This window comes from Somniosus microcephalus, chromosome 6 (genome assembly GCF_052327205.1).
Source record: "Somniosus microcephalus isolate GS21.2 chromosome 6, FLI_Smic_1.0, whole genome shotgun sequence".
Lineage (NCBI taxonomy): Eukaryota > Metazoa > Chordata > Chondrichthyes > Squaliformes > Somniosidae > Somniosus > Somniosus microcephalus.
Window position 1 is genome coordinate 81,304,775 of NC_140992.1, and position 61,271 is coordinate 81,366,045.

Here is a 61,271-nt window from a genome sequence, read left to right on the forward strand (position 1 = left end):
CGGGTGGGATATGTGTCAGTGCAGGCTCGATGGGCCGAAATGGCCTCTATCTGCACTGTGGGGTTTCTGTGATTTCTGTGATTTCTGTGATGCCCAGGCTCAGTCCTGCACCAGGTCTTAACGATGTAATTAATGGAATTAACCACTTAACCTAGGCAGCTCCAGCTGGCCCAGGTCAGGCAATAGAAGGGATGCTTATTATTGGTGTGTGTGGCCTAGTTTTGGCAAGATCCACACACACACACACACACACAGCCACCCCTTGATGTTCCGGCCTTGTTTCTTCTTTTCTCCCCCCACCTAAAATACAAAGTCTTTGGGAGAGTGCCCCAAATAACACCCACCTGTAGATATTTTGAAGATGATACTCCTCCCTCCTTCCAAACAGTTGGTTTCTCTCCCCTCTCTCCCTCTCCTGAGTGGAGGCCAATTTGGGGAGGCAGTGATAAAAAAAGGCCTCTCCCCTGGTTGATGTTATTGCAGGCCTCCTTGCTCCTTCTCCTCCTCTGTCCTCTCTCTCCAGGCACCTCAGTTGATGTAATGATGGTGGAGTTGGTGGTGGTGGTGGTCCAGCGTTCTCCTCCTCTTCCTGGTCAGGGGACCACCACTTTAGTCCACTCTCCTAGTCTGGCTGCTCCTTCTCCTTCTGCTTGCAGCTGCACAGCCAGCAATGCTGTGAATGAGGTACAACAGAGGTAACTTAATACTGACGTACAGAAGCCTGCTATGGCTTTATATACAGAGGTGGTCACTGCCGGTACTGCAGTATAGAATCAGTTCTTCTCTTAAAGGTACATACACAACAGCTACCTCCAGGAAAAACTCTTTCCCCCTATCTATGGCCCCCAGAGCTGGTGCGGTCTGCAAATCCTTCTTGAGCCTGACAAATGCTGCCTGACAACCCTCATCCCAAGCCCGCTCCACTCGCTTGTGTAGGAGTCGGAGCAGAGGGGCTGCTGTGGCCGCATAGTCTTCAATAAAGTCCCTGCAGTACCCGATTAGCCCTAGAAACGACCCCACACCTGTGACTGTGTTGGGGACTGGTAACTCTTGTACCGCTTCTCTCCTAGCCTTATCTATGGCCCTTTCTCCAGCGCATACGGTCAGGCCTAGGAATTTCACCTCCTGCTGGCCGATCTGCGCTTTCTTGGGGTTTACCTTAAAACCCTTTTGCCCGAGCAGCTCCAGCAGTTCGGCCAGTAGTGGGCCATGCTCCTCTCTCGAGTCGGTGAACAGGAGCAGGTCATCCACATATTGTACCAACTGTCTGGGCTGACTGAAATCCTTTAAACTTTTTGCCATGCACTGATGGAAAATGCTGGGGCTGTTGTGGAAGCCCTGAGGCAAACAGTTCCAGGTGTACTGTTGCCCTTTAAACATAAAGGCAAACTTGTACTGATCCTCCCTCCTTAAAGGGATAGACCAAAACCCGTTGGAAATATCCAGCACCGTGAAAGTGGTCGTGGATGCTGGGATACATCCTATCAGGTCGACAACTGCTGCTACCATGGGTGCACAGGCTGGGATGTTACTATTGAGCACTCGACAGTCCACCGTGGCCCTCCAGGAATTGTCCGGCTTTCTAACCGGCCACAATGGAGAGTTTACGTGGGTGGTTATCGGTCTCAGAACTCCCTGCTGTGCTAAAGAGGACATGGCTGCTTCCATGTCTAGCTCCGCTTCCCTGGGGAAGTTATACCGTTTCTGTGGTCGGGCCATGGGGTCCCCGTCTACGCTGACCTCAAACCCGTTGACCCTCCCGCAGTCGTGTTTGTGGGTGGCAAATGTGGCTAGGTGGGCCTGCACAAATGCCTGGAACTCTTTTGGGGGTGTTACTGACCATGAGCTCGAGGTTATAACCCTCTTTGGGCTTCATGGTGTTCAGGGTCCCCTCCCCTTCTTGCCCTGGGATTACTACTACCTCGCCGGCCTTTCCTGTACTAGCCCCCCATAGGCAATGATTTCTTAAATCGACCAGGATCCCGTGGCCTACAATAAAGTCAGCTCCCAGGACCCCTCTTCCACCCTCCACTTCCCATTTCATCAGGACACAGGTCTACTTAGAGTGGAGAGGTCCTAAACGAATGGCGAGCGGGATGGAAAACGAGCCGGCCTGTTCTTTGCCTGTGAATCCCGACAGACTGTATGGGACCCCGTTAGATAGAGGCGAGGTGGTGGGGTTAGCTGAATGGACCACGGTGCATGATGCCCCCGTGTCCAACAGATAGGTCCCCTTCACCTTTTCTACCTCCATCTCCACGAGGGGTCTCTTCCATTCATTGTACCGAAGGGAACACAAGCAAACAGGCTGCGCTGGCTCTAGTCAGGGCTGTGAGTTGGATGGGGCTGACGGGATCAGAGCACCGGTAGCGGCTGCTACTCTCCCGTGGCCAGTCAATAAGGACCTCATGGTGTCCAAAAATGACTCGACTGCTGCGGGAGGGATTTCTGCCTCTGCCTTTTGGGCTGGGGCTGTGGAATTCTTTCCGTTGTTGTCTTTCCAAGGGTTTTTGCACTCCTTCTGCCAGTGACCATCCTTCCCACACCCGTAACAATTCGTCTTTGTGTTGGGGGGGTTATTCCCTTCCTGCTGCCACTCTTTCCTATCCTGTTCGGGTTTTACCTCATGCACCTTCCCCTTGGGTGGGTGTGCATTGGTTCCCCTACCGTTCTTATAGGCTAGGGTCAACTGTCTGATCACCGTAAGTTCGGTGGTCTGGGGATTCTTGAGGTCGAACCAAACTTCCACCTTGGCCCGGACCTGTGGCAAGCTATTTGCCCCCAGGCAACAGAACCAATGGGCCAGTGGATCCCCGTTCAGGAATGCCCGGTTAGGTGCCCCCGGACAGGCACTCTGGTACACCGGCCATAACCTGTCCGCGAAAGCTTGCGGGGTTTCCCCTGCGAGCTGCACCGTCTTCTCCACATGGGAGAAAGGACTTCCCTCATTCATCCCCATGGCCTCCAGAACTTCATCCCTGAGCTCCTCATACCTGCACTGCCCCTTCTTACACTCGTCAGAGAGGGATTGGAGGAGCCTACTCTCCAGGGAGAATAGCAGCATTTTGGCCTGCTCAGCGCCATCGCAGTCGTTGACACTGGCTGCCTGCTCTACTTCCCTGAAGTGGATCGAGGGGTCCCCCTTTTCGGAGAGCTTTGGGATATGGCTCACCATAGCCCTAAGCTGTTGGGTGCTATAGGGTAATATGAACTGGTTTTGGAGGGGTCCTTCATCGTCGCCATTGACGGGTGGGCTGAACCTCTGATGCCAGGCTGGGCACATCGGTCCTGGCTCCGGCCTCTCTGGCAGGGGTTGCTCCACCTCCGCTCCCACCTCTGACTCCACCCCCCCTTGCTGCCAGACCTCGCTGAAACCTGGCGCTACGGGTGGTGGTCGTGAGACCTCCTGTTCCTCAACCGGGTCGTCCCTGGGCACTACCAGTGACGTTTGAACCATCCTCTCCTTATTCCCCATAAAATTCGCCTGGCCTGTCTTCGGGCTTATGAGGCACACCATGCCTTTTGCCTTCCTGAGGGCCAGGCTCAGATTTTCTATCTGCTCCTTGCAGGGGCCATGATCTGCATCTTCAAGCCCCTGTTCGCTCGCTAACTTGTAAGCTGCCTTTACCTCTTTTACTTTCTCCTCCTGTTCCCTTACTTGTCTTGCTAGGCGGGCGTTCTTTTCCCGCAACCTCAACTCATTACCCTTGGCTTCGGTGACCTGGCACTGTAGGTATTCCAACTTGGCCTTATGTTCTCCCATTAAATGTACCCTTTCCTGATTCAGGGCCTGCAATGCTACTAGTAACTTCTCCCCTGCTTGAGCCTTGTCCTGGATCTTCAGGGCTGACTCCTTTAACTCGGCTGCCTGTGCTGCAACGAGCCTGTCCAAAAGCTGGACCTGCTTTTTGAAACACATCAGCCAGACTGCCTTCTCTAGGGATTTCTTGTGCTCCCTCCCTTCTGTCCGCTTAGCTGCTGCATCTACCGGACACCCAGCCCTTAACAGATTGGTGATCCACTTCTTTGTGATATTCACCTTACTAAACACATAATCCGAAATCCTTTCCTCCATCATGGTTTGCTCATCTGAACCATTGTCTACTGTATCGCAACCCTGCTGCCGGTGTCCTGCCATGGTCACCATTTTTGTAGGGGGTGGCGTACGCCCAGTCAGTTTCACCTCTGACTGTCTTTGAGTGGTTCGAATCGCTCCCACACCCCTGGGTTCTAGACACCAGACTTAGGTACAGGCGGCGATACAGAAAATCGAGTAGACAAGTGGTTTGGTGTAAGAAAACCAGAATTTTATTAAAAAAGCAGAATAAAACACCATCTTATGAGAATTACTGATATGAATACAGGCATAAACAATTACACTTATATGGGAATGGGGAACACACGGCACATCAAGGGAAAACAACTACATTAACAATCCCCTTATCCTTATCCCACCCCCTATACCTAACTAGATTAAGCTATGAGGGGCCAGGAATTCATGCTCACTAATCCGAAACCTGTTGCTTTAACTGGTGGGGTTTTGAAGTTCACTCTTTCTGTCCTTTGGGGTATCCCCTCGCCACGTGGTCTCAGGGCGCGGCGCTGAAGTTGTTTATGCGAAGCACCCTCCTTTTCCTCAGCTAGCGTCATCGTCGAGTCACGATGGGTCTTCTTCTTCCTCGGGCGGTCGTCGACGGTATTGCTGCGGTTGGGGGTCGGTTGGCGGTCTTTACTGTCTAAATGATTTTGCTATCCAAGCTTCGAACGCCAGTTTATTCTTAAACTGGGCTATTATTGTCCATTGATTTTGCTACCCATTCTTTGAACGCCAGTTTGTTCTTCAACCTGGGCTATGACTCTGGGGTTTTACTGTCCATGCATGTAAACGCCAACTTATTTCTTCAAAATGCCAGCTTATAACTAGGCGTTTGTCCCCCAACGCATCTTCCCGCTGCCCTTCTCTGCTCTTATCGCTTTACCGTATTCTTCGTCTCATCTCGTCTGCCCGTTTGTGGCCTGTGTGCTTTCGAATCGGGTTCTGTTCTCCTCCCACGTTTGGCCCTGGTGTAATGGGCATCCTTGGTGTTGAGCGGCACGGGGAGCGAGAAAAGAGCCCGCCATGAGGCCAGGGCATGAGAACGAGAGGCAGGAGCAAGAGCTAAGGGCAAGAGCCAAGAGAGTGATTGCCACTGATGGGCCTACAATTATACTCGGTTCTTCATTCCTTATCTGTGCGCCAAATCAGGTCAGTCCTTTGTCTAACTTTTGGCGGGCTCGTTTAAAATGATTACAGCCATTTACTTTAACGACTTCTGGAGTGGTTGTCTCCGGGTCTAATGGCCTCAATGTCCTGGTTGTTTGTCATTTATGAAACTTAATTGTCCCATCCTGCCTTGATGGCTACTGTGAGCTGTTACCGATTAAATATGCAGAAACCTAATGGCCTCGATTTAGGCCCATTCTAACTTGATCTGTTTCAAGGCGAATGAATGCATATTCTGTGTTTGCTTTAGCTGTCTGGCTCCAGAGTCTTTTCACAGATTCCTGCATTTTAAGTTTCATTTCAGGGCCTGCCTGTTTGCAGGGTCTTGCTTTTAAAATCCCGTCGGTTTTGGTCACGAGGTTACAGAAGCCATTTTGGGTACCCTGTTTTTAATAACTTGTCCAAACAGGGTCCCTTTATCCATAACTTTGGGGAATGCAGGAATTTTGAGAACCCTACAGGTCCAAAACTGCAGCACGCTGCAATCCGTTAGTGTGCTTTACAAGGTCTGGAGACCCGTCCTGAGCTTCAACAGCTGCATCAACCCCATCATGTACTTCCTGTCTGGGACCAAGCCCCGCACCTGGCTACTCAGGAGAAATAAAGTCGCTCCAGCCTTTAGAAGTCAATGTCCAGCTGGAGGGACTCCGGCTCCACACCGCCCATTGCACCTGAACCAAATCCCTGGTTAACTGAACCACTCCGAAGGCGTTTAAACTCATTAAAAACTAAAAGGATTCGCAAGACGCCTCTTTCATCAATTAAAACAGGACGCGATCAGAGAGCAGGTGAAGCTGATAAGAGCAGAGTCAACGGCTTGAGCTTCCCACCAGCATGGTTCAGCTCTGGACAGCCATAACCACCTTCATATTATATACTGGACTTAGCTCCACCGGCCAATCAGAGGATTGAAAGCAGAGGTGGAATTTATTGTGAATGTTACTGTCCATTTTCATATAATCATAGAATGGTTACAGCAGGGAAGAAGGCCATTCCGCCCGTTGAGCTTGTGCCAGCTCTCTGCAAGAGCACATCAGCTAGTCTCTTTCCCCTCTTCAGGTACTTATCCAATTCCCTTTTGAAAGCCACGATTGAGTCTGCCTCCACCACCCTCTCAGGCAGTGCATTCCAGATCCTAACCACTCGCTGCGTAAAGTAATTCTTCCTCATGTCGCCTTTGATTCTTCTGCCAATCACCTTAAATCTGTGTCCTCTGGTTCTCGACCCTTCTGCCAATGGGAGCAGTTTCGCTCTATCTACTCTGTCTAGACCCCTCATGATTTTGAACACCTCTATCAAATCTCCTTTCAACCTTCTCAGTTCTAAGGAGAACAACCCCCGCTTCTTCAGTCTATCTACATAACTGAAGTCCCTCATCCCTGCACCCATTCTCGTAAATCTTTTCTGCACCCTTCACATCCTTCCTAAAGTGCGGTGCCCAGAATTGGACACAATGTTCCAGTTGAGATCGAACCAGTGTTTTATAAAGGTTCATCATAACTTCCTTGCTTTTGTACTCTATGCCTTTATTTATGAAGCCCAGTATCTCATGTTTTTTTTTTTTTACTGTTTTCTCAACCTGCCCTGCTACCTTCAATGATTTGAGCACATATACCCCCAGGTCTCTCTGTTCATACACCCCCTTTAGGATTGTACCCTTTAGTTTATATTGCCTCTCCTCGTTCTTCCTACCAAAATGTATCACTTCACACTTTTCTGCATTAAATTTCATCTGCCACGTGTCTGCCCATTTCACCAGCCTGTCTATGTCTTCTTGAAGTCTATCACTATCTTCCTCACTGTTCACTATACTTCCAAGTTTTGTGTCATCTGCAAATTTTGAAATTATCCCGTTAGGGCTAGAAAGAGAAAATGTACCAGGGTTCCTACTCCTGATCACTGTCTGATGACTCCTGCTATAAACTAATTGTGTGTGGATGTCAGGTTTGAGCTTGACTATGATATTCCCCAGTCGAATAGCCTACTGCCACTCCCATGAAGGATGGCCACTTGGATAAGCTGCAAAGGGCTCTGGGAAAGAGTCAGTGCAGGATAGGAGGAGAGAAAATTGAAGGAACAAAGGCTAGAGAAATGGTTTTGAGAGCAGTAAAGCATTATTTATGGGTTACAAACAGGACTGAGTTGTGTGTAGTCATGCAGTACCGGACTTCACAAAAGTATTCCAGTAAACCAGTGGACACTTGCAGAAGTTCTTTGTTCAAGTTTTTAAAAAGCAGCAACTTTCCCTTGCAAACGTTACCTCTTCTATGTCATTCAATTATATAATTCAGAGGCAAATACCGCTGCTGCATCTACAGCTCCACTTAGAGTAGTTTTCTGTTCAAGCAAAGGTTCAACTCAAGAAAAGGAATAACTAGTGATGAGAAATAAAATCAATTCATTGCTTTCTTCCAGCAAAATACATTCACACCAGACAAAATTTCCAATTGCTGGACATATTTTTCCAGAAAGCTATCCAAAAAATATCTGATTTTCATTTTCCATGGCAGCTTCTCTGGGAGGATAGGAAACCATTCTAAACCTTGACCATTAAATGAAAAGTTCATACTGTAAGTCCTCATTGTAATTTATTACTGTAATGTAAGTAATAAACAGCATTTGTGACCATCAAATTATTTTCACTAGCTTCAAATATCATTAGCCAATCAGCTTATCTGTGACATGGAAATTATTGAAGACAAATGCAAATACATAATTTACTGTAGGAGTGAATCTAATAGCGTCTGCCATTAGTTGGACTTGCCTTTGCACGTTTAGGTTTTTCAATATTTTGCATGGCAAGTTGCTAAAAGTGCGAGCTGATAATGGCGCAGCAAGGGAAACGGGGCATCTGGGACCTGAGTGAACAGGGCAAGCAACTGTGTATCTCCTTAACCAATCAGATTGAAGGATTGCGAGACAAACACCAGAAGGGCTGAGAGGAAGCGTAAATTAGAGTGGGTGAATTTAATGCCAAATCAGGTACAGAAATTTAAAAAGAGAGGGAAAGAAAGAGTGGATTGAGAAAAAAAAGGGACAGAAAGGAAAAGTTCTTTTTTTAATTATTTTTTAAAATTTCTCAGCCAATGTGTTCTTTTGTGACTGCTAAACTGGACTATGTTTAGTGGACAGAAGATCTTTGGGACACTTTTTCTATTCTCAGGCTTTGGGCTTTACTGGCAAGACCAGCATTTATTGCCCATCCCTAGTTGCCCTTGAGAAGGTGGTGGTGGTGGGCTTTCATGAAATACAACAGAGTGGCTCAACCACTTCAGAGGACAGTTAAGAATCAACCATGTTGGTGTGGAACTGGAGTCACATATAGGCCAAACCAGGCAAGGAAGGCAGGTTTCCTTCCCTAAAGGACATTAATGAACCAGTTGGATTTTTATGACAACCAGACACCTTCATGGTCACTTTTACTGATACCAGCTTTTTATTTCCAGATTTGAAAAATATATATTTTTCTTATAAACTGAATTCAAATTCTCAAACAGTCATGGTGAGATTTGAACTCACGTTCTCTGGATTACTGGTCCAGTAACATAGCCACTACATGACCATATCCATATCATACTTAATTCCATATTTGTTGAAAACATTTAAAACTAATTTATGGTTTTGGTTAAATTAATCAACTGTACAATGAAGCATATGTAATTGATGGTATTTAAGTATTTCCAGTAGTACTTGTTTAAATAGATCAACATATTTTAGGTAAGAAAAACATTTCTAAAAACTGTGTTGTTAAATGGAGTTTAAACACATTTTTGAATAGAACGGGAATGGAGAGTGTTCTGATACTCAGAGTGTTGCGGGGCAGGCAACGGTAGAGCTGCTACTTCAAATGTGTATATTTAAAGTTATGGACATTTTCATTCACTGTAATTTGTGATTTATTTTATCCCATTCTCAAGCAATTACCAGAATATGATGTAGACTTTCTATGAAAATATTCCCTAAACTTCAAGAAAATTCTAATTTTCCTGTCTCAAAAAATACTCATAGGAACTTAGTCTCAAACCCTTCAGGCTGGAGGAAACCATTTAAATTTCTTTTCAAAATGTTGTATTGTTTTGTTGCCCTATTCAATTCCTCCCATTCTTGAGCCTAATCAATACACCTACTGGAGACCGAAATGGAACGTAATAGGCCATTTTGGTTCGTCAAGTGAATTTCTTCCAGATACCGTGCATGTACAATTAAGTCCATTGGAGACTCTTTCCCTATCCATTTAAATTGCCTGATGTAATATTCTGCATATTTTCTTCCTTCCAAGTAAATCAAAATTTCAGTTTCAATATATATAAACTGATCATTCATACTATTTTTGGAATCTTGCTGTGTGGAAAATGGCTGCCCGTTTGTCAACATAACAGTTAATGTACTTCAAAGTAATTGTGTGCAAAGCACTTTGGGAAGTGTCTAAGAGATGTAATAAGATGCAATATAAATCAAATTCTTTACTTATTTAATATTTCATCCTAAATTGCATATTTTAGGCTTCTTGCCTTCCAACACACAACTCTTTTCATGCTACTTTTTAAAGCTTGGAGCCCCAAGACTTAATCATCGTTCTCATTTTCCTCTGAACCCTCTCCAATACACCAATGTCTTTTGTAGGTAAGGTGTCCAAAACTGCAAATAATATTCCAAATCAGATCTCAATGATCTATACCACCTTAGAATAACTTTTTGATATACTCAGATTTTTTTTTAGATGCATTCAGGACATGATTGGAGTAATTTAATAATCAGTTCACATTGACTAGAAACTGGATATGAATGGTCAATATTCACCTATAAATCCTGACAATCCTCTCATGCAGTCATTTAGATATTTATTTTTCTAAAAAAGCACACACATTAAAATGTATTATTGCTTAACCAGCCCAGATCCCTTTAAATGCGATTCAGCTCCATTCTATATCACCTGGCTGCAGAACTAACTCTAAGTTCCTCCAAACCTTTTATGAAAAGTATTAACAGCAGGGCACCTTGACCAGACCCCTGGAGAGCTCCACTATTTGCTACTCCCTTTACATTTTCCATCAATTTCTGCTTTAAATTTTAAGCCAAAATATATCCCAGAAAGGATCTGATGAACCTGGAATAAAACCAAATGGAACACTAAAACAAACTAGCTCACTCATTAATTAACACTCAAATTACCCTCATCTTTGGCCTCCTGCCTGTCACAATACCGCTGCTGTAGTGGACCTATTTAACTGTTCTCTCGCTTCTGCATTCAACTTCCTTGTTCACATTAAATCTCTCCATGTCTCCCACCCCAGCCATTCCTTGGTTTTATTTCCATCTTCATTCCCCACAACTCAAGGACACCTGACATGTATACAGTCCAGTCATCCATCACCAGATTTGGCTTAACTATGTCAAGTTTAACCATGCCTTGCTCCCTTCAGCCAAAACCAGCTACTACTCCAGGATCATCCGGGAGGGCAGGACAACCCCAAGCTCCTTTTCTCCATGATTAACTGCCTTTCAAACCATTTTCCCTCACCTCCCAAGTTTGAAGACTAATGAATTATTTGTCTCAAAGATTGACACCATCTATACAGCTGCCTCTGCTGCTACTTCCCCTTCCTTTCCTCCTGTCTCCTTCTACTCTAGCTCTGTTCCCTGCCATGATTGTGCAGCTTCTCCCTCATCTCTTCTCGATGGGACCCACTCCCTGTTCTTTTGTTCCACTCTCCACTCCACATCACTCAACTACCCCTCCTGGCTCCAATGCAAGACAACATGGTTAATGGCTCCCTTTCCTCAGGCATTCTCCTTCCAAAACCACCGCTGTCGGCCCCTCCTCAAAAATCCCACCCTGGACTCTTTCTTCCTTTCCAACTACCACCCCATCACCAAGCTCCCTTTCCTCTCGAGGGTCCCAAATAAGTCATCACCTCCCAACTCCATAACCATCTCTTTCTCAGAACAACTCATTTGAATCCCTTCAGCTGGCTTCCATGAGATAGCCCTAGCCAAAAACATGAATTACTTTATCACGGCTGTGGTGAAATATCCCTCCCCGTCCTTCTCAACCACTCCACGTTTGATACAGTAGATTATGCCATCCTCCACTGTCCCGCTCTGTAGAATTGTCCTTGCATGGTTCCATTCCTACCTATTCAAACACAATCAGCACATCTCCAGCAATGGCTTCTCATCCTGTTCCTTCATCATTACGTATAGATTGCCTCAATAATCAATCCTCCACCCCCTCGTCGATAGGTTGTCCCTCAGTGGCATCATCCACTTATCACATGCTCAGTTTCCACATGTATGCGAACATCAGGTCCATGTCTCTACCAGCCCTCTAGATCCCTTAATCACTTTAGTGCTGTTAAACTGCCTGTCTGACATTGTCATTGATGAGTCACAACTTCCTCCAATTGAACATCAGGAATACCAAAGCCATGGTTTTCTGTTGCCACCATAAACTTTACTCCCTTCCCACAGAATCTCGACACTCACTCTGGCTGAATCTGGCACGTAAAACTGTGGTACCCTGCTCAACCCAGAGCTGAGCTTCAAATCCTGCATCCTATCTGTTACATTTCCACCTCCACAACATAACCTGACTTGATTCCTCAGCTACCTCAGCCCATCTACTACTGAAAGTTTATTCACTTCTGGACTTGACTCCAATGTCCTCCTTGCTCCACCGTCCAAAAACTACAACTTGTCCAAAACATAGCCACCTGTATCATGTCCCACGCTAAATACCACTTGCTCATTACCCACATCCTTGCTGACATACACTGGCTACCTGTCACCCACCTTATTAAATTTAAAATCCTCAACTTCAAATCCCTCATCGTATCACTACTGTGTCCTCTTGCCTGCGCTTGAAGGAGGGTAAATTAATCTAATATATACTACTAAACTCTACAATTAATTACAACCATGTGCCCTTTTCTAGCAATAAAGAAGCCATGCTCAAAGGATTTAATTTTACAAAAACATTTTATTCAATACAAAAAGGTCATTTACAATGAATGTGCAATTCTTGGGCATGTTGATCAAACATGCTGGAAGACTGAACAAAATTTGTATCTTTGCTCAAAAAATTATAAATTGTTCAACAGCAACTTTAACAATGGTTACAGCCCAAATTACAAAACCAAAGTTTATGGAAGTCTACATTATCCAAAAACTTTGGAATTTCACAGAAACAGAGCTTCACGTTTGTTGACGCACAGACATTTTTAGATGATTCAAATTTCTCGACTTCTCGTGTACCAATTCAAGTGAAACATTGGATATTATACAAATAAAATAGTTATAATTTTAGATATATTGAAAACCTCATCTTTCTCCAAGTGGAAAACAGCATGTGCAAAATAAATGCTTTTATGCGATAGTTTATCCATGATTCTTCCATTAGAAAAGTATTGTAAGACTTTTGCCAGTCCATTTTCACCAGCTTCAGATTTATGAAAATTAAAAGGTATCTATTTTCTCTCAGTGTGCGCCTTCAAGTTATTTGAGTACACTTCTATATGCCAGTGCAGATACATGGACACTGTAATGTTCTGGTAACTGCAAGAGAAACAAAAATAACATGTGGAAAGATCTCGCCATAATTTGCAAGCAACATATTTCACGGCAAATTAATGAATAAAATAAAGATACAAATCTTTCCGTACTAGCCTCGACAACAAACCAGAAATGCTGCTAACTGCACTAAGTAAGATACTATTCAGAAAACAAAATCATGATTTGAAGGGTGTTCAAATTATTAAATTTTAGACAGACAGTATTAAAAGCACAATAAATCTCTTTAAACCAATCCTGGACAATGAATCCTTGTTCAGTAGATGTTACTAGGGTATAGTAAGTCATGACTCTTTGTGACATGTGGTCATTTCTGGATTTCTGTGCCAAATATTCAAGATTCTACTGCACAAGCATAATAAAGGTGATCACTGTGCAACTATTACCACTTCTTTATATTTGTGATCTCAATGCTATTTTATAATGGAGGATCTATTTTTCTCAGTTTATTTTATAACACCATATGGTTCCCTTACTTGTGCACCGAGTCTGGAAAGGTATCTGTTCCTGACTGCAAAAGCACTCATTGGCTGGATTCTAGCCAAGTCCTCCACTTGCTGTTGACGAATGCGTTCCTCTTTCTCAGCCCTGCAAAACAAACAAAAAAATCATTACAACGAACTTTAGTTATCAATGTGTCAAGCTTTGAACCCAACAAAACTCAAGTAGCTAACTACAAAGAGTTTTTTTTTTATTTTTTTTAAAGTGATCTGTAGAGATCACTAGTTTTATATTTTTTACATATGTGATGCAGATACTAAGTAGGAGTGTCCAACCTGCATCCCTAGGACTCCAGGTAACTCTGCCCTATTTGCACTTATATTCCTTATTCATTGGTTTGTCCTCTAAATTTTGTGAGCTTGGAGGTTTGGAAAGTGCTTCTCTTAGCATTGTTGCTTCACTGGTGGATAAATCCAAGTTCTGCTCATATCAAGTTATATGCACGTTAATGAGAACATGGATTGAAACTTTATTCATAGCCGAGACTTCATGGTATGTACTTATGTGATCCATGAAAACAAAAGCTTGGACATTCCTGTATTAAGTATCAATATAGAAGTTTAGGAACAAAATCTGAGCAAAACACAAGCAGAATATGGAGTGGTATATGTTTTTGTTTAATGGGAAAAGGAGATGTAGATAAAATTATACATGTTTCCATTTATTTGTTAGTGAACTGTTAGCTCAGTATAGCATACAAAACCTTTCACATGGAGCATTTAGTGCATGAGATTTTGTCAAACAGTTTAAGTTCCATTTTTAGTTCAAATGGACAAAAGGCAACTTGATTCTAAAAAGAAATAAAAATCAATTCGATTGCCTCTTACCAAATAGAAGCTAACTTGCAGTCACATAGTAAATATAAAATGGACTGGCCAGCAGTCTTGCATTAGATAAGTGCATTGTAATACACAAGTCAAATACAAAAGTAAGACTGTGCACATGAAGTGATTTTACAATGTATTACTCTCACAGCCATTCCAATTGTTTCACTGACCGCTTCTATCTTTTTTTTATGAATTTGCTATTAATTTGTTTTGGTATGACATTATGGATAGTTTTAGTAGTAAGCAACTAACTGCTTTTTAAGCAACAAAGATAATTCTTTTGAAGTTCAGTATCAGTCTAGGACACTACATACAATTTCCAGTATGAACCAGCTTTCATCAGTATTAGCACACAAGCCAAAATCAATGCTGCGCAAGAGATTACAAGTATAAGATCTAAATTGTAAAACTTACCCATTCATGGAATACTAACTCAAATGTAGACAACAGAACTAGGTAGTACAGGACCTGCTCCAGATGCACCATTTTACAAACAGTAAAAAATATTCTAAACAGGCATTAACTCATAGCTCCTATTTAAAAATGAGAAAATATACCAAAAGCATTTGACAGTCACCTAAAATATCACAATTACATATTTTAATACTCATAGTCTTTGATACCCATTTGTCATTCAAAGTTACAACTGATTGCAACCAAATTATTAGTGGTCTTCAATTAATTTAAGTGCTTTTCTCCCCCTCTTCCAAAATCTGAAAGTGTATTAAATATATTCTTCAGGTTGATGATTTGATGCTGAAAGGTTGTGTACTTCTGGCCGAGGGCTGCTAGTCCTAATTCTCATCTGTAAAAAATTGTGGTGAAAGTTACTGTTATGAATTCGGCTACATGAAGATATGAACACTAAAATGACCACTCATGGGTTTCCATTCCAGTTAAACAAACTGCTGTTCTGTACTACAAGTTACTTAGTCCTGTGCTAGATGTTACTACAGCTAATCACAGTGTCAGACTTTGCTAAAGCAGTATAATTTTAAATGATAGAGGCCATTAATCCTCGTGACTGGATTTGTTAAAGTTCGACTGCACATGTCCAAAAGCCAAGAGCATCAAGGAAATCGGCTGAGGAAAACATCGACAGTGACATTGCAGAGCAGTTTTAACAGTCATTGTACACAGTGTGATTGATTCTGACTGGATAGGAAGCGATTATGCAGCAACATCTATCTCAGTGAAAGAGAAACAGAAGGATAAGAAACTGTTCAGTTTCAAAAGGGCTAACAAACTACATAAACTAGGCTACATGTTGCTTATCATAATTCACAGTTGGATTTACTTAAGTAAAGTAATTGTAGAAATTTTAAAAAGGTGGCTCTGGAAGATTTAATAGGTTGTCATGCTGTCCTTTCACTTATAGGACCAACGTTTTAAAAAATCCAGCAAGATATGGGAGAAATAAGTCTGACTGAAGATCTTAAGTGAAAAATGCCAAGCCCAGTTCCAAACAGATGTATATATCCATAATAGTCAATCTCATTCATGAAGAATCAAAGTTAGGAAGTGTGGAAAGGTGAAGGGATACTTAATTTGAAAGATCAAGGGGCAGGGCCATGGGCCATACTGCAGGATTATACCAAAGTTGAAAAGAATAAAACACAAGACAAGTAAAATCTGTGATTAGAAAGGAAAGACTGAAGAAAGTTAAGGTGTTCTCGTTCGAGTCCGATAAAAAAACAAGTTAGAACAGGAGATTGCATGATAAATCTTGATTACAAAACAGTGGAAATGTTAGGATGAGAAAAAGAACACATGGTGATGGGGGAGAATTTCAACTTCGGCCACCCGTTTTTTGCCCGAATTTCATGTCCCAATCTGTTGCGGCCGATCGGGACCGGAGGTGCACCAGACACCATAGGTCGGACAACCTCTAATCATCCAGGGTGCCTACATGATACAGGTGATAGGCTCCTTAACTACACTTCTGTAGGACTCCGAATTCAAAATTCAGGTATAAATGGGTGGAGACTGTGCTCTGTCTAGTTGTACTAGATTTTGAGTGGCCTAACCAGCAGTTATTAATTTTCAGTTTTTATTTTTGTGGGCCTAAGAGCAGCAGGAATGTTCCTCCTAAGGCCCACAAAACAACTACAGCCTACTCTGCCAGTAAGTTTGAGAATCTGCCCAGATCCAACCTGCTGGCCAGCTCTGCACGAGAGCCAACTAATATCCTGCTGCAGCTGGGCACCTATTTGGCAACCACAGTTCGCTGGCAGCATTAAAATGAGGTATAAGCCAAATTTAGCTCAGGCCTCAGGTTGGCACAGACCAGCACGTGGAACAGTTGTTCTGCCAACTTCACAGCCATTTTAGGCTGGTCAAATTTCTCTCCCAATGTCTTTGCAGCTTATTAGGAACTCTAGGGGTATAGTAGCAATAAAATAAAGACAGGAAATGTCACAGGAAAGAGAGGAGACAAGCCTTTTCTTGTATCCTGACCAGAGATGCGAGATGAGCCTCCCCAGAAATAGGACCAGTAAACGGTTTTTGACAGATTTAGAAAAAAATTGTGTGGCACAAAAGAGCAAGCCAAGTTTTTTAGAAACACCTTTAGCAATGGAAATGTAGGAGTTCCACTTGAAGTCTAAAGAAGTAGCAAGGCCAAGAAAGTTAATAGAAGATGGACTAGAAGTGGGACCAAAAGCCAAGAACCTTACTGACATCTTTACCAGTTCCTCGTAGCAATTTGAAAACTCATGTTGGATAATTTACAACCAATCAACAGCTGCCCCATGCATCAGCAAGGTGTTCTACAAATGGAGGACTCTATGGTGCTCCCAAATGACATGGGAGTGCTAACTGTAGAACAAAATAAGGTCAAGTGCTCGATTCAGTGCTGAATCCGAGCATCATAGAATGAGTTTATTAATCACCCCAACAAGTGGGACTTCTGTTGGTGGCTTACAAATTAAATCTGTTATTTTTATTTTTACCTATAAGAACTGGCGGAATCTTTAAGAAAGCGTTAGTATGTGATCTTTCCCCATAGTAGTCCTTGAAGGCACAATGTTGCAACACTAGAGGGGAAGCTTTCCCTGCATCCAAGTCAAACTACACCAGGCCAATACGACCAATACAATAATGGGTGCATGGGGAGTGAAAACAGTAACACTGACATTTCACTTTGATTAGAAAAAACAATGAAACTTAAGACTGAAGTTACCCTTGCTATACTGAAAATTAGCAAACTAGCATATGGCAACCTACAAACACACAATGTAGTTTCCAACAATCACCAAAGAAGAGCACAAGAATCAAGATTAACTGAATTCCACAATATATGCCACAATTTGTGACTGCTATCATTTGAAACCGCATTCTTTTGCAATCCTCAACAAATGTATCACATTTTCCCAGCTCTAAAATTTAAAACCTGATGGAAAAGTCTGTTCTGCAGAATGCAACTCCCAGCTATTTAGAGGTTAATGTTGCAATAAAACAGAACCCCAAAATTTATTAGATTATGACAAGCTGATGAATGTCACGGACATTAATGTGTGTGGGGTGTAGAATAAAATGTTTGACATTTTCATTTTCTAAATTTCTAACCCCCTTTCTGCAGGGCACTTCCTTGTTTAGCTTTTCTGGTTCTTTCACATTCTTCTGTTCTGGTTCTGGGGGCCCGCCATTATTTTGTGAAGAAAAACCATATCCAAAGTTTTTCTTGACTTTTGACAGGACGGCCTAGCGGTTCAATTATACGTGTTCCTTCCATTTCAAGTTGTGGTGCCAGCTATCAACTTTGTAATGTTAAGCACACCCACCAAGTTTAACCTGATATCCAGCAAAGGCATAGCTTGAGAGAGTTTTGTGTACACCACCCACTCAGAAACAGCTTGTAGATAACTTTGTTTATCCTCGGTTTCTAATACTTTGCACTCGATGCTTTTTTGTGGGCAAGGGCTGCTCTTCCTCTCCTTTCCAATTAGCCAAAATTTCAGAATTCTGTGCTGCTGCCAGAATTGATCATTATACACAAACACACTATAAAAGAACAGTAGCCCCTATATTGATTTCCTGTTATAGAGAGGACATTATAAGCAAAGTTTTTTCTGTGGCAACTGCAATTATAATTGAGCTAAAAATATCTTCGGTACAAAACCCATCAGAAAGCGTTCCTATGCCCCAGCTGCATCAGACAGTATTCTTAAGTTGTTGACCCTCTCTTTCCCCTTTAAAAAAAAGCAAAATTCACAGACTAACGAGACCTGCAAGTTGAAAATAAACTAACAAAAGAGCCTAGAGAGAATTAGAACCATGGCATTATTCTGGTCAGTTATTCTGGATCCCCAACCAAGATGGCACAAAACAACTAAAAAGTAGGTTGGAAATTGAACAGTAAAACTAGATGTCTGATAAAACATAAAGGCTATGCCAATGGAGGATCTAATTATTTTGGGATAGTCCAATTATTAATGCCAACAACTGTATTATAGAAATAACCTTTCATATTTGGGTACAACAGAGTAGTTTGAAGAGGATTAGATTCCCTGCTGCTAGTTTTTTCAGGAAAAGTATTTTCCACAGTTACTTCCACAGTAAACAATCAAAATGAAAGGTCAGCACTGCTCACAGCAAGCACTCTAGGGTCAGGTGTAGCATGGGTGATGGTGTAGGACAAAGGTTCTCATACTGTCTCAAAATGCCTTAAAAGAACACTCCAAGAAAGACTTTCAAAATATACTTTTCAGACATTTCTGCAAGTACTTGACCAGTTTCTTATGGGAAAACAAAAAAACTTGTCTCCTATTATAGGAAAATGGGACTAAAGCTGTTATGAGAAAGGAATCATAGCCTATATTATACAATCATCTTTACATTTAAAAAACAATCCAACAAATTTAATATACTGATAATTTATCCGTGTTTATATTATTTTGCACCAACCTATATACTATTGGGTATAATAACCTAGGGTTACAGTGGTGACTCAAAACTCTTGTGCAGTTCAGCGACTTTAGGATTGCAACTCCTTAATGTTAATTATCTGAGTCATAAATACAACACTACAATTCAGTTTCTTCAACCCTTTGCACAGGTAGGTCCAATGATAGAAAGCAAGACATTTCAACAGATTAATTTTCTGAACAGTCTTACAGATAACCAACTGCTGACACATCTGGACAGCTAATGACAGAACAGTTAGGAGCTAAAGAAAAACAAAGCAACACAGTACCATCAAGCTTTTGAACATTTAGAAAAGCAACTTGCAAAGCTGCATGCCATCACAATCTGTTAGCAAATAAACTTCAAGGCAAGCTTGACCAATCAGAATCAAGCAACTGCTTCATACTTTGAAGCAAAAAAAAAAATTACCTCAAAACCAGGATTTTGATCTGTCATAATTTTTCCAACTCCTTTTAAACAAGTTAGTTTTTGGTCAGTAAAAAGCCATTGCATTCAATCACAGAAAAACTGAAAAAAGAGGAACTTGTGAAAAAAGCTAAACAGGAAGGAGCAGAAGAGCAGCCCTTGCCCACAAGAAAGCATCGAGAGTGCAAAAGTATTAGAAACAGAGCATAAACAAGGTTATCTGCAAGCCATTTCTCAGTGAGAGGCATACAGTAAATATCTCAAACTATGCCTTTGCCGAATATCAGATTAAACTTGGCGGGTGCGCATAACATTAAAAGTTGACAGCTGGTACCACAGTGGCACAGCACATTAGATACTCCAACAGGCCATCCCCGATTTGCTTACCTGCCAATCTCTGCCACAAATCTATGGGAACCTACTAAAAAAATATTTTGTGTAGAAGTGGGCAAGGTGGGGGGAGGGGGGCAGCTGACTGGAACACAATTCATCATCAGGCAACTGATAAACACCTCTCAGCAGCTGCCATTGATGGAGGCGAGGAGCAGGTTGCTGAGCAGCAGTTGATCCATCAGACTGGAAGACTTAAAGTGGAAGGGAGAATATGAAAACATTAGCAAAACTCCAATCAGATGATGAAACCAATCTTCTCATGGCTAGAGGTTTCATTGCATGTGCTTTATAAATTACGTGAAAAATTCTAACCAAGTCTGCACTGTCATTGCTTGAAGAGCCAGAACTACAGCATTCCTTTACTAAAGCCCATTTGTTTTTCCCCAGCACTAAGGGAATAGGAAGTAAATATTATAAGCATCAGTTTAGCCCAGAAGGGTGAAGTTATTAATAGTTTTGTTTCCTCAATTCCAAATCCCCCCTGACTACACTATTTAGCAACAGCACCCAGGGTAGTAAAACAAAAATCGATATGGAAGATTACAGTTAATACAGTTCACAATATATATGCTCAAATTTGGATTTCTGAAAAATACTTGGAACAGTTCAGAACTTAGGTTTCTTATATACATCCCATCTGACATAAGTAACAGAGATTCATTCAATTCCAGATACCCATAGGGGACCATGCTGATTTAAATTAGAGTACTATTTATACCATATGCCAAGAGCACAGTAGATTGCGGCCTAATCTTTTGACCAGGATAGTTTAGATAGAACAGTTGCCTACAAGCGAAAAGCTTAAACAAGATGGTACTTGCATAGCTGGAGTTACACATAAAAAGAGCAAACAAAAGCAAGCAAAGTGAATACTGCTTTCACAATGAACATTACTTGATATAGAATTTCAGATTTGTAAATATGTGTTTTACTGTTCTATAATATCTGAAAGTGATGAACATTTGGCTCTTAAAGAGAGAAAAGTTATTTTCATCCTCAGAGGATTAATATCAGTGAAATTCATTAATGTGCAACTGAATTAAGCAATAAGCCTAAGGATATGTGCAATAAAATTAGGGACAAAACATGAGTCAATTTTGGTACATTTCTAATAAAGAACAAATCCCTTCATTGCAATTATGTTATGTTCTGCAAAATCTTTCAATGTTGCTTCCACAGTAAGTTTAATGTTATAATACTGGATTGAATCCCATCAAGAAAGTCATTAAATTAATCAAAACACATGAAGAGTTGAAAGTGTGACATTTTCCTGAGTAGCAGTTTTAGCCAACCACTATGTTCTTCACTACAAAAATATTCACACGTACATTACACACAATTCTCCTACAATACAACAATACTATCTGGCAACCATATAACCCCAACAAACCAGGACTACAGGCTTTTCCACAGCCACCGTTCTATTTTGATCAACCAGCAGGAGGTGCAATTCAGTCAGTGCATGCCACCATTCCGCTAGGATGGAGCCAGTCACTGTGATGCCCTGTCTTTGCAGTAGTTGACAGACTTGGGAGTCAAATTGCCAATCTCATTGGACTTCTAGCACTTTGGATACTTGCAGTTTTCAGTACTTTTTCTCTGCAGCCTTATACAATCAATAATTCAACTTTATAAAAGGGAATACCATATGACCCTGTATTCAGAATAGAGAGGTTTCAACAATAATTTTTCCAAAGAAACCCATATTTACTGTCCTAAACAGAACCTAAAGGAATCACTAGCACCTCTTACCCTTTCAGATATCCCTTTCCATAGTCTTTTGGTTATCAAAATCAAGGGATATAGTAGAACTGGCAGTACATGATAGAACTCAGACTTTCCAACGCACTGACCTGCAGCTGAGATTGCTGCCATTGATGGGGAAAAAGGTGCCCGAGAAGGAGTCCAAAATGGAACTAAATATAAACAGCTAACTAGGACAGCGTTACTAAGTGTGTTGAAGTTCTCAAAAGGCTAATGTTTCTTGGTGACTTTGCCCAGATGAGCTTGTTTTTACATGAATAGTGACAAATGATGAATTGAAGTAACACATATAAGGTGCTGGCAATCCAATACATGTATCCCACACCCATATACTGTACTTGTTTGGTTTCTATATAAATATGAAAATAAATTTAAGCTTTGTTTAAATCATAAGAATTGCATTTTATGCACAGAATGTAACTTCCATATCCAATCCCATTCACTTCTGAAGTCGAACTTTCAAAAGGGTGAGTAAATGCTGGTCACTAATTTGATAATAGCAAAGATTTGCTTTGGGAAGAATATTTATTTTGTCCCTAGATCTCACAGCATTTGCTACAGCTACCTGAAATACATAGGAAACTAGAACTGCACACACTGGAAGGTTTTTAAAATCAGATCAAAAATAGGTTTGTCCATTTATAGCTCTTGTGCAAATAATATACACAATAGAAAGGTTAGCAGAATGGACAGACAAGTGGCAGATGGAATTTAATACAGAGAAGTGAGAGGTGATGCATTTTGACAGAAGGAACAGAGAGAATACACTTAATGGCACAGTTTTAGAGTGTGCAGGAACAGAGGGACGTGGGAGTTAATGTGCATAGGTCCCTGAAGGTGGCAGGACATATTGACAGTGTGGTTAACAAAGCATATGGGATCTTGGGCTTCATAAATAGAGGTATTGTGTACAAAAGTAGAGAAGTTATGCTGAACCTTTATAAAGTGCTGGTTAGGCCACAACTGGAGTATTGTATCCAGTTCTGGTCACCACACTTTAGGAAGGATGTGAAGGCCCTTCAGAGGGTGCAGAGGAGATTTACCAGAATGGTTCTGGGGATGGGGGAATCTTAGCTACAAGGATAGGTTAGAGAAGCTGGATTTGTTTTCATTAGAGCAAAGGCGGTCGAGGGATGATTTGATAGAGGTGTACAAGATTATGATGGGTTTGGATAGGCTAGACGGGGAAAGGCTGTTCCCACTAGTTAATGGTACAAGGGCGAGGGGACACAGATTTAAGTTGTTGGGCAAGTGATACAGGGGGGATGCGAGGAACAACTTTTTTACACAGCGAGTGGGGAGGACCTGGAATTCGCTGCCGACGGAAGTGGCGGAAGCGGAGCCACTCGATGGGCTAGATTTTCGTGGAGCCGTCAGGCAGGGTTTCAGGCGTGTGGGGGGGGGAAATCCCGAATTTGGGGGTCCCGACACCATCCCGCCCAAAACCCCGCCCCACGTAAGTTTCAGGGGCGGCGGGTACCCGCCCCGCACTGGGACCTGCCGAAACCAGGTGGGAAGGGATTAGTGCCAATTAACTGCCTGTTAACAGGTAGTTAACAGGCAGTTTTTAGCCTAATCCCTATTTTGAGGGGTTTTGTGTGGGTTTCCCGACGGCTCCAAACCACGCCAGGTTAGAGCAGGCGGGCTGTCGGGTTGAAGGAGTTGGAGGGGTCACGATGTCGGTGCTCAGGTGAGTGATGGGTGCATGAGTGCAAAGGTAAGTGTGTAAAGAACTTTTACTTACCTGTACTTACCTTAACAGCCTTTCTTTCTGTAGCCGTTGGGAGCGCATCACTCAGCCGGAACTGAAAGCTGAATGGCTGCGATCTGTCAAAAGTGACAGCCTTCAGTTTTGAGTGCCGATGTGAGTTCTAACTGAGTCTGTGCAGAAGGACTCATGTAAGAACTCAGAGTGTCAGTGTTTCACAGCTTCAAACAGCTGTGGAACACTGATATTTCATCTGTCAAGAACTCTTGACAGATGAAATTTCAGTCTGTGATGTCACCTGTTGCCGGGTGGCCCTTAATTGGCCTGCTGAGCCCGCTGGGCGGGCTCAACGAGGTCAATCAAGGGAAAATCGCGCGGATTGGCCAGACGTCGAAGTAGGCAGGTCAAAAACCCGAAAGGGGAAGTCCCGCCTTCTTCCCGACAGGTTCGGGAAAATCAACCCCGATGTTTTCAAGGGGAGACTGGATAGGCACTTGAGGGAAATAAATTTGCAGGGCTATGGGGATAGAGCGAGGGAATGGGACTGACTGGATTGCTCTACAGAGAGCCGGCATGGACTCGATGGGCCGAATGGCCTCCTTCTGTGCCATTATGACTCTATGATAATTCTTTTAACACTGCTGAAGTACTAACAAGTTATTGAGTTTTGGGGGAGTATCTATTTTAACAAATAATACATTTATGAATTGCCTCACATTTGGGTTACTAAAACATTAATACTGATCTGCAATGCTTTCTATCTCTCCTTCCTCCCCTCCACAAAAAAGGTGATTTGTTCACAGAATTCAGATTTCAAAGTATTTTAAACAGCAGTAGGCAGTACAAGAACTGGTAACAAGGCTGACAATCTCTCAAAACAGTTAATGGCTGCTTTCACTTTGAAATTGAATCACACACTTCAATTACCCATGTTCTTCACCAAATTTTCTTTATCATTAGTCTCCCACTCTTGTACGCTCTTGAAAGTGTTCCACTCACCGACCTTATTTTAAAGACCTCAGCCTCTCCATCCAAATATATGGGTACTTACTCTGCTGCAGCAACAGCTTGAAGTTTTGAACGCTTCCATGCAGTCACATTCAGGTCACCTTCTAAGAGGTTTAAAACAAAGATGGTTATGAACAATTTCTGAGACACTTTGGAATATGTACAATGTGAGGTAAAGAAAAATTTAATTGGATGTTCATACCTGACAACAAATCCACAAAGTAGAGCACAACAACAGCTATAAGTGCCACTGGAAGATAAAAAAAACACTATAGTTGGACCTTGACAAATACACCACATTAAACTAAAATGAACGAAAAAGCACAGGCAAATATAGTTACAGAATTAAACTTATAATAGGTGTCTGCTCAAGTTTCATTCCAGTGTGAAGAATCTATCAGAAGCCAGCAGAATTTATATTCCTAGTCTTGGTGTGGGTGCAAACTAACTGCAAAACATGAATACTAACATTATAAATTTTGATTGTGTGTTAAAGTACCCAATCTGGTTCCATGAGAGAAAACGCTTGAAAAAAAACTGACGAGTTTTAAAAAACCCACCATCGAGTGGCGTTTGAAGAAAACAATGATCTTGGTTAGAATGCTGCTCGCCTCTGAGGAGGAGCTCTTGCCCACCAGGAGAGGGAAAAGGCATCCAATTTAGGGTAATACAACCCATTACAGTCCTTGCCACAAAATACGCTTTTCATTGTTTTGTAACGAAGTAAACTCGTCACCATTTAACACTCCACTATTCAGGGTGTGGGGAACAGACAAGACTGCTACCCCAACCACCACCTGAGGGGGCAGATGACATACGAGCACTCAAAATGGTAGCAATGTCTCAAAAAAGAATTCTGCCCAGATCTATTTAATTTAAGCTTTGCTCAAAACAGAAACAAACTAGTCCAAAGCACACATTATCTTTGCATCCAAGGCAGTCTTTGCAATTAGTGAATTAAATCATTAAGCCTCCAATTTCACATTTTTCATTGGCCCCGATTTTGCGGTGGGTAATGACGCCGAACTGTCAGTGTCATCATTTGAGACACAACCGAGTATACCTTTCATACTAAATATTTGAACTGATTAACATCTGTATAAACATATTGGCCTGGATTTTGCGGTGGGTAATGACGATGAACGTTCGCCACCATTGCCCGTCTGAAACTGACCGTAACTTCAGGATTTAGCACATGCACAGCTAAACGTGGAAATCTTAAAAAAAGTTGCAATCAGTTATTCACTGCTCCCACACAGGCTGTGCTGTGGACCAATCCATAGCTAGCAATCAGTGAAACTGACAAAAACTTAAGCTTGTCTACGTTAATATTGCTGTTAAACAACCCATTAAATGTTAAGCCTTGTTGGAATAGGTGTAACTGAGGTTTTAACAGCGCACTGACTGCTAAACAACCCTTCTGGCCCTGAAAAACAAACTTTATATTTGCGGAATGTCAAATTTCTTCAAATTACTCGATTTCTTAAAAAAATAAAAGTTTGCTCATGATATTTCAGCTTCTACCGTAACCTCATGTGCACGTCCCAATCTTTATTTCGCTCTCTAACATTTTTTTTAAATGCAGATAATCAGTGCTTTTCATTTCCTGGTTTGCTGTCTGTGAGAATTCTTCAATGTGATTGGCTGCTTAGACAACTTGATGACATCACTGCTGCTCTTCACTGGAGTTCCCCTTTTGACAGCACTACAATCAATTTCACATCAAGAAAGCTAAAGTTCTCGCCACAGAGATTGCGAGATCTCTGTAGGCAGCTTCCTTCGAGGTCAACAGCAATCGCTGTCGCTTCACCGTTGACCGCAAATTACGGACCATTATCTTTCAAAAACAACATTGAGTTCTATGTTGTAAACCAACATTCAATATCTTAAAGAAGATTTTTGAGGAACAATGTGGCATCAATATTTCCTTCCAAATCATCAAACCTTGATATTTCAGTATATTTGCTGGACAGACTGGCCATTCTAAAGTTTAGATATCATTCACTCAAGTCAACAGTACCAGCCATCCAACTGGTACTTCATCAAATAAGAAAGTAAAGTGCTGAAAATACAATACTTACCACAGAGACAAGCACAGAAAAATACTTCGAGAAGTAAATATCCTTTGGAATCTAAAATGGAACCTGCAGCGATCGCAATCACGGCAAGACCCAAATTCTGTATGGACTGCATGCTGAAATGACATGTTTTAACATTAAAATGGACAAAATTACATTCAGTCGGCACAAGCTTACAAACTGAATTGTGCAAAGAAAACAAAACGAGGAATCTCTTTTAAAGTATTTAAATATTCAATTTCTCAAGACATAAAACAGGAGGGTGCTCAACGTGGAATATTCAAGAAGTGTGTTTAGGAAAAGATATTAAAAGTCAAAATGTAGAGGGCAACATTTAATGTCAAGACGAGTCAGAAGGTCAAGTGCTGCAAAATAAAGGCTACAATTTTTGAGGGCGATGGCCATGTTATTTGCCAAACAAATGCTAATTATAAGGAAAAATGAACAAATTTGGATTTATATAGCGCCTTTAAAAAACCTGGGCGTCCCAAAGAGCTTTAACGCCAATTAATTACTTTTGAAGCATGGTCACTATTGTAATGTAGGAAACACAGCAGCCAATTTGCACACAGGAAGCTCCCAAAAAGAGAGGTGAGATAATGGCCCTGGATTTGCAGTCGGAGGCGTACCTCCTGAGTATGCCTCCGACCCGTGAAATATTTCCATACTTACCTCCTGGCTCCACAGCTACGGTGAGTTCCCTTCTCAGGCCTATGCCTGCATAAAGGCCCACGCATCCCAGGGGCGCACGCGGTTCGCAAGTGTCCCTGGGATCACGTGGGCCCAGTCAACCAATCAAAAAGGGGGATGCTATTTACAAATGGAATCCCCATAAGCATATTAGAAATCCTCAAATAAATAAGAATTCACACCACTTAAATAAAAATAAATGTTCCCATGTTCAAAATTAATTAAGAGTCTTTAATTAAGCATTTAAAATAAAAATTTATTTTTAGGAAAATAAATTTAAACATTTTAAAACAGGCCAAAATTTAACTAAATTAATTTTAAATGCACATCTATGTTTTAATCATTTAAAAAAATGTATTTTAATATTTATTTTAACCCGTATGCTGGTAAAAGGCGGCCCTACGCCTGCTTTTACCAGGCGCAAGGGTTACGTGGGCATTCGCTGGGCAGTAGTTGGGCAAATAGCCCAACTCTGCGCCAGCGAAAGTGCTTTTGCAGCAGATGCGAATGAGCTGTCCAAGTGAAACTTGACAGATCGCAAGTTCCGGGTTTTTGTGCATGCACAGCGCACGCTGTCGAAACCGCCGTAATTTCAGGCCCAATCTGTTTTAATGACATTAGTTGGTTTATGGCTCATTAAATTTAATGATGTGGTTATAGTGCACTCATTTTACACCAGTACAATTTTAAGAATGCAGTAAGCACACATATTAACTGTTGGAATGATTTAAGAAACCCTTATTCATGCACATCCTTGGCAAAGCTGATTCTTAATTTCACCAGTCGTGGAACATTAGTAGCTTTCAATCTATAATAAAATGAGGATTTTCCAAAATTGGGCCAGCACAGAATTTGACCTTAAGCCAACGATCATAAGCAAGCAGATATGTAGAAGCAGAGCACGTTATTTCACTTTGAGGCTCCAAGCCTGCAGTAGGAGTGTAAAATAAATTCTTAAATGCTGAACTTCAACTACTACACCTCTCTTCAGTTCGAGCCAGCCACATCCTTTGCCAACGTACAAATCCACATGTGAATGCTCAATGATAATTTTTTTCTCTGGCCTACCCAATCCACCTCTTAACTTGTCTCTCAAGTTTCCCCTCCCAAAAGTAGTTCCAGTATATCTGCCGAAACTTCTTGAACCTGTGTGCCTACCCCTCTAGGGGAGAGCCAGTGAAATTCAGGTGAGGGAAGCATACTCAAACTTAATGACAGCGTATTTGTAAAGGGTCTTTATACAGAATGAATGGAAAAGAGTACATTTCTTGTAGCATTGCAGTCAGTGCACTGATAATGGGAGTTGACTAGAAATTGTCTCTTGCTGCTCAAAGACATGAATGGGACCAAATAAACAGGAGGAGAAGAGAGAAGGGGGGGGCAAAGGATTTTGTGAAGGGGGTGGGGCATGGAATCCTTTTCAAAGATGCGTTCAGATGCAATGGTATAAATCTAAAAGTTTTTTTAAAATTTACTCAAGGATCCAATGTTTTGGGTGAAAAAGAACACAGGTGTGATAGATATATCTTAGATACAGAGCTTTTGCATAGATGGATATGCACAGATTTGACAAGAGTAAGTCATTGCAATTTTTGTTCTTTAATTTTCAGCCTTTAGCCCCCTATCCTGTAGTTGGCAACTCATACTAGGGTGTTATGTGCACCAACAGTTCTCCTGTACCTCGACCAGGTGAAAAAATGTGTAGGTTCATTGCTTCAACTGTGAAGCAGCAACTCTTCATTTAAGGATAGACAGAGTTACCAACGTGACCTCATCATCACCCAGAAAAACAGACCACAGGTACCACTTTTTCGAACATTAAGTACACTTTGAAATGTTCCTTCCCTCCACAGTATCTAAACTCTATGCTGCAAGCTTACTTTAAACTTACAAATATCTGCAGCCATATTGAAGTAATTTTAGAGTATTATTACTTACAAGCCATAAGCTGTTCCCAGCTGGTGTTCAGGAACAACAAAGGCCACCATGGGCCACAGTGCACAGGCAAGCAAAGAATAGGACATTCCCAACAGACACTGAAATTAAAAAGACATTTTTTAAAAATCTGCAAACGCAAAACATAAAAAAAAATTATTTGGCCTTAAAATGAATAAAAATAACAGTGGAAATTTTCTATTCACCTCCGTTAAAACCCAAAGTAGGCGGGTTGGGATTCAGATTTTTAACACTTTAACCTCCCACCCAACCCACCTGTTTTTTTGGGGTTAAAATTTCCCCCAGTGTGTTTATTAACTGCTAGAGACAAGGGTGGATGAGGGAAGCTGAATACTTCATACGTCCATAACATACACTGAGGACAGAGTTGTGGGCACAGGAGCTACAACTTTATCTGCATCTGACTCATATTACATATGGCTTAGGACTTTACAATTGTGACAGTAGATACCAAAAGTGAACTTTCCATTCTCCAAAACTGACATCATTGACCTTGCACATGAAATTCATCTAAAATTGTTGACATTTTAAAAAATTTAATTGGTCATGATAGAAAATTTAATTACAAAATACATTTACTTAAGGTGAACTTACAGTCCAAAGTTGTCAGTTATGAACATTAATGATGAAATTATATGTTTGTTGTGGAGAAGTTACAGTCACTTCAAAGACATTTACCATTATATAACAGATTTTTCTTTAAATACAGAAATACTGATTCATTTAAAATATTCGTTCAGGTTACAGGAATGGTTGATCCCAATGTGTTACTCTTTTAACCACCTTTCCTTTCTCCTCCCCTCTTGCAAGAAAAAAACCAAATAAAATAAAAATCTACAGGGACAAGCCACAATTAAAGTCTCCTTAACCTATTCATATTCAAACTTTTGTTACCATGGCAATCCAAGGGTTCCAGAAGGTGAATGCCAACATCATATGAGAAGCCAGTGTGATCATCACAGCACACATAACCCAAAATATATTCTTTCCTACTTTATCCACCAGAAATCCCAGAACAGGTGAAGCTGGAGCAGAGATAATGTACACAATGCTAGAAAGAAAAACCACAAGATGAATATTCGACATAATATTAGCATTCAAATGCTTCTCAAAAGTATTTCTCTTTATGAACATTGCATTTTTAGATCACAATACAAGTAGAGGGGTGTCAGTAAATCTTGAATTTGGAAAAAGGGGCAGGAAAACAGTTTTATATTTATTTATAAAAAATGTTTTGTAAGTGCAAGCAAAGTGTATTTATCTGTTTTGTGAGGTTCTACAAAGCTTCATTCTGAACATGAACATCCGTCTTTCGGATGAGATGTTAAACTGAGCCCCGCCTTCTCTCTCAGGTGGGTGTAAAAGATCCCACGGCATTTTTCGAAGAAGAGCAGGGTAGTTATCCCTGGTGTCCTGACCAATATTTATCCCTCAATCAAAATCACTAAAACAGATTATCTGGTCATTATCATATTGCTGTTTGTGGGAGCTTGTTGTGCGCAAATTAGCTGCCACGTTTCCTACATTACAACAGTGATTACATTTCAAAAGTACTTAATTGGCTGTAAAGCGCTTTGAGATGTTCGGTGGATGTGAAAGGCACTATATAAATGCAAGTCTTTCTTTCTTTAACATAGTCCTACTAAACCCGTCAGTCTTTAAAGCAGCTCAGCTGTGCAGCACACAGCAACACTAACATATATCAAGAATCCACCTCTATGATTACAGAGCAACTTTTTAAACAAATGGTTTAAAAAAGGTAACAATTTAGAATGGAGCTTGGTGGCAGTGAGCGAAACCAACCTGTCACCTGCAGAGTAACTGGACACATGCTCCCACCACAATCACCTGCACTGTTTCCAAACATCAGTGGTAGAACACGGAATAGAGGCCAAAACATTTTCCCAGAGAGACAGAATAAACCAAAGGAGGTCTCATCAGTAGTCATGTACTTCAAGGATGTTTCAGAGTAACATTGACAATGGCCTAGAAGCAGGTTGCCCACTTAACCATGGAAAGCCTCGAACATAGTGAAGTTGAAAGCCAGATCACAGTTGTTTTGGGCGGGATGTAGGAAAAGCGAGAAACTAAAATAGATGCACAAGAGCAAAGGTTTCTTAAGGGCATCATGCCTCCAAGGATTCTTCCTCCACTTTTGTACCCCTATTACCTGTGGTGGCTGAATAAATGAAGGAAGGAGTTACCTGAATGCGGGGGGTTACCAAATTGACCAGAATGCAGTAGCAATTGGCTCAAAATATTCAGCAGAGGATTGTTCCAGTGAGGAAAGTAACCATTTTTAGAATAGGGCTGAGCTCACATTTAAGGAGGATTTTGATTAACATGCATTAATCTTACAGTAGGAATACAGGCATCAATTGCTGAACCAAAAAAATTGCTGTAAAAATCCATTCCAAATAAATAGAATACAATATAAAATTAGGATTTAGTAATTCAAGTGCAAGCATGCAATTATTGAATTGCATTTCTTTAAACAGACACTGTAAACTTTTGCTGAAGTACTTTATCCATTATTAACTCTCAACAGCTCTAGAATAGCTTATTTTATTGACCAGTAAATCAAGATTCATCAGGTCCAGCTGCTGGCCATAAATTAATTACCTGTTGATTAAACTGGCTTCTTTCAGAGAAAAGTTGAATTTTTCAATGAAGAATACTCTGTATGAATAAAAAAAACACTTGGTCATACACATATTTCAAGAAATATAGGCACATTGTGGATGCATGGAAATTGAATTCTAATGGTCCACATGGCAAGGTTCTAGTCTATCTTGGGGTGGGGAGGGGGGCTAAGGGGGAAGAGAGGGAAGAAGTTATACAAATTCTATAAATCTGGTTGACAAGAGTAAAATTGTTCTGGATTCATGGACCTAGTGTTCAAATTTTGTCCAGAGGCAAACGTTTTCTATCAGAACTTAAAGAGTGAAGTAACAGGAATTTAGATAGTATCAATACAATTCTCTACAGACATTACTGCATGGATCAAACAGTCTTCAAATGGAGCATGACAAAGGGTTCGACCCGAAACGTTGACTCTATTTTCTCTCCACGGATGTTGCCTGGCCTGCTGAGTTTTTCCAGCATTTTCTGTTGTTATTTCGGATTTTCAGCATCTGCAGTATTTTGCTATCATTCAACTGTAGCATAATGCACTGGTCAAACCATATTCAAATGAAGTCAGAATACACAGTAACGAGAATGTTACATGACATTCGAATGGGTGTTATCTATAGCTTGGAACTGAACCACTGTCAGGCCAAATTATAACAACAATATGAACTGGCTTTTAATCGTACCATTTTACACCTCAAAAGTACAGCACATGGCCTCAGTGTGTACGCTCATTCGTTCCTGCTCCATGTCATTGTAGGGATTGCTAACCAGGCAAATCCTAGATACCTTCCTCAATTGTGTGCACAATATAGTTTGGGATTTTTTCTGTCTCTCTGGGATTAGTACACAATACAGGTAGACTATCCCTTATCCGAAAACCTTGGGACCAGCTATGTTTCGGAATTCGGAATTTTTCGGATTTCAGAACGGATGAAATGGACAAGAGGCAGGCGGAGTCAAACATCGCGGGGGGGAAAGTCGGACATCGGGGGGGGAAAGTCGGACATCGGGGGGGGGGGGAAAGTCGGACATCGGGGGGGGGGAAGTCGGACATCGGGGGGGGGGGAAAGTCGGACATCGGGGGGGGAAAGTCGGACATCGGGGGGGAAAGTCGGACATCGGGGGGGAAAGTCGGACATCGGGGGGGGGGAAAGTCGGACATCGGGGGGGGGAAAGTCGGACATCGGGGGGGGGAAAGTCGGACATCGGGGGGGGAAAGTCGGACATCGGGGGGGGAAAGTCGGACATCGGGGGGGGGAAAGTCGGACATCGGGGGGGGGAAAGTCGGACATCGGGGGGGGGAAAGTCGGACATCGGGGGGGGGAAAGTCGGACATCGGGGGGGGGAAAGTCGGACATCGGGGGGGGGAAAGTCGGACATCGGGGGGGGGAAAGTCGGACATCGGGGGGGGGGAAAGTCGGACATCGGGGGGGGGGGGAAAGTCGGACATCGGGGGGGGGGGAAGTCGGACATCGGGGGGGGGGAAAGTCGGACATCGGGGGGGGGGAAAGTCGGACATCGGGGGGGGGTGAAGTCTGACATCGGGGGGGGGGAAGTCTGACATCGGGGGGGGGGAAGTCTGACATCGGGGGGGGGGAAGTCTGACATCGGGGGGGGGGAAGTCTGACATCGGGGGGGGGGGAAGTCTGACATCGGGGGGGGGAAGTCTGACATCGGGGGGGGGGGGGGAAGTCTGACATCGGGGGGGGGGGAAGTCTGACATCGGGGGGGGGGAAGTCTGACATCGGGGGGGGGGTGAAGTCGGACATGGGGGGGGAAAGTCGGACATGGGGGGGGGGGAAAGTTGGACATGGGGGGGAGGAGTCAGACATCGCGGGGGGGAAAGTCGGACATCGCGAGGGTGGGGCGAATCGGACTTCTCGGGGGTGGGGAGGGTAGGGAAGCTTGTTGAGCCTGAGGGAAACACTTCTGCTCCTCCTTGCCCACAAGCAGTGCAATAAAGGCACTTACCTCACGGTTCCAGCCCTCCGCATCTCCTTTTACCTTAAGCTTTTACACTGGAAATACTGAGAGACGCTCCACGAAAAAACTTGAGGTTTTTGGAAGTGCGGATAAGGGATAAATATCTGTACTGTATTTGACTCACTTCAAATTGTCCTAAATAAACCAATTAACATTAAACCAATAATCACCAGAGTAATGGATGAAAATCATTTAACTCCTGCTCTGTTAAGGATCGAGAAGAAAAATTATTACTTCGTTTTGCTATTTCTACACATGTAAGGAAATATGGTTATAAAGATAATCAGCACAAACAAGCACTGGTTATGAAAGTCACAACGGCACAGTATTGGTTAGCTATGCTAAACTGGCCAGTTGTCTCTCCTTCAGATGGAAACCCTCAACAGTCTTTGGTAACATACCACCACTTGGTACAGCTTCAAGATTGGAATTTGGACAATTTTCCTAAACAGTCAGCAGTGTTATGCTACTGTTAAAGGATGGAGTCTAAAAGTAGGGAAGTCTTGCTACAACTGTACAGGGCGCTGGTGAGACCACACCTGGAGTACTGCGTGCAGTTTTGGTCTCCTTATTTAAAGAGGGATATACTTGTATTGGAGGCAGTTCAGAGAAGGTTCACTCGGTTAATTCCTGAGATGAAGGGGTTGTCTTATGAAGAAAGGTTGAGCACGTTGGGCCTATGCTCATTGGAGTTTAGAAGAATGAGAGGTGATCTTATTGAAACATATAAGATTCTGAGGGGGCTTGACAGGGTAGATGCAGGGAGGATGTTTCCCCTCATAGGGAAATCTAGAACTATGGGGCACAGTTTCAGGATAAGGGGTCGCCCATTTAAAACGGAGATGAGGAGGGTCATGAATCTTTGGAATTCTCTACCCCAGAGAGCTGTGGAGGTGGAGTCATTGAATATATTCAAGGCGGAGATTGACAGATATTTGAGCTACAGGGGAGTCAAGGGTTATGGGGAGCGGGCGGGAAAGTGGCGTCGAGGCCAAGTTCAGTTCAGCCATGATCTTATTGAATGGCGGGGCAGGCTCGAGGGGCCGAATGGCCAACTCCTGCTCCTATTTCTTATGTTCTAAAGGATTAAAACATCACCTTTTGACAGGTATCAATTAGGTTAACTAATCTCGGCTTCCCCTGCAGTGATCTGGTTGTCACTGAATGGATTCTGACACATAGATAATGCCTTCAGCAAGTCATGCAGAATGTTTTACGTTCTGGTTCATCAGGAGTCGCCATCTTTCCCTTCACTGGTTAATCCTTAATGCCCTTACACTGCTATGCTAGGTTTTCTTGCTTCTATCAGAATTGATATGTATTCAGAACTGATCTCGCACAATCGGCATCTTGAGGTAATGTGCCCAAGTCTTTGCCATGAACCATTATAAATACAAAGTGCTGAAGGCTCTTGCTTTTCAGATTACCCTTCAATTAAAAATGTTTTGATCTCTCTAACAATCAGATTTCTGTAGTGCAGCAGTTCCTTTCTTTTGGCCTGGCTTTTCAAACAATCCAACTTCTCCTCTATCTTTTGTACTACAAAACTGGGGTAAAGCTGACTCTTTATACTCCAAAAGGAATGTGGCACAAGAATATCTGATTTAATTCCAACTTATCAAAAAATCTTCAGCCCTGTGGGTGACCACAGTTCTGTGAGCTCAGTTAATAATACTCCCACCTCCAAGCTCAACTCCTAGATTTCATCTTTTAGTCTAAGCTGACACTCCAATGCTGTGGTAAGGGAGTGCTGCAACGTTATGAGTAACATCTTCAGATGAGATGTTAAAAATAAGCCCAGTCTGACTCTCTGGTGATTTTGTTTGACAAAGAGGAGTTCCCCTCATGTTCTGACCAACTTTCCCCTTTTATCTACCACCAAATTAACTGGTCATTCATCTGATTACTGTTTGTCGAAACATGCCATGTGTAAAGTGGTTGCCACTTCTGATTATATAACAGTAACTGCACTTGAAAGTAATTTATTGCGTGTAAAGCACTTTGAGATAGTTTTGAGAGAAATGCCAAAACATTGGGGGCCGGATCTTGCTTAAAAAAAAGGCGTAATGTGCAAATCAGCCAGCAAGTTCAGGGGATCCTGAGATATGCTGTGAGTTGCAAATCTCCAGAACTTGCTGGTCGATTTATGGCACTCTACCATTTGCTTTGCACAAATGGCATCTCGCCCTTAACCGCCCTGTTATTTTTTAAAACTTGCTGGATTTGCTCATTAATTTTCCATTAAATCTGATAATTAACATTACACATACCTTTTTAATGACGTGATTATATTAATGCCGAGCCAATCAACCTCACTTGCACAGAAATTGAACAATTTAAACTATGGAGTCTCATTCCTTCAGGTGGTAAATTATTCTTGGCGATTTAAAAAAGACAAGTTTTAATTTTTTTCTACTTTTCCTTTTTTCTCTCTCTCTTAATCCAATCTTTCTTTCCCTCTCTATTTCTCTTTCTGTGCCTGAATTGACACTAATTCACCCTCCTTCCAAGTCATTCCTCTGTTTCTTTCTCAATCTTTAAGTATCATTGGTTAAGGAGATACACTGTTGGTCCCACCATTCACTGAAGTCCCAGATGCCCTGTTGCCCTCGCCACACCGTTATCAGCTCACACTTCCAGCAAGTTATGGCACAAAAATCTGAAAGGTGCAGAAAAAGTTTAACTAATGCATGCATGCCGTGAGATGCCCTGTTCCAGCAAGATACAGCCCTATATGAAATATTTTTTCTTTCTGTTGAGTACTATCATCTTGTCTCATGGTTTCACTTTTAGGAATGAAATTTTTAACTCTTTTTTTCTGGCCATTACAGTGATAATGATTTGCGGGCATCTTTCCTTCTCCTGTCTAACTTAACAGAAGGTTTATTTTAAATCCCATACAACAAGAAACCAGTGTTGTGACTGTTTCTTTGAAAATCAGGCATTGATCATTGGGTCTCTCTAAGGTCAGCATTCTTTTATGTATCAGTCAGTTCTACTTGTTTCTTTATTGTGTTGGGTATTTATTCTTTCAGAGCCCAAGGCTGGATAACTTCGTAATGCATTTACAACTGCCAGGTGTCCACCCCAAGTTATTGCTCCTTTTTTTTATCATGGAATTTATATTATTGTCAAGAGATCTTCCAGCTCCATTCCAATAACTGCAAATCAACATCATGATTTCTATCCCTCCTGTATTATTTTAAATAAGTCTGCATGCAAGATACTGCAATTTATGTCAAGACATCACGATCCTTCATGTTTATGCTCTCAGATTTAGCTTAAGATTTGATATAGCTCTACCTCACAAACATCAATTTTATGTACAACAGCAGGTACTGAGCTACTTGTACTTAGTCTGCCCAATGCCACATTAACACCATGCAATTAATAAAAGTGCTGCAAGGCCCCTAAATTTAAACAAACTAGCTTAGATTACACTTAAGGTTGAACAAAATAAGTGCACTCACTTTCCAAGTCCAATAAATGGGAAAATAGCCACATAATAACAAACACAGATAAGGAATATCAGCCAGAGGGATAATGGAAAATCTTTGACATCTGTCAGTTTAACAACGTCACCTAGAAAGATTTTTAAAAAACACCAATATTAGAAAGTATTGCACTGCGTCAATTTTTTAAAAATGCAGATAACTTCCAATCCATCGGTTGAAAGCTGGTAGAATTGTGGACTGCATACTGAACAAAATGTCAAAGTTGTTGAAAGGCCAATTTTTCAAGACTAACTACAGTTTGCTGCAGGATTGGTGCTGCTGCCTCTTAACCAAGTACCAGCTTTCCCCACATATTTCTAATCTATAGCAAGATTGTAGGTAGCTGTTTCATTGTCAGCTGAGGATAATATTGAAGCACCATTAAGACAGTTTTATTTTGATCAGGTCAGGGAAGCAATTTCAAGATTCTGAGAGGACATGGTATGAGCTGGCATTTGAAAAGTCCCGGTACTCTATTTTAAATTTTAGTTAACCAAACAGCACCAAAAATTGCAATTAATATAGCTTCCATACTGCATAAAACTGGGATCATTCATTAAAACAGAAAGCCCCTGATACAATACAAGACATTTGGCCATTTTCTTATTCAGATAATACTGTAACACAATAAAACAAGGCAATACAACTACCAGATATCCCTGCGTGACGTGTTATGGTTTCAGTTTGCATTCCTGCACTACAATCCTATTGATTAGGCTGCTTCTTCAGAGCTGGCAGCCTGTGGATAGCAGCCCAAAGACGAAAGGAGCTTCAAATCTCCTGTGGGAATTAAGTGAGAGAAAGTGCCTGCCAGTGGCATTGTTTCCACTTAAGTATGTATTTGGGCCAGCAGTTACAAATACAAGGCACACCAAGGTTGAACCTGCCTTGTGATCACAGCAGTTTCATACAGTAACTTTTAAAAAGCCCAATGATCTTTAGTACTGAGGCAACAAGTCAGAATTTGAGTGCAAAAATGTCAGTGCATTTTCCAGCATTTTACAAAAGTAATGAAATCCCAGGAATAAAGATGATAAAAACTAATGAAAACAAGTGTTTTCTTAACAACAATATGAAAACATATATTCCTCATGTTTAGAGAGACATGATCCAAGTTCTGGAATATATGATTTCTGGAATTTTTTTTGAAAGAAATGCTGACAATATTGGAGAAAGTTTCCCCGATAGTCATGAAAAACCTAAAAAAAGGCAACCATATTTGTACATCACTTAAAAGTGCAAACATAACACATACAAATGACCAGATGTATGGTCGAATTTCATGACTCTTAGGCAAGCAAGAAAAGATAATGGAACAGAAAGGGATTTAGATTATTAAGGAATAAAGATTTTAAGAAAGGAAAAGTACTGGTTACAAGTGAAAACCACCAAGTTACAGTCTGCCCTTATTTTACCAATGCTATCCATAGACAGGTATGTTTATGTTGAGCAGCTTCTCCATTTTGACACAATTCTGTCAGTTCGATATAGTCATTAATGTTTACCCCAAACATACAACTTTTGTTCATAAAGGACTCTAGCATGAGAAATAAAATATTCCTTTTCTTTCACAGAAAGTTACAAGCTGTCAAATTACAGTTACATCACTATTATGTCAGATTGAAGGAGGCAACGTCAATGATGGAAAATGGCACATAATCAGAAGTTCCCATATTTTGATTTAACAGAAAGGGTACAGCAGGAAACAAAGACAAAGTACAATAAAAAATATCGAGCAGTTTTATTCACTAAAAAAATGAAATACAAACAAAAGAGGTTTGTAATAAAGCAATGTCTCATAGAAAAACGTCTTAAAAGCTACGGCAAACAATCAGTTTGGATATTGCAAATTTTACTGCACAGCACTATTGACTATCCTGGGAACTGAAAGATAGGGCTAGATATCATGAGCAATATCAAATGCAACCTCAACTATGTCAAGTTTCAATTTACACCAAGATAAATAGTTAAAATTTAAAAGTTCAAACCTAGTACAGGAAACTGTGTGCTATCCGGCACCGACGGGACCAAGCTGCTGCCGTTCCCTCAACTGCCGGACACTCCAGAGCTAATGTTGAAACATACGGAGATTTTCATCTCCGTATGAATCAACAAACCCTGTTGCTTAGCAACAGCCTCTAAACAGTCGGCAAGCGTCTCTGTAGCGTCTCTAGCTGAAGCTGTTGCTTAGCTACAGACCTTGCAGAGCTTGACTGTTCAAAAAAAGCAAAGAAAAGAAACGAAAAGAATAAAAAACGGCTCCTGATTTTTGCCAGTGGCTCGAACTTGCCGGACGGTTCGCCTCCGGATAACTCAAAGTTTCCTGTAATGGTAATTTTTCCTCTCTGCAAAAACTTCAAAAAAAAAAGAAAACCTGGTAAGTAGCTCCTGCAGACCACACAGGATACGTAGATTTGTGGGTCAGATCAAATTTTCTTTGATATGACACTACATAATATGAATCCCCAAGCATAGAATAAAAGACTGCAGCAGCATTCTGCAGCACAATGACATTTTATTCACACAGCACTATGTATTGTGTGAAAGCACAAAACATTGACTTTACTACAATTTATAAAAGAGATTACCCAGTACATTTGGAATATTAAGTTGCAAAGAACTCACTGTACAATATTTAAATATCTTAGCCAAGTTCTCTGCAATTGCAAGTGCTCAGAGATCTCTCAGTTCTGGTCAACAATACAGGTGACACTATCAAATTCAGTGCTACCTGCAAACCTTGTTGACTTTCAAAATTTTAATTAAATGAAGAACTGCTATTTTTAAACAGAGTCAACACTTTGAAAGAAAAAGCATTACTTGAATGGATAAAATAAGAAAATCGGACTACAATTAATAGTTGCAAAGTACCCTGTACTCAAATGAAATTGTATTTCACTCCATCATAGCTTTTAGCTGAATTTAAAAAGTGCTCCAACTTTAATTTCAGTTACATATCTCAAAATTACTGGCGGGGGGAATAACAATTTTGAACGAACCTGTCTTTCCTTGATCTTTTTTTAAAATCCTCTTAGCTCTTTTGTCTAAGTAACCAATGGCTAATGCACACAACAAGGAGAACACACATGTTGAGGTAGCTGTAAGGAGAAAAGGTTAAACATTGATTAAGAAAATGAAACCATACACTTCAATATTCAACAGGAACATAAACAGACTGAAGAGTCCAAGAAACCAGAATACAGTATTATGATTCATTCTTCAACCACCAAATACAGATGAATTGGTCATTTCTCTCACTGTTGTTTGTGGAACTTTACTGTGCACAAAATAGCTGGTACATTTCCCTACATGACATTTGGTTGTTGAGTGGAAAATACAGGCCAGTTCCCTGGGAGAAAGTACTGCTCTTCAAATAATGCCACGGGATCTTGAACGTTCACTTGAACTGCCACAACAGGCAGATAGAGACTCTGTTTAACGCCTCATTTGAAGGTCAGTACCTCTAATGATGCAGTGATACACCTTGCGCAGGCAGCTCAAGGAGTGCACGTCAACCCAAGCACCCCACCCACCCGCCCCTTCAACCACCGTCTGCCCCACTTGTGACAGAGACTGTAGGTCCCGCATTGGACACATTTTTAATGTGGAAGCAAGTCATCCTCGGTTCCGAGGGACTGCCTAAGAGAAGATACACCACTCGGGTGCCCACCTAGACGGTTCACTAAAATTCTGAATGGAGCTTGAACTCACAACCTTTTGACTGTGAGCTGAGAGTGCTACCAACAGAGCCAAGTGACTGAAGTAGATGGTGGTATGCAATATGATAACACTGCATTTCAAATTAATTAATTGTACGTGAAACATTTTAAAATGTAGAGGTGCTAATGAACTAAATAAATCCAAGCCTTTCTCTATTTTACTGGTTTGTGAAGGATGTTGAAAAGAATAGGATCAAGTCCCACAAGAGCAAAACAAAGGATACAATTTATCAAATAGGTTTCTATTTATGGTCCAGTGAGCACAGGATTAAATGTAAATTGCCGCTATAATTTGGAAATTGATTCCCTTTTGTTAAAGTTGGCTCAAAATAAGTCATCACTGCTGTATTCCAATATCCAAATACCATGCAACATTAGAATTTCCAAGAGTATTAAATTAAATATGCAAATGAAGGAGACAGGATGAAAAAAATCTTTCTTGTCTCTTCCTAGTCTTAAAAAGGTTAAGTGTACCAGCACAAAACCAAATGAAGATCTTGTAAGCCAATGTAATCATCTATTTGCTGTTAGGACATGTGCTTATTAGTACAATTCACTTTTCTCTCTGTGGTACAGAAAAGTCATCCTTGACTTTTCTTATAATAGGTCATGATGGGCAAGCTAGTGCACTAAAAGGATGAGTTTCAATGGGCCACATGGTTTTCTCTCATTCTTGACTCTTTACTATATTCTGAAGAGGATTGTATTAGCTAAACTGGGTCGACAATACCTGAACAACCAAATGAAGACTATATTATTAGAAAGGAAAGTCACCTTTCTGATGGAAGGTTAGGGTGAAACTGTAAACCAACTCCTAAAGAGTGTTCCACCTCTAAATCACTATGCTTCCTCACAGTGACCAAACTTCCTCACAGTGACCAAACTTCCTAAGTGATCTTTGGTTGACCCTCCCATATCCAGTAGGAAATATGTTTGGACTTCTGTACCTGTTAATCAATATTGGAAGAATACCACTGGAGGAAGCTGAACTTCCAGAACTGGGATTGCAAGAGAATAAAAATACATGAAATCTGACATTAGCATCAAAGACTGTGGCCAACAGGAATTCCAGTCAAGCATGTTGGCAGCACTAAATGAAAACAAAGATACAAACCTATCATGAGACTTATGCCCAGCGTGCTGTAACCCATAGACCCCACCATCTCTGCTGCTCTGGCATAGATCCACCCCATAATGTTCATGTTCACAGTACTACCCTGTAAAAAAACAAGTAATGTGTAAACTTTACAGACTTACTCCAATGTAAGACTGATGTATGCATACAGGTTACCATGTACCTTCATATTTTTCAAATTTGTAAGTTAAAAAAAAAACTATTCTAAAACTTACATATTCAAAAGTCCCAATATCCACATTAACTTCATTTGTCACCCCAAAGATAGATTCCACTGCTTCAATTTTCTACATTTTCTCCTTCAGTGTGAAGGGAGGTTGGACACTTCTAAACAATGTCCAGTCAATGGTACTCTTAAAAACTGCACTTCTATGAATTAATTAATTTTATTAAACTTTAGGTGCTACAAAGTGTTGCACTTAAAGGAACTCTGCTTGATTAGAATTAGTGTCAAATTTGTAATTTTTTTGTGTACGCTATAGCATTAAAAAAAAAGTTGAACAAACGTATTTATATTCTTTTTTTGGGAAGGGGGGAAAGCGTTTAAGAGCTGCCCTATTTTGTCTCTCTTCCTTGGGCCATGCAGCAATAGACCTCCATCAACGTGACCAGCCATCAGGAGGTAGAATGCAAGTGCAGCCTGGGGAAAATTTTCCCTCCTTCCACTGCAGTGTAAAAGCACCAACTCAGTGACAGGGAAAATTAGGAACTCAAACCAAAGGTTGACCTAGAACACACCTGGCCACCTCTCCATCCAACTACACGAAATAGAATAAGGAGTCTCCTTGTAGTAAGTATTCCTATGCATTTCCTGGGAAGAGGTGGGTTGAGTTGGGGGTGCAGTTCACCCCTTATTCCTTTAGTGAGTCTCCCGACAGCAGATATTTTCCATGGGCTCTACAAATGCTGTTCGAACCTGCTGTTTAGAGACACATGAATAGAAACAAACGGGCTCACTGTATTTTCCTCCCCGTGAGGAAGGAAATTGGAAAATACATACTTCCGACAGTTGGTATTGATCAAATTTGCAAATGAACCCAAATTAAGAGCAGTAGAATCAGAGGAGGCAGTTCAGAAATTACAGAAAATATTTATATGGGAAAACAATAGCAGATGATATTTAATGCAGACTATCAAATAAAAAGTACTGGACACAAAAGAAAAATAGGACGCACAGCTACTCCATGAATGGTGCTCAAATAACAAAGAATGACGTTGAAAAGACCTAGGCGTCTTAGTAGAGTTGATGCTCGACATGTTCAACCAATGCAATAAACAAAATAAATAGAATGATGACCACACAGCCAAAAGAGTATAACCGAAGTCAGAAGAAGTCATGATCAAACTGTATAATGGCCAGACCACATCCTGAGCAATGTGTCCATTTCTGGTCACAGTCATATGAAGACATTCAAGCCCTGGAAGCAGTGCAAAGAGCAAGGGTTAACCTACTGTCAAAAAAGTGTGCAAGTTGTTAAGAAAGATTAGAGAAACTGGGCTTTTCAGCCTTCAAAGGAGTCATCCAAGATGTGATCTTATTGAGGTACATAAGATCGTAAACAGTATGAAAAGTTACTTTAAATTGTCAGAGTAGGACAAGGTGCCACAGGTTCATGCTAGTAAAAGGCAAATTTAGGACTGATATCAAGAAGTTGCTCTTCACACAAAGAGTGAACAATAATGGAATGGACTACCAAACAGAATAGGAGGCAAAAACCTTGGAATCTTTTAAGAACTGATTATATGGGGTTGTGGGGGGACTTGAGGATCATTCTGGATGGATAAACCAAGATAGACCAAATGGTGTTCTTCACCCGTAAATATCTTGTGTCATCTAGAATGTGTCATGTGAGGGCTCACAGGTGTGAACAGATGCCCTACTTCTTGAGAATAGTGGAACACTGTGTTCCATTACTGTACCTCCCAAAGTCATTTTATAGAATTGAGAATGTTGGCAACAGAATTGCAACTAACAATAAAACTAAACTACAACAGGTGCACAGTTTTGGTGTCCATACTTAAGAAAAGACATACTTGCTCTCGAGTCAGTACAAAGAAGGCTCACTCGGTTAATCCCGGGGATGAGGGGGTGGACATATGAGGAGAGGTTGAGTAGATTGGGACTCTACTCATTGGATTTCAGAAGAATGAGAGGCGATCTTATTGAAACATATAAGATTGTGAAGGGGCTTGATCGGGTGGATGTGGTGAGGATGTTCCCGATGATGGGTGAAACTAGAACTAGGGGGCATAATCTAATTATGCTCTAATTATGTGTTAGATTTCAGGAGATGGTTCTATTCCTGTTCCTGGCTGGGGTGGAGATCACCTTTTACAGAAGGTAAGTACTGTAGAAAATATAGGGACAGTGATCTCCTGGACGAGTTTCGATCGCCTAGATGGGTCGGAGAGGAATTTCCCAGATTTTTTTCTCCCAAATTGGCCATTGGGTTTTTTACCTCTCCCAGGAGATCACATGGGTTCAGGAGGGATGTAGAGTGATAGTAGATTTGAGGTTAGGATCAGATCAGCCATGATCTTATTGAATGGTGGAGCAGGCTCGAGGGGCCGATTGGCCTACTCCTGCTCCTATTTCTTATGTTATGTTCTTAATGCACAGTATAAGAAAAAGCTGTTTTTGTAAAACAATGTAGGATACAATTAGGCTTTTTTTAAAGTTAAATGGATACTATTGTGCCATTTTCTCCTTTCCCCCTCTCAGTCCTCATCTAGTCCTCCCTCCATTAAATCTGCCTTAATAACGGTAGAATTTTTCATAAACGTACACATTAGATTGCTTTGTACTTCATATACAGGCAAACTAGCAGAGCGTAATATTTTGCTGCAGTCCAGCTCTAGAGATGACATATCATCAAGATTAGCTCTAATGCTTTCCTATATTGCAGAGGATGATGTATAAAAATGCTGCTTATTTCCAGATATTTTAATGAGGTGAATTCAATGACAAACTTTTAGGATTTTTTGGTTGCATCTCAGGACCTAAAATGTGCTACTCGTACCAGTCTCGCCATGCTCAGTTGTAACCCAAACACCAGGTTTAGCTCTTTGCCTTTGAACCAGCTGACAGCATATGTGTTTTGTGCGACAGCAAGTGACTCCCCACCAATCCTGTAAAAGTAAAAAAGAAACATGTGATTAAGTTGCAATTACTTTAAAGCTCTATTTTACTCACAATTACCTCCAGCATCAAATTAGGCAAAGAGGGCCTTGCTGATGGCATGTTAGTAAAGGCAGTATATAACTGAGCCAGAGGAGGTGGTGATAATATATATAACATTAAAATGCATATAATTCTTAAGGGGCTTGACAGGGTAGGTGCTGAGAGTCTGGGAGTCTGGTTACCCTGGCTGGAGAGTCTAGAACTAGGGTCATAGTCTCAAGATAAAGGGTCAGCCATTTAGGATTGAGAGGAGGAGAAATTTCTTCACAGAGGGTTGTGAATCTCTGGAATTCTCTACCCCCGAGGGCTGTGGATGCTCAGACGCTGAGTATATTCAAGACTGAGACAGATGGATTTTTGGGCCGTAAGGGAATCAAGGGATATGGGGATAGGACGGGAAAGTGGAGTTGATGTACAAGATCAGCCATGATCTTATTGAATGGCGGAGCAGGCTCGAGTGGTCGTATGGCCTATTCTTGCTCCTATTCCTTATGTTAATAGAACTTGTAACCTCTTTGTCCACAGCTCTAAGCAATTGTATTGTAGATGCAAGTCAGAAATAGTATCTCCACTGTAGGCCTATGATCTTCTACATGCTGAAAGTAAGGAGCAAAAGATCAACAATGTCACCTCATTACTTTAAGATTTCTTAATTGTGTTTAACTCACAAGCCTAGATGTCCTGATCGGTGCTATCTTAACGATAGCATTAACCAGTTTTGAATAAATGGGTTGATGCCAACATTAAAATAATGCAGATTGGAAAATTTATGGCATTGACCAACAAGTAATCTAGAGCATACTTAGTTGGTTGTCTAGCATTTATACCAATATAAAATAAACATCAACTCACCCAAACACAAATCTTCCCAGTTCCATTAGCCAAAATGCATTCAACAATGCTCCAGTAGCAACAATAACCTTAAAAATAAGAAATGCACTAATTTATATTACTTTCCATCCATCTGAATTTCTTCTCCTTCATTAGGCCTTCCATGCCTTGTAAATGTAACACTCAAAAAAAAAAAAGCTATAGCACAATGACAATACCCTCAATCGTCTCTTTACCAAACTAGTGATCTTGTAACCAAGCTAAAAGGAGGACTCTGCAGTTACTCATTTGCCATTTTGTGATAATCTGATTTCTGGCACCCAGAAAACATAGTCAGATCATGTCTAATAAATTACACATTGTATTGAGTCAGAGACAACATAAGCTTCCATAGGAGCTGTGCTTTATATAAAACCAAAAGGCCAGTATCACGTTAAATGTGGACAGCAGCCCTTTTCAAATGAAGCATTACTGACAATTTGAGAGAAGGCTGTAATTTTCCTTGTGCACATTGACAAGTCTATTTGCCATTTTGGCAAACTCTACGGCCGCGATTTTGCAAATGGATGCGCTTGGGAGCGGGTCAGCTGGTTTCCGGTTTCCAGTCCCGCCCCCAACTGCATCTGGCCCACGGATGTGATTTTACGTCGATTGGCCTGGTTAAGCCCACCCTGCAGACTTGCCGGCCAATTAAGAGGAAGCCGGTCAGATGGCGTCATTTGATAACGCGTCATCTGCCGGTTTTCTTAAAGGGACTACACACAATTTTTCTTTGACAGCTCATTTCTCAGTGTTTGACAGCAATGAGGTGCTGCAAACATTGTACAAAGGTGACCTCTTGCACCCAGGCTCTCCAGTGACTCCCTCCTTAGGCTAGAACAGATGGCAGCTGCAGGTGAGATTACAGAAGCGATCGGTCACTTGTGAGAGAGGTTCTCCCAATGAGGTGACACTGGACAGTCAATTCAAACCTTGTTACCTACAGAAAAGTGTAAATACATTAAAAATGATTTTCCCAACATTCTCTTACCTCTGAAACTCACCAGTGCACCATTGGATCCTTCACACCACTTCTGCAGCTGTCATCAATGTAGAAACATTACAGCAGACTATTATGTCCGTGTGTAATTGAGACACGGACTGCAGGAGTTGGTTATAACAGGTCTTTATTGAGTGGAGACAAACTGGAACTACTATGCAAAAGTTACTACACAGGCTTATATACAGGGGTGGTCACTACTGGTACTGCAGTATACAGGGGCTGCAGAATATAGTTCCTTCTGCAAAGTACATACACTACACAGACTCACAACACGCCACACTTATCTGGCGTGGTGTCTGGACGTCGAGGAACCCGAGGCAGAAGCAGCAAATATGAAAAAGAACCTGTTAACAAGTATCAAGTACCTGTTAACAGCCAAGTGGCTATAATCCTCTTCCCGCCGCTAGGTGTTGGGTCTATGCGCAAATTGGGGACCCGACACTTGGGAAGATTGATTGGAGGCAGGTTGACAGCTGGTTTCCTACCCGCTGAAAATCTTTGCGATTTTGACAGCGCTCCCACCTCCAATCCCGCACTCTGAGGACCGGCAAAATTCCAGCCTACATCTCCTGTGGGCTTTAAAAATTAAATATTTAGACTCCAACATAAGTTCTGCACTTAAAGGAAATTACAATGAAAGGTGTGGAGGAGGAGAAGAAAGGGAGTGCATTACATTTCTCCACGTTCCTCTCTCCCCTTCCCACCAATTACGTATACCAATGTTAGATGATCAATTAAAGCTATTTGGTAACTGTAGTTTGTCACAATGGCTAAAGGTCACAATAGAGAACCACATTAACAACCCTATCAAATAAACAGTGAAGTTGTTAACCCATTATACCAATAAAAAGTGAATGCCTGGAATTTATGTCCACTATTTTATAAATCACATAAGGAGGTCATACAAATGCTAAAGTTACAGTATAAATCCAGAATGGGGACCCTACTGGACATCAGAGCAAAGAGAATGGAGGCTCTCTGGAGGGATGGTTTTATGCCACTTTGGTTTGAAACTGAATAGAGTAGAGCTGCAATTAAAATGTTTAGACACCGCTGTCCACACTGTTGAAACATTTAAAATTTAACTGCTGGGAGAAAATGTCTACATACACACACAAGCTCAAAGCTCTTTTCTGGGCAGCAGAATTGAAGGATCATCTGGGAAATGTAAACAGGGTACTGGCTGGCTGAAGTCTACAGGCACTCAAATAGAATCACGTCTTGAAATTATCTGGTTATCTGACACCAGAGCGCTTCCTCAAGAATGCAGTCTTCCCAGTTCCACCAAGTGCTTTATAAATGAACATAGGTGCACAGCAAATCTGAATTTCTACTCACTTGTCCAACACAGACGAACGAGCTGAAGATTATTGTCCCCAAACTGTAAGAAAAGTTTTAAACATGTCACATTTGTAGCTTTCAAATCACACAATTTCACTTGTTTTTAAACATTACAAAAATTAAGTGTAACAATTTTTTTTTAAATAGTAAGCAGGTGCAATCTCTGTTCTTGTTGATGCTCTTACCGCATTCCGAATACTCTGTCCAGTAAAAATCCTCCAAAAAAGCAAAGGAAAACATTGGGCCAGGAGTACCATGCATACAGTTGCATGAATGTAACAGTATTAACCTTCATATCCTGTCAACAACAAAAAAAGAACAATTTCATACCATGTTGGATTTTCAAATACTGTTGTCAAGAATTCTGAAATCTTACAGAACAACAGAGCCAAGTGCAATGGAGTCACAAAGCAATAATGCGCTACGATGCATAATCAATACTTACAATGATCACCTGGTTTTACATCGGCAAGACATAATGAAATCATATGCCACATCAAGGGACCATCTGAAGAATTTATTTAGATAAGGATTATATTACTGGGAGAAAATTCAAGAATTGAGTGTATTTTCGAGTACTCCTCTTAATTCAAAGCTGTTTAATTCAAATTATCTGATAAGTCCAAATTTTCTAGCACCATTTTCTGACTTTTCTGGGTTGTTTAAGTTGCTATATAAATTATTGGATAATTCAATTTTAACACAAAAACTACTTTGGAACATCAGGAGGGAACTTTACAATGACTGCTCAACAGAAATATCAGGTATTCAAAGTAAAGTTCACAGATTGAGAAAAGGAATAGAAAATCAATTTAAATCCACTGTATTCATCTGTAGTTCAATTTTGGTTTAAATGATTGCTAAACTCAGTTTTAGATTCCAAATTGAGCGTTTTACAATGTTTGCAGCCCATGTTACATATTAATCCACAGCCTGTTGTACAATTCCTGCCAAATTCAGTAGTCAACAGCAAAATAATTAATTTCAACCAATTTATAGTTTGGAAAATTTCCATTAATATTTAGAGTACAAGAAATTCAACAAATTTTACAAAGAAATCAAATTATAACTAAAGAAATAACAATTTCATTGACAAACACATTATTAAAAAAAAGCAACATTTGGAAACCAACCAGTGCACCACAATGGACCATTTCTATTATCTCGGCGCAAGTTTCTTATATGAACCCACAATTCCTAACATAAGCATGCACTAGGAAGTGCATATTCTCCTCTAATTTTACACCTCTGACATCACATACTGCAACTGCGATATCAGCCCTCCAATGTGCTTCATGAAATCAGTTTCTCACTTTGCAATGTGGAAGCAGTTTCCTGGTTTGTGTTTTCGTAGCAATGTTACTTGCATCTGTGCTAAGCTCAAACCATGTACACCTCTGCCTCACAAAAGAACATGAATGTTTGGGTGTTGAATACCAAATATTGCATGAGAGCCCTCACCCTCACATCAAAAGTATTCATAAAAAACAGGAATAAGCATGTGTTTATTGGGCTATTTTTTTCACAAAGTCATCATTTCCAAATCATGCATTCCTGAATATAACGGCAATTGCTTCAACTGGAGAGTTACATAAATAAAAAAGGCACAAACCAGTCAAAAGCACTGGCATTTACATACTACAATTTGGTTACATATTTTATGGGTAGGTTACACCAGGAACACAAGCATTCATTAACCAATGTTAAACATTGAAAAACAGCAGATATGAGCTGCCCTATCTTTCAAAGGGACTGGAGCCAAAAGGTCAAACTCACTCACTGGGGAAAAGCACAATGGAAGTGTTAACTTGGCATGATCATTGCTATGATTGTTTTATTCACATGATGCATGAAAGATGCCACTTTTTATATTATACTTACTTCTGTGAACAATATACATTAACAAGCTTGCTAGGCATCTCAGAGAGCATTAATAGTCAGCCATGCAGGGTGGGACTGGAGTCGCATGTAGGCCAGAATGGGAAGTGGTGGCAAGCTCCCTTCCCCAAACCAGTTAGGTTTTTAATGGCAGTGCAGAAGCTTTCAGGGTGCTTTATCCCCTGGTGCCAGTCCACAAGTTACCAGATTTAATTTAAGAACTTTTGCTATGGCGGGATTTAAACTCTCAGCCTCTGGGTTGCTAATCCAATACCATAACCACAACACTAATGTACCACTGTTATACTGCTACAAAAAAAGCTATACCCTGTGCCTTGACTTATACCACATCTACTTCCAAATTAGTTTCGTGATTTCACTTTTTTTGTAGAATATATAAGTTTTCCTCCTATGTTTTCCATTAACTGCTTGGTAGAAATAAATAACTGATGAAATCATGACATTTTATTGTAGCTTATATCTGATTTGCAAATGGGAGACAAATCAACATACAATTATCTTCTGTCTGACACCGAACACAAAAATTAACCGCTATACAAAGCAAAACCTGGGTAGGTTTTTAAATGTCATAGCTCAAGCCTCATCAACCACTCCCACCACCACGCCACAGCCACATCACAACTGAATTGGTTTCAGAGCATTTAATGGCATCATGGTTCTGATATACAACTCAGTAAAAAAGCAAACCACAGAAACATGTAGGCCAAGAGTTTCTGCTCAAACTCATTTGCATATCACCAAACGCAAACTCTCATGAACCAGCACAATCGGGCAGCATTTTAGAATGTAATATTTAAAAAGTATATTTTTAAAAATTCTTTGCTATATTTAAGAGTGGTAACCTGGTGCAGCTTTATTAATACAGCTGAAAATGGGTTTATCACAAAAAAATAAGCATTTTTAATTAGTGTTCAGTCCACCACCTGTGAGTAACCTGATTTTAAATAACTGAAAATGACTTTAAAAAAACTACAGAATCATTTACGAGTTACATTGGTGTACAGTAATCAATTGCTTAGTAAATTGAAAAAATATTAAAAGCTTTTAAGACGTGCCATTTAGTGTCCTTGCGCCTAAAAAAAGGCTTAATTTTAAGAGCCTCCTCGAAGGCCCGCAAACGAGCACAATTAGCGGAAGCTCACAATGGTGATTCAATCGATCTGGGGGTGTTGGCAGTTTTGTGGGCAGAGCCACAACTGTGTTCTTATGATAGCAAAATACTGCAGATGCTGGAAATCTGAAATAACAACAGAAAATGCTGGAAAAACTCAGCATTTTGGATTTCCCCAGCATTTTCTGTTGTTATTTCGGATTTCCAGCGCCTGGCCTGCTGAGTTTTTCCAGCATTTACTGTGTTCTTATGGTTGTGCTTAGAATGTTTAAACACAAAAAAATCTTCAAACTGCTAGCAAAGTCGTAAAATTGTCCCAAAAATAAAAATTTAAACTGTTTCAGGCAGACGCTGTTCAGACGCCTATGCATTTCATTTATTACAGAATGCACTCTTCATTTTAACATTTTCTTTTAAGAGAGGTGGTTTATACAGACTCAGCAACCACTGCTGCATTCATGTAACAGATTTACTGATTTATACAAAAGTGTAATTGAAGTTAACACATAACTATTAAACGGTGGCAAAATATCTGAAATATTTAATGTGCATGAGTGTCACAGAATTCAAGGTACAGATAACATAGGAATCATACAATAAATATTCATAGTACTACGTGCACTACAATAAGTTTCTCTAAAGTTAGTAAGTGCTATAATGTTTACGATTTTCAACTGTTCAACACTTACGCTCATAACTTGGGTCTGCAAAGCAGCCGGGTTATCATAGCAGAAATAGCTACCTGAAAAAAAAAAACAATTAATGTATACACAAAGCCGAAACATGCCTGGCCAGCCAACTGACTGATGTAAAATGGAATCATGCAATTTACACCACTATCAATATCCCGAGATCCCAAACTCAGCTAGGCCATCAGGGAGGCATGGGGATTCAAACAGGCTTTACTGAAACCATTCCCATATTCTATCTGGTGCCCAGCAAGAGGGGCCATTTGTACATAGATGCCAACCATCAGCATTTCGCACAGTGACCACTTGTCAGCGTCAGTGACAAAGAACAGCACTAGATTTATAGCTCTGCATGGCCCCAAGTCACCCCAGAATGCTGTAGGGAGCAGTACTAAAAATACAAGATTTGTGCCTGCGAGATTGAAATGTACAAGAGTTTGCATTTCTTTAGGCCACTGAAGACCATAATCAGTAAAGCTCAGTTTACAAATGCCATGACACACCTTGACTCTGGTGGTATTGGTGAAGGACCTGAGCTTTGCACACAGCATCTACATTTTTTTTGTAAGCAGCCAGCATTTTTCAACTAGTATGCACACAAAGCATTTTCTGGCAAAATCAGCACGGGATCCAACTTCCTGTACTGCCACGGTTATCTCATAAACAAGCGAATGTGTGCCGTTCTGCACATGAACAATAGCACCAGATAGTTCCTGCATTCCTAAGGTTGAGTGGCAAATGTGAGGTTACCCAGCACACAATTGCATTATGCAAAGATGTATGGCTCACCATCCCCATGGTTGAATACCTCTTCTGAACACTGGGCTTCACTGTATTCAGAAATTGTGGGATCAATAATGCCTCTGCTGGGTCCCCTTGCCCACTAACCCACATGCTCCCACCTGCCCTAGCCCTGAACCCAGCTCTTTCTCTACTTCCTCTCCATCTCCCATCATGCCCGCTCAAAGCTCATCTTGTCCTGGAGAACCACCTCTTGCTCCTTGGAGCCCATTCCCAATAAACCACTGACCACCCGACTTCCCTTTATAGCCCCCAGTAGAGCTGACATTGTAAATGGTTGCCTCTCCTTGGGTACCTTCATCCTCACTCCCTTTCAAACTGCCCTCATCACACTTCTGCTCAGAAAACCCACCCTCGACCCCTGTCCTTGCAAACTACCACAATCACCAACTTTCCTTTCCTCTCCAAAGTCCTTGAATATGTTGTTGCCTTCCAAATCCATGCATATCTTTCACGCAACTCCCTCTTTGAAGCTCTCTAATCAGGTTTCCATCCCTGCCATGGCACCGAAATGGCCATAACCAAAGTCACAAGTGACATCTTCTATGATTGTGACCATGGTGCAGTATCCCTCCTCACTACAATTTCCTTCAGTTAAGCCTGGAGAAGACTGAAGTCACACACTCCATGCCTTCATCACCAATTCCATTCCCCTTCCCAATGGCTCAGGCTGATCTTTACTTTAAAAATCGCTCACCTCCAGCTATTTAAACATCAAACCCCAGCAGAACTTTAGTTTATCCCCCATAGCCGTTTATTTCCAGCCAACTTGACTCCATTTTTATTCAAACTGCGACCATCACCTCCCTCCCATTCTAGATTTTTGTCCCTGTCCCTTCCCCCACTGCCACGAATTCCAACTACCGACTGCCAAATGCCATGTCTTGATTGTTGATTCCCCGAGGGCTGCCTTGATCACAAATAGCCCAGTCCTGCCGACAGGAAAGTACCAAAGGGAGCAGTTTGAGAGCTCCATGCCAGGCAGAGAAATTTGCAGATACAGTATTTGGCATCATTGAGAAAAAGGTTGCAGTGCTGGAGGTTAGAGAGATAAGGAGTGATTTTTTTTTAAAGCACAATTCAAATTCAAATCACCAATGTTCCCTCTAAGCTGCACACGTGCTTGGCTGCGCAGCATTCTTGAATGGGCAGCACAGTTAAATAAACAGGCTGCGCACATAACCCTACACTGCAGGCTCGGTCAACCAAGGTTCCCCAGCCAATCGGTGCGAGAAGGCGGGACTCTCGGGACACACGTCAGTGGCTGGACAGGCCTGCCAATCACACGGTTCCCATCAAGATGAGGTTACAATGCAGCTGCCTGCCTGGAGTCAGGGTTGCCGGGGCGAAGGTGCAGTGTGCAGTGGGAGTGCGAGTGCAGCCGAGGGCGTTAATAGACAGTCATAGGCAACTCAGTAAGTACCTCAGCAACCCGAGTGTTTCCCAGCACGCAAACCTGGCCAGTAACAAGAGTAATGTTAAGTTAACTTAAGAAACATTAGCCCTGAATGTACGAGGTGCACACGCGCCCATAGGGGCCGCACAAGTGCCGGGTTTAGGCATGCGAAGCGCATGAGCTGAAACCCGGAACTTGCAATCTGTCAAGAATTCTCGACAGATCATCAGCATGCCCAAGAAAAGGGCCTCTGCGGGTGGAGAGTTGCGCTATTTGCTCAACTTCCACCCGCTGAAAGGCCATCGAATTCTTACACCTGGTAAAAGCAGATGTGAGGCCTGCTTTTACCAGCATAAAAGAGTTAAAAAAGAGAAAAGTAAGATTTTATCACTCAGTTATAAATTAAAAACCCTGTCCAATAAGGTACGGTTATAGTAAGCCCCGTTAAAACATATTTTAAAAAAAAATTATAAATAAAATTTGTGTTTAACATTTAATTAAAGCAATTTTCATTAATTTTACATATGTAATAATTTTCATTTATTTATTTCAGTGTGTTGGTGCATTTTTGCAGTCACCCCCATTCATACTTTTGACAGTATGCACGGAACTGCCAAAAGTATGAAGGGGGATTCCCTTCTTCCATTGGTTGGGCTGGCCCAGGAGATCCCAGGGGCGCTTGCGAACCGCCTGCGCCCCGGGATACGTGGGCCTCTGCGCATTTCCAAGAGGAGAGGCCCAGGATCAGAAGCCTCCGTATCTACAGAGCCAGCAGGTAGGTTTGTAGAATTTTTTCTGATCGGAGGCATCTGCCCGCAGGAAGCCTCCGATCGGAAATTCAGGGCCTTTATTTTACTCATCTGCAGAGCTATTGGCCACACTGGTAAGTCCACTGGAGCTGCTTTGGGGAGGCCAGAAATTGTATCGGGCGTGGATCGAACAGGTCTCAGCCTTTGTTGGCAGTTTCTGTGGGGACTTGTTTGAGACAGAACCTCCATCTGCCCCAAAAATGGCCTCTGATGTCAGGAATTTCCTCATCCTCAGCCTGGTTTATGCAAAGCAGCCAGTATGCCTGCATTCCAAACAAGTCATAGCCAGAGGGTTCAGACATGGGTCTTAACCAAAAATGCAATCATTACCAGAAAATCAGTCCCCCTTTACAAGGGAGCGAACAGCCCTTTTAAAAAAAACTGTTGTGCCAGTGATGCCAATGATTCTGCAGTACTTAACACAAATATAACTGCTACCCTTTTTTTAAGGCTCAATTACTTTTGGATCAACCGTTTGATTTGACACCAGTTTTTGGCCCATTCACTATGATCCTCAATTTTAACATGCAAAGGCTGAAACACTTCGCTTCAGAGAATCACAATTACAGCAGTGAATATTTAAATACAACAACAAGAAGTATTTATATAGCGCCTTTAACAGAGTAAAACGTCCCAAGGTGCTTTACAGGAGTGCTATAAGACAAAATAGAACAATTTGAGGCAAGAAATCAGCTTGTGAGCAGTGCACCTCAGAAGGAAATATAAACATTCCTATAGCATCTGAAATCAAGACATATACTTGGGATATACAAAGCACACATTCTTGCAGTATTGAACTGTCAGAGCCAATGCACACCCAAGTTTAATGTGCGGAGAATGTCAATAGACATGGTTGAGCATTGCTTCTGTGGAATTGGGCCTAAGCCTCCACTATCATGGCAATAAGTTTGTAGTGAAGTGAGAGCAAGGCCCATAAGGCTGGACTGAAGGAAGGTAATTGGATGGTGGTAGTAAGGTCGGTGGTGATAAGGATTGCAGGACTGTTGGGTGTATTTGAGGTGGGAGAGATGATGGTTCATGTAAAGCACTCTTAGATGGCCAGTTTTCCAAGAGCTCTGACAGCTAGGGACACTGATGGTCGATGTTGTTCCTGCTCTTCCTCCACTTCATGCTGCCCAGGTAGTGGTAAGGGGTAGTACGTCATTATGGAAAAGTTATGCAGCAGACAACTGCAAATCTGGATACCCATTCAGGATTGTACAAGAGAGCTCTGGAATATACCGCGCTTTGAAATAAACAGGCCGCACACAACTTCGTCGTGGCATGCGGCACCAGGTAATGTAAACTGCCCATGGACAAAAAAGTAGTGCTCAGAGGAGTTTGTAGCCCACCCAGTACAAAGAAAATTTAGAGGGGACATTGCAAATCCCCCAATAATTTGAATTAAGCAACGCTGAATCATCAACGAACTGTAAAGTTCATCGGGAGCAAGGGACCACTCACAGGGATAGCACTGAGAGTAACAGAAATATCTGGTGAAGACCTAAAAATATAAAAGGAAATGTTTCAAAAACTTCCAATAGTTAAAAGTAGAAAGAGGATAAACTTGAAAGTATAACATTGCTACTGCACTCATGTTGGCCCACATAGAATTCTCATATATTACACAGAGATTGAGCAGACGCACAAGTTGCAGCCTTTTATTTCAAAGAACCATGCAATTAATATTTCAAGACAAAACTTGAACATATTGACTAGATTATTTTTAGCCTCCAAGTCATGAGTTATGCTATTATAGAAGTATTAATAAAAGAGTATCCATATAAATAAACTGGTGTTTCCAACCCAACCGCATTAGTAACTTCCAGCACCTTCCATATAGAAAGCAGACTGGACCAGCTACAAAATCATCAACTGGAGGGATTACCAATAATTGACCCTACATCATACTCGGACATCAAGGAAACCAATTTTTATTTATTTGGCAGAGCTTCATGTCCCTGCATACAAAAAGATTACCTCTATGTAGTCTTTCCTCACATCGGACAAATGTTTGGTGTATCAGAAAGTTTGACTCTCACCTAAAAAAAAAAATTCAACCAAACTTCCGTTTCATCACTTGACTAGCTACAGCCCCCATTTCGCACACTACAAAATGTTCTCAAACTCAGCTATATCTGCCTCATAGCTGTTAATATAAATGTTATTCCACAAGCAAGGTTGATAGCACACGCCATTCCCCAAGTCTCTCAACTTTGCATTTCTTCGCATTAAACAACATCTGCCACTAGACAGCTGAGCTCCCCAGGTAACCTGTACTGGTCTCCTTTTTTCACGATGACGCTTCTCAAGTGGTAAATACTTTGGCCCGTAATTTGCAGTCAGCGGCGAAACAAAGGTGTTCGTCGCTGGCCCCAAAGTAAGCTTCCCACAATCCTCGCGATCTCTGTGGTGAGAAGTTGGGCTTTTTCAACGTGTAGTTGAAATCAGTGGAAGTTCCTTACACGAGCTGCTGCGACGTCAACAAGCTATCTAAGCAGCCAATCACAATGCAGAATTCTCACAAATCGAGAATCAGGAAGTGAGTAAGCGCCTTTGATTCTAACTTTTTAAAAAGTTAGAGAGTAAAACAAAGATTGGGGTTGTCACATGGGGAAAAGGTAAACCTGAAATAAAGGTGAACAAACTTCTTTAAAAAATTTAAAGTTTCTTAAAAATTGTAATTTTTATTAAAATGGATAAAATTGACACTCCACAAAATTTTAATGACTTTTGCAGGGCCATAACATTTGTTTTGCAGTCAATACGCTGTTAAAACCCCAGTTACATCTAATCCAAAAGGGTCTAACTTTTAATGGGGTATTTAATAGTGGTGGTACTGCGGACGATCCAAAGTTTTGTCAGTTTCCCTGATTTTGGCGGGGAAGGGCACACGCAGCCAGTGTCGGAGATGTGAATGAATGACTGCAACTTCAGGATTTCCACGTTAGGATGCACGAGCGCTACATCCTGAAGTTGCGGTCAGTCCACCGCAAATTACAGGCCCATGCTCCATTTCCCTTATAAAAGTCTGATTCACTCTAACCTCACCCCCTTGAGCCTATTACTAATTAAAATGACCGTGAAAATTACCGCCATTTTTGAAGTAACATAAACTATCACACATACATGTTTGAACTCAAAAACTCAGCAAGATCGGATTCTTACATTCCTTGTGACAGAGGGAGGCAATATACACTTAATAGCACAGTTTTAAAGAGTGTGCAGGGACAGAGGGACCGGGGAGTTAATGTGCATAGGTCCCTGAAGGTAGCGGGACATATAGAGAGAGCGGTTAGCAAAGCATACGGGATCTTGGGCTTCATAAATAGAGGTATTGAGTACAAAAGTAGAGAAGTTATGCTAAACCTTTTTAAAGCACTGGTTTGGCCACAACTGGAGTATTGCGTCCAGTTCTGGTCACCACTTTTGGAAGGCTGTGAAGGCCCTTGAGAGGGTGCAGAAGAAATTTACCAGAATGGTTCCGGGGATGGGGGAATCTTAGCTACAAGGACAGGTTGGAGAAGCTGGATTTGTTTTCATTAGAGCAAAGGAGGTTGAGGGGTGATTTGACAGAGGTGTACAAGATTATGACGGGTTTGGATAGGCTAGACAGGGAAAGCTGTTCTCACTAGTTGATGGTACAATGACTAGGGAACACAGATTTAAGGTTTTGGGCTAGAGATACAGTGAGGAAAAACTTTTTTTACGCAGCGAGTGGTGATGACCTGGAACTCGTTGCCGATGACCTGGAACTCGAAGTGGTGGAAGCGGAGACACTCGATGTTTTCAAGGAGAGACCAGATAAGCACTTGAGGGAAATAAACTTGCAGGGCTACTGGGATAGAGCAGGGAATGGGACTGACTGGATTGCTCTGGTGAGCCCACATGGACTCGGTGGGCCGAATGGTCTCCTTCTGTGCCGTAATGACTCTCTTCCAGTTTTCCAAACCGCCATAATTGCATCTTCCACAGAGTACAAACCATGATGGTGTCAAAAACTAAAGTTGACACATCAATATCTAAAAGTCTAAGACGACTTTGCGGTGAACTATTAAGCAAATCATGTTATTAAGCAAATCATGTGTATCCTATCCCAAAGTGCACGCGTGAGCAAAACAGCTTCTTGCGCAAACCACCAACTTCAAGAGAAAGTTTCGTGTAACATAAACACCGCACACTTCAGATTCACAGGAAGTTACACAAAAGTCACAAGACAGCCCACACCTCATTCGCATCTGCAGCAGTCACAAGTGAAGTCACTCAACCACTTTATGTAAATTCTCCAACTGTAACTAATGTTAGGTATGCTGAGAGATGAAACATCTGAATGGTGAGACGACATAAGCCAGCAGTGGGGCAGGTTCCAAACACCAAGCAGCGACAGAGCCCCGGCAGAATCTTCAAACCAGCTTCACCCACAACACAAGCACCGGCCGGCCGGCCTGCTGTGAAATGGCTGGCCTTGGCTTGTCAGCGGCGGGGCAGCAGCGAGTGAAGCCGCGCCGCCGGACAGGGCCGGGGTTAGTTGCCGATCCTCAGTCACAGCGGCTCACAGTCTCGGGGACGGACTCACCGAAGCCCAGGAAACACATCAGGGCCAGCACTACGAAACGGTGCGGCCATCTCCGGGGGTCGCACAGGGCACCACCGCAGCCTTGGCCCGGCTCCCAAGCTCGGTCGCCATCCTGCCCGTCCAGCAAGGCTTCCCTCTCCGCCTCTGCGGCCATTCTGTCGCCGCTCGGCCAGCCGCCGCCTCCCGTTCTCACATGAGCCAGATCCACACTTCCTGGAGACGCGACGGGAACTTCCTGGAGACGGATGGAGATCCTCAACCACTTCAAACTCCCCCAGCACTGTAGAGAGTCAGCAACAGAGCACAGGCACTTTGTGGTTTAAAATAATCTTAATATTCATCATTCTCAAAATAAACACAGCACCAAATGGTTTGGAAGTCATGTCATCCTAATCCTACTAATCACATAAATGTCACACTGTTCACATTTCCATTGATGTTGACAGTTCTACTGACAGAAGGAAATATTAAATATAAGAAAGCAAAATCTACCTCTCCATCTACTATTAAAAACTAGCTGGAGTGCCCGACGGTGCCGAGGGTTTTTTGAGGGGATGTTTTTGTTGGAAGAGAGAGAGAGTGAGAGTGGGGGGAGTAGAGAGAGACGGGAGTACAGAGAGACCGGGGGGGGAGGGAGGGAGAGGGGGGGGGGGGGGAGTACAGAGAGACCGGGGAGGGAGGGGGGGGGGGAGTACAGAGAGACCGGGGAGGGAGGGGGGGGGGGAGTACAGAGAGACCGGGGAGGGAGGAGGGGGGGGGAGGGAGGGGGGGGGGGAGTACAGAGAGACCGGGGGGGGGGGAGGGGGGGGGGGGGGGGGAGTACAGAGAGACCGGGGAGGGAGGGAGGGAGGGAGGGGGGGGGGGGGGGGGAGTACAGAGAGACCGGGGAGGGAGGGAGGGGGGGGGGGGGGAGGGAGGAGGGGGGGGGGGGGGAGGGAGGGAGGGAGGGGGGGGGGGGAGTACAGAGAGACCGGGGAGGGAGGGGAGGGGGGGAGGAGGGAGGGAGGGGGGGGGGGGGGAGTACAGAGAGACGGAGGGGAGGGGGGGGGGGGGAGTACAGAGAGGACCGGGGAGGGGAGGGAGGGAGGGAGGGGGAGGGGGGGGGGGGAGTACAGAGAGACCGGGGACGGGAGGGGAGGGGGGGGGGGGGAGGGAGGGAGGGGGGGAGGGGGTGAGGGAGGGGAGGTGAGGGGAGGGGCTGGAGGGGAGGGAAGGGGGGGGGGGGGAGGAGCTGGACCGGGAGGGGGGGGTGGGGGGAGTACAGAGAGACCGGGGGGGTAGGGAGGGGGGTGAACGTGGGAGTAACAGAGAGAGCGGGAGGGTGGGAGTGAGAGAGACGGGGGGGGGGGGGAGTACAGAGAGACCGGGAGAGGGAGTGGAGGGGGGGGAGGGACGGGAGACAGAGGCGGGGGTGGGAGGGCAGAGGAGGGACGGGAGGGGTGGGGGAGTACAGAGACGAGGGGAGGGAGCGGAGGGGGGGGTAAGAGAGTCCGAGAGCGACGGGGAGGGGGGGGAGTACAGAGAGACCGGGGAGGGGGCGGG

At 42.0% G+C, this 61,271-nt stretch overlaps 1 protein-coding gene and 1 pseudogene across 3 annotated transcripts; one reads left to right on the forward strand and one right to left on the reverse strand.

Moving 5' to 3' along the window:
* Positions 1–5,955, forward strand: part of LOC147115832 (P2Y purinoceptor 3-like) — a 21,528-nt pseudogene extending 15,573 nt beyond the window's left edge.
* Positions 5,956–12,222: 6,267 nt separating this feature from the next.
* mfsd1 (major facilitator superfamily domain containing 1) lies at positions 12,223–60,016 on the reverse strand. Of its 3 annotated transcripts, none has more exons than XM_085990429.1 (17): positions 59,730–60,014; positions 52,148–52,200; positions 48,634–48,746; positions 48,446–48,488; positions 46,087–46,154; positions 45,074–45,182; positions 42,033–42,135; positions 40,199–40,297; positions 37,176–37,287; positions 31,711–31,767; positions 29,983–30,139; positions 29,071–29,168; positions 26,446–26,558; positions 24,567–24,614; positions 24,408–24,468; positions 13,309–13,420; positions 12,223–12,817 (listed from the first exon to the last, which is right to left on the reverse strand). In XM_085990429.1, the coding sequence occupies exons 1-17, from the start codon at positions 59,881–59,883 to the stop codon at positions 12,758–12,760; spliced, it is 1,560 nt and encodes a 519-aa protein (XP_085846555.1). In that variant the 5' UTR covers positions 59,884–60,014; the 3' UTR covers positions 12,223–12,757. The 3 variants fall into 3 exon arrangements, with proteins under 3 accessions (XP_085846555.1, XP_085846557.1, XP_085846556.1); XM_085990431.1 differs by lacking the exon at positions 59,730–60,014 and adding an exon at positions 59,381–59,720; XM_085990430.1 differs by lacking the exons at positions 12,223–12,817; positions 13,309–13,420 and adding an exon at positions 13,930–14,965 and having other exon boundaries at positions 59,730–60,016.
* Between the last annotated feature and the right edge of the window lie 1,255 nt (positions 60,017–61,271).

Coding starts and splice junctions, on each gene's coding strand:
- mfsd1 (XM_085990429.1), bottom strand. CDS start 59,883: ATGGCCGCAGAGGCGGAGAGGGAAGCCTTGCTGGACGGGCAGGATGGC. Junction 31,768..37,175: donor CCATTTATTGGACTTGGAAA/GTGAGTGCACTT, acceptor TTATTCATACAG/AGTATTCTTCATTGAAAAAT. Junction 24,469..24,566: donor CTTTGTGGATTTGTTGTCAG/GTATGAACATCC, acceptor TAAACCTCTTAG/AAGGTGACCTGAATGTGACT.